The sequence below is a fragment of the Equus przewalskii genome, chromosome 5 (genome assembly GCF_037783145.1).
Source record: "Equus przewalskii isolate Varuska chromosome 5, EquPr2, whole genome shotgun sequence".
Classification (NCBI taxonomy): domain Eukaryota; kingdom Metazoa; phylum Chordata; class Mammalia; order Perissodactyla; family Equidae; genus Equus; species Equus przewalskii.
Window position 1 is genome coordinate 35795580 of NC_091835.1, and position 72089 is coordinate 35867668.

A 72089-nucleotide genomic window follows, 5' to 3' on the forward strand; every position below is an offset into this window, starting at 1 on the left:
GGCAGGTGACCTCTGCTCAAAAGGTACCCTGATCCCCTATCCTCTCAGAGGAACCTGAGGCTGGAAGTCAAGGTTCCTTGTGGGAATGTTGCCTTGTGGGAAGAGCCATCTCGAGGCTTCCCCTCTTGCTCTCCCAATTCCTACACCTCCCACATAGCAAGGGGCCTGTCCTGTAAACACGTGTTCAACCCAGCTTGTCTGTCCTTGCTCTGCATAAACCAGGGCTTCTCAAATGTTGATATGCATAAGTATAACCTGAAACCTTTGTGACAACACAGATTCTGATTTAGTAGTTCTAGGATGTGGCCTGAGAATTTTCATTTCTGAGTTTATCTTCCTAAGAGTAAGTCCTTGGTTCTGGGCCAGATTTCGAGAGTTTCATGCTATTCAAGAAAAATATGAATTTATATGTACCTAAATGAAGGCAAGAATGTAGTCTGTGGGATGGTGATAACACTGATTTTTCAACTGATGTTTCACTTGGTGAAAGGAATATCTTTGAAGAATGAATTTCCCAAGGTCAGTGTGGGTGAATGTATTTAAATTTTTAAGAGAACAGCACTCGTCTGTGAAGCTCAGAGTATTTATTATGAATAATTTCCTTTCATTATAGGTACATGTAAAAACATTGCAGTAATGAAGAAGATACATTCTCATTTATTTGGGAAACAACGTTACAGAGATTCTTTGAAGAGTTACTTGCTCCAAAAATGGCACTATATGGTGCTAAGCTCAACATCATCATACGCAGGGTCTTCTTGTCTCAGGACCAATGAGGGTTCTTTCTCTTCTATGCTATAGTTGACAGCTTCTCTAGGAGACTGTAGAGAGATGTCTGAAATAGTAAGGAGAACCTTGGTTTCAGTGCTGACAAAAATAAAGGAAGGTGGAAGGAGACGTAAAAAGTGGTTACAAGATAGGGAGGAGGGACCAGTGCTGTGGGGACCCAACGCTTGTCTGAGAAGCTAGATAGAGCTACTCCATACTGACTCAGCCACTCTGTGCAAATCTTGTCTTGATTTCAATAGTTGGAAAGAAGATAGATCAATAATGGCAAGGAGTGGACGACAGACACAAACACTCTCTTCTACAGAAGTCTGGTACAATTCCTTAAGGAATGGAGGGTGGAGATGACTCTCTAGAGCACCTCAGATGACCTCTCCTCAGCACCTCAATAATAGATCAAGCCTGACCTAACATTAATCATGAGAACAATTTGGGTTCTCTGTCAGATGCCAAAAGGGAGAAGCTCAGCCAAATCCCACAATCTCCTACTCCCCAGGGACCACATACTCAAATATAAGCAGAAAGCCTAGTCCTAAGGAATGAGGGTCTTCATCTATCAATTGAAACAGTGAGAGAAATGTGTCTTTGTTTCCTTCTAGTGCTGAGATTTTATGACCCTCTAATTAAGGCCATTGCACATTTTTCATAGATAATGGGCAATATCAACTTTAAACATTTGGTTAAATAGTTACCCCAAGACAAGTTTTCATAGTTCACAAATTTAATTTACATTGCCACTAAAAATCTTTCCAGATTAGTTCTTGCAATCCAAGAGAGTCCGCAAATTTATCGTTGGAACATATGTCTCAATTTGGGGTATGAAAAATGAGAACAAAACCTCTGCAACTCATTACAGACATTTCTACATCCAACTGATGGTGGACATGGACACAGAGAACACAACATGTTTCTCCTCTCAGAAGAGGTAAAATATCTGTAATATACTAGGGAAAGGGAAGAGCTGATCTTATCCAGGTATACGAGGCTACCTAGATTCTGATAGTAAAGAAAAACTGACTATTGACGGTCCAAACTCATCTTTTCCATGGCAGGGAAGTAAGGCTACTGGAGACAGAGCTGTCCACTCACCTGTCTGGGAATACCTGGCACTATCTCCCTCCTCTGGGGAAAAATAATTCTCACTCATCCCAGGGAAAGAAGGAATTTCAGGAACAAATGACTCTTCAACATCATCATAACCATTTCCTGTGGCATTGACATGCTGTCCTGGAGGCTCTGAAAGTAGACAAGGACTTAGGGGGAACAGCAAAATATGGGTTGGACTAGGTGATATCTTAAGTCCCTTCTAATGCAGAGACTCTAACAGCTGATAAATATAGGCACCATACCCAGGGTTGTCTCAAAGGCGTATATTTGATCTCAATCTTCTCAGAAATCATTTGTATCTTCTAAATATTCCAATACATGAAGGTCAATAATATTTTTCTAATATGGTCTCTCATACCATAAATCATCAACAAAAGCAATTGTGCTATGAATTTCAGGTACTATTTTCAAGCATATGGTACTGAGTTGTAACATATAATATGCACACATCAGTGACTGAGGAAGGATGAATCCAGATCGAGAGAACCCAGGCTGTTCATGTGCCCTCTGAAGCTGTGGGAGACACAGAGCTGGCAGGGAGAGGGAAGCATGGATATCTATCACTCAGTGACAGGAGATCTCACCAGTCCCAATCACAGGAGGCCTGGGTTTCAATTCCCTCTAGACCCAACTGACCTCAGGATCTGATCCCCAGGAGCCCTTCTGGACATGCCTCATCCTAAGAGCTGTCCATCTTCACTATCTGGAGGAGATCCTGGAGGGGCATTCTCCTCTCTTAGGTCCCTTGTAAATAAGAGTTTCTAGTAGGGGGTAAGCACAGGTACCAAGCACTCCATGTATTCCAGGGCTTACCAAAAACACTTTTTTGGTCTCAATATATACATAATCCATTAAATGATCCAAATATCATACTCTCTCAGGGTCCAACCATACTTCCAAATGTTCTCTATTGCTACAGAATTTTTGAGATTATCAGTTTCAGATGTTATTTAAAAAAACATGGCCTTTGAACCCATAATAATACATTAGATGCATGTCTGTAAGTGAGGAGAAGTAGCTGTGGATGCAGAAAGCTGAGTATGATCTTTCTCTTTCTGAGGTCACAGAATGGGCAGAGAGAAGAAAAAATTGTTGTGAACTGGAGAGAAGAGATCCTTCTCATCCTAATTGTAGGATGAGTTCTCTTCAGATGAGATTCCTCCTCCTCATCCCCACCATCCAAGGGATGACCTATCTCTACTACCTGGGGCAGATTCAGGGTCTCCAGTCTGCTTGTTGTCCCCTGGGTAATATGGCAGCTTAGTCACTGAGTCATCAGACAGGTTATCTGTTAAGGAGAAAAACATAACAAACAGAAAACTTTTCCCACACCAGGTGGCCCAATGTCATGGTTTAGAAGAAACCTTGAGGATTCAGACTTGTAGAGAGAAGGCTTGGAGCTCTTGACTTAAGAGGAGGCTGACTCTGAGAGGTTGGGTTAGTGGTTGGGTCTGTTCTTGCTGAAGATAACCCATGGCTAGCTCATGAACAGAGGGGAGGGCATGGAACATACCTGGGCTGTCCAACAGGTCTTCCTCTGGTTTTATGATGTAATCAATCTCTTGGTACAAGGGCTCATCAACAGCATCTTCAAAAGTAGATAAGGCTGGGGAGTATGGCATGACTTTAGAGACTGCCCTTGGAGGTATTCTCTTTACCAATAGACAAAGTTTTCAGTGCTCTCCAATTCTCACACTTGGGGAAACCCCTGTGGGCTGCTAGGGCCCCTTTCTTAGCCTTGTGCCTTTTTGAGACAGAACTAAATTTCCTGACCCTGATCTTGATCCTATACTCATTTTCCACTGACACTGTTCACACAGGAAGTTATAATTTTTGAGAGTTTACATTCAACCCAGGACCAAGGATTCAATTCTTTCAAATCTTAAAGTCTATTGTAGAGAAGGTGGACTTTTGCCAGATAATGAAGATGGAGACCAATACTTGTTCACTTTTCTTGATGTCACAACTGGCTTGGTATCACAACTGGAAATAACCTTTCCTCTACTTTCCAGATCATTTACCACCCCTAAGGCCCACCTTGATGCTCTGCTCTCCATCTGTGCAGCTGAATTCCCAGGATGATAAAGATCAGGAAAAGAAGGGCCCCCAGTATGATACAGAAGATCCCAGGTAGGGAGAAGAAGCCAGGGACAGGAGCTGAGCCTGAATTGGTGCCTGAGGAGAGAAGAGGGCCATGTGGTTTCAGAGAGGGTCATAAGCCTAGGAGAGCCGTCCTCCCCACCTCTTATCCCAGTCATCCCTTGAGACCTAAAGACCACGAAGTCACCATTCAGATACAACGGATCTGCCTGAACCCCAAGATATGATTGACCCAGTCCTGAGCAGTGTCAACTGTCTTCTGAATCTGGCTCTAAGGGATTTTTATAAAATGAAAGCTAGTAAAGCTTTGGAGCATTGCAGCTGCCACAACTTAATAGGACTAAAAACACCTTAGACCTTGCCTATGCTAATATGGTTAATTTTGCCAGAAATATTTATATTCAATAGAGCAGGTCCCTGAAAATATGGTTTTCTCCACTATCACATGGTTCAGAGCAGAAGGATCACTTACTTGCATGGGTTTGGAGAACTGCTTTCCTCTCACCTGCAGAGAATAGGAGGAAAATGGGCTCACTGTACTGAGTTGGCCTGGAAAAGCCATAGGGTTACCCTTACTAACCACTGGCATATTGTTCTCTCCCAGATCCCAGGATTTCAGGCAAACCCTCTCCTGGAGCCAGAGCACAGAACAGCAGGTTAGTTCAGGAAGTGCTTGTGGATCTAAATTCATACCTCCTTCAATTTTTGGTCAATTCCCGGATCCTCCACTCACCAGAGCACCTCACTCCAGCATCCTCCTCATGCTTGCAGTCATTCTGCCCCCAGGGCTCCGCAGCACAGGCCCACAGGGAGGACTCCCTGCCCCTGCACTGCACTTCATCCAGCCAGATGCTCCCATTTCCCAGGCCAAATGCTGCCTTTTGCAGGGCATCCAGAGCAGAGCCACAGCCCAGCTGCTGACACACCACCTCGGCTTCTGCCAGGCTCCAGGAGTCATCACATACTGTACCCCAGGAGCCATTGTGCCAAACCTCCACTCGCCCTGAGCACTTGGTGTCTCCTCCTCTGAGTCGGAGCTTCTCTTTGTCTGAAAAGGCAGCAGCACCTCCTGTTACCAACCCTGGTGGGAAGGAAGAAGCCCCTGGGAGCCAACAGGGGAGGCAGGAGGGGCTGATGTACCTGTGCAGGGGGCAGCAGTTGGACAGCTCTTGGGTCTCATTACTGCAGAAACAGACAACAGGGAAGTGCTGGATCAGGGACAGCTGGGGGTGGTCTTGCCCCCAAATAAGATTATCTAAGGTTCTTGGCTCAGTCCAATGACAAGTGAAAATAACAGGTTTCATGATTAATCTAATGGGCTGGATTAATGAGACATTCACTGGATCTTAGCCCTTATCTCCAGCTGAAATTATTTTATCAGTTTACTTGTTTATCACTCACTGCATTCCAGAATAAACACAGAAAGACATGCATGCAGACAACCACACACACCCACACACACCCCTGAATGAAAGCTCCACTAGAGGAAGGATCTTGCATATCTATTCACCCCTGTGTTTCTGCTATTAGGACAGTGCCTGGCACATTGTGCACATTCATTCAACAAGTATGTATGGAGAATCTTCTATAATTACTGTGTATAGGGGCTTGATAAATATTTATTGAATGCATGAATAGATGAATACAAGTCCAGTAATTCCTTTAAATTCTTACTAATCAGTAAAATAATAAAGAAAATATAAATGAATGGTAATGGTTTGTGGTAATAAATAGTGCATGTTAAAAATAATTAGTCCATAAGCACAGAATTAGTTTATATTCAATATTCCATTTACTTAGTTTTTAATGGAAAATTTTAAAACAGATTCTAAACTACTCATCTATTTTTGAGTATGACATGTGGGCAAGCAAAGATTACTATGTAAGAAGAAACTTAAAAAAGGGAATGTACAGACTAGAACAATCAAAATTCAGAGAAAGACAGTTGGACAAAGAGCTCGCAAGTAAGACATAAATGTCTGCATGAGACTCAAACAAATATACTGAAAAATAGATTGAGAGGACATAGAGATAACAAACAAAAGACAAAAAATAAAAGAATTAAAACTTAAATACATATAAGTTCAAAACAACAGAAGAAAACAGAAGTGTACTTGGTACTTTTCATAAAATATCGGAATTTCTATATTCTTTCTAAATCATCCAATCAAACCTCCTACCCTATGCAGAGAAAATCTCAGAAAATGATGGCAGGACCTTTTTGGGGTGGTTTTTCACTTTCAGAGTCAGAGACTTTACAACCTCTCAATTCAGAGTGTTTTACTGTAGAAAAGATATTATCAATATAAGGTTCAATGATTTAAACCATCATTGGCCTTCAACAGGGAAAAGACAATGAGATGAGGAAAGAGGCAAGAAAGAGGGTGAGCCTCTGCCTTTGAAATATCTATGGCTATTTTCTCTCCTCTGGGAGATTTCAGGAGACTCCCAGCATGTTGTCCACAGTACAACTGAATGGTATGTGTGTGTGTGTGTCTGTGTGTGTGTGTGTGTGAGAGAGAGAGGAAAGAAATGTTGAGAAAGGTGTTATTGCCTAAATGTTTGTCTCCCACAAACATGTACTTATTTATTTCTATATGTTGAATATCCAGGTAAGGACTGACAAAGAAGAGGCAAGAAAATGGAATATAGTTAAATGATTATAATGTTGTGTTTTAAAAAATATAATCTGGCTAAGAAAAAAATGCGGATATGAGGAAAGTGAAAAATTAAGAAAAATCGACAGAGGAAAAGATTGAGTGTCTCCATGAGGATAAAAATGATTGGTAAAGGAGCATTATGGGATATAAGACATAAGGATAAGAAGCAGATCTCATCAAGATGGTGGTGTAGGCAGACTCTGAATTCACCTCCTCCCATGAACACAATCAGAGTACAAATATTGTTGGAAAAATTACCCTGGAGGGGAAACTGAAAACTGGATAAAAAGAACCCTCACAACATGAGACAGTCCTGAATGAGACAGAAGAGGCAGAAATTCCTCGGGAGAGAAAAAAAGCCACTTTTGTGAGCCACGGAGATTCACAGCCAGCTGGGTGGGAGCCACCTAAGGGACATAGCCCTCCCTGGAGGAGTGGGATCCTAAGCAGGGGCCCATTACTGCTATAAGCATCCTTCAGACTTGGCACAACTGAGGTGAGTGTCCTACTGTCTGGCTTCACTGGATTTTAACTGCAGTGAGGAATATCCCCAGAAAAGCTATCTGACAAGCCTGAAAAATCCCAGCCCTCAAAGGGCCCTTGCACAAATTCACCCATCTTAGAAAACAACCTAAAGTCACCAAAAAGAAGGCTTCACAGTCCTTTGGTGAAAAGAAACTCACCTGGTAGACTCTGGGTGCATCTCAGTCAGAGGTGAGACCTCTCCAGAGACTGAGACATTGGTGGCAGCCATTGTTGTGATGTAGTACAGGTGTGCTGACACAGAAGCTAGCAGATGCCATTGAAGTTCTTCCCCTGGCCTGTTAGCCCAGGGGTCTGCCACACCCACTAGAGCACAGGTTTAATCAAGTTCAGCCAGGGCAGGCAGCCTGCCCTAGGGACCAGTCCCACCCAACAGCAAGCCCTCAGGTGACTTCTCGGTCTGCATAGACTCAGTGCCTTGATCCTTTACAGGCAGATGTGTGTGCCCCCCTCTGTGGGCCAGGGCCTATGTGAGGACCAGATAAACTGTAGGGGGTATTGATGGAAAGCTGAGGGGTCTGCAGTGGGGTGACTGGATATGCTCTGGGGGTCAGGAAGTGCACATGGGCCAGGACTGTGTTGATGGTGTGTATGGAGCTGTGGGGGGTGGGGCTTATCAGTGGCAGAAGACCTGTGCTTCACAAACAGCCAAAAAGAGTATCAGCCCCACCTACCAAAGCCTGAAACAATTGGGTGCTCCTGTGCCTAGGGCCAACCCCACTCAGCTGCAATCCTAAAACAGCTGACAACAGCCTTGCAGGCCTGAGGCCTACAGTAACTGTAAGCCCCTGAGCCTAGTAACCAGCTACACTGGGTACCTACCCAATTAACAGGAAAGCTGCAATAGGAGTGTGCTATTATACCTTGTAGCCAATGGTGCTGGGGTTTCCCAATCCCAATTTACAAACAGCCATGCAGCAAGGGAAAGACTAGATTCCCTGGGTACATGCATTAAGAGCAACTCTGTCACAGCAGAATGACACAAGTAGCCCACACAGGGGTCACTCCTGGATCATTTGGACTGGTGATGAGAGGGAAGCACACTGCCAGGCCTCAAAAGGTGTCTCTTCCACACGGCCACTTCTCCAAGATCAGGAGACATAGCCAATTCACCTAGTACATAGATACAAGCACAGAGAAAGAGGTGTAATGAGGAGGCAAAGGAATACATTCCAAGCAAGGGAACAGGACAAAAACCCAGAAAAAGAACTAAATGAAACAGAAATAAGCAATCCACCTTAAAAAGAGTTCAAATAAAAACTCATAAGGATGCTCAATGATATTGGGAGAAGACTGGATGAACACAGTGAGAACATCAACAAAGAATTGGAAAATATAAAAAAGAACCAATCAGAAATGAAGAATAGAATACTGGAAATGAAAAATTCACTAGAGGGACTCAATAGCAGAGTAGATGATACAGAAGAGCAGATCAGCAAGCTGGACAAAAGACTAGAGGAAATCACCCAAGCTGAACAGATAAAAGAAAAAAATAATTAAAAAGAATGATAACAGTCTAAGGGAATTCTGGGACAATATCAAATGCTCTAACATCTGTATTATAGGTGTCCCAGAAGGAGAAGAGAAAGACAAAGGGGTAGAGAATCTATTTGAAGAAGTAATAGCTGAAAAATTTTCTAACTTAAGGAAGGAAACAGACATCCAAGTACAGGAAGCACAGAGAGCACCAAACAAAATAAGCCCAAAGAGGCCCACACCATGACACACTATAATTAAAATGTCCAAAATTAAAGATAAAGAGAGAATCCTAAAAGTGGCAAGAGAACAGCAACAAGTGACATACAAAGGAAAGCCCATAAGGCTATCGGTAGACTTCTCAGCCAAAACCCCTCAGGCTAGAAGAGAGTGGCATGACATATTTAAAGTGCTGAAAGAATATCCTACAGCCAAGAATATCCTATCTAGCAAAGTTATCATTCACAATGGAAGGAGAGATAAAGAGCTTCCCAGAGAAGCAAAAATTAAAGGAGTTTATCACCAAGAAACCAGTTCTACAAGAAATGCTGAAGGGATTTAAGTGGGAAAGAGAAGACCACAAACAGGGTCAAGAAAATTATCAAACCACAACAACAACAAACAAAGCAGGCAATAAAATCCCTGGTAAAGGCAAAAATATAGTAAAGGTAGCAGATCAACCACCTATGAAGATAATATGAAGGTTAAAAGACAAAGTACTAAAATTACCTATTTCAATGATAAGAGGGTAACGGATAGACACACACAAAACAAGAGACTAGATATGATTTCCAAAACATAAAATGTGGGAGGAAAGGAGTAAAAGAGTAGAGCTTTTAGAAAGAGGTCAAGCTAAAGAGACTATCAACTCAATACAGATTGCTATATATGTAGAATATTATATAGGAACCTCATGGTAATCACAAACCAGAAACCTAAAATAAAAAACAAATAAATAAGAAGAAAGAAATCAAACACATTACTAAAGAAAGCCATGAAACCACAAAGGAAGAGAGCAAGATAAGAAGAAATGAACAGAGAAGAACTACTAAAACACCCAGGAAAAAAGTAACAAAATGGCAATAAATACGTATTTATCAGTAGCTACTTTAAATGTCAATGGACTAAACACTCCAATCCAAAGGCATAGGGTGGCGGATTGGATAAAAAAACAAGACCCATATATATGCTGCATTCAAGAGACACACTTCAGACCTAAAGACACTCAGACACTGAAAGTGAAGGGATGGAAAAAGATACTCCATGCAAATGGCAGAGAAAAGAAAGCAGGGGTAGCAATACTTATATCAGACAAAATAGACTTTAAAACAAAAACTGTAGCAAGAGACGAAAAAGGGCACTACATAATGATAAAGGGAACAATCTAACAAGAAGATATAACACTTGTAAATATCTATGCACTCAACATAGGAGCATTGCTAAATCCAGAAAGCAATTATTAACAGACATAAAAGCAGAAATAGACAGTAACACAATAATAGTAGGGGACTTTAACACTCCACTTACACCAATGGACAGATGATCCAAACAGAAGATCAATAAGGAAACACTGGATTTAAATGGCACATTAGACCTGATGGACTTAGTGGATATATATAGAACATTCCATCCAAAAACCACAGAATACACATTCTTTTCAAATGCACATGGCACCTTCTCCAGGACTGATCACATATTAGGCAACAAAACAAGTCTCAATAAATTTAAGAATACTGGAATAATACCAAGCATCTTTTCTAACCACAAAGGTATGGAACTAGAAATCAACTACAGGAAGAAAATCAGAAAGGCCACAAAAATGTGGAGATTAAACAAAATGCTACTGAACAACGATTGGGTCAATGAAGAAATCAAAGGAGAAATAAAAAAATATCTGGAGACAAAAGAAAATGGAAATGTGACATGCCAAAATCTATGGGATACAGCAAAAGTAGTTCCAAAAGGGAAGTTTATAGCAATTCAGGCCTACCTCAACAAACAAGAAAAATCCCATATAAACAATCCAACAGTGCACCTAAGAAACTGGGCAAAGAAGAACAAACAAATCCCCAAATCAGCAGAAGGAAGGAAATAAAAATCAGAGCAGAAATAAATGAAATAGAGACTAAAACACAATAGAAAAATTAATGAAACCAAGAGCTTGTTCTTTGAAAAGATAAACAAAATTGACAAACCTTCAGCTCGACTCACCAAGAAAAAAAGAGAGATGGATCAAATAAATAAAATCAGAAATGAAAGAGGACAAACTACAACAGACAACTCAGAAATACAAAAGATTATAAGATAATGCTATGAAAAGCTATGCCAACAAATTGTATAATTTAGAAGAATGGATAAATTATTAGAATCATACAATCTTCCAAAACTTGAACAAGAAGCAGCAGAGAATTTGAATAGACCAATCACTAGTAAGGAAACTGAAACAATAATAAAAACATCCCCCAAAATAAAAGTCCAGGACCAGATGCCTTCCCTAGTGAATTCTACCAAACATTAAAAGAAGACTTAATATCTATCCTTCTCGAACTCTTCCAAAAAATTGAAGAGGAGGGGAGACTTCCTAACTCATTCTACAAGCCAACATTATCCTGATACCAAAACCAGACAAGGACAACACAAAAAAAGAAAATGCAAAAGAATGAAAGTAGACCATTATCTTATACCATGCACAAAAATAAACTCAAAATGGATTAAAGACTTGAATGTAAGACCTGAAACCATGAAAATTCTACTAGAAAACATAGGCAGTATGCACTTTGACATCAGTCTTAGCAGTATATTTTCAAGTACATGAGTGACCGGGCAAGGGGAACAAAAGAAAAAATAAACAATGGGACTACGTCAAACTAAAAAGCTTCCACACAGCAAAGGAAACCATCAACAAAATGAAAAAACAACCTAACAATTGGGAGAAGATATTTGCAAACCATATATCAGATGAAGGGTTAATATGCAAAATATGCAAAGAACTCATATGTCTCAACAACAAAAAAACCAAAACCCAGTTAAAAAATAGGCAAAAGATCTGAACAGAGATTTCTCCAAAGAAGATATACGAGTGGCCAACAGGCATATGAAAAGATGCTCAACATCATTAGCTATCAGGGAAATTCAAATCAAAACTACAATGAGGTATCACCTCACTCCCATCAGAATGGCTATACTTAACACAATAGGAAACATGTGTTGGAGAGGATGTGGAGAGAAGGGAACCCTGTACACTACTGGTGGGAGTGCAAACTGGTGCAGCCACTATGGAAAGCAGAATGGAGTTTCGTCATAAAATTAAGAATAGACCTACCATATGATCCAGCTATTCCACTGCCGGGTATTTATCCGAAGAACTTGAAAACACGAATGCATAAAGATACATGCACCTCTATGTTCATTGCAGCCTTATTCACAATAGCCAAGACTTGGAAGCAACCTAGGTGCTCATCAAGGGGTGAATGGATAAAGAAGACATGGTATATATACACAATGGAATACTTCTTAGCCATAAGAAATGATGAAATCTGGCCATTTGTGACAACATGGATAGATGTTGAGAGTATTATGCTATGTGAAATAAGTCAGAGGGATAAAGCATCAAATGCCACATGATCTCACTCATAAGTAGAAGATAAAAACAATGACAAACAAACACATAGCAACAGAGATTGGATTGGTGCTTGCCAGAGGGGAAGGGAGGAGGGAGGAGAGGGAAAAGGGTGGTTAGGCACACATGTGTGGCAATGGATTATAATTAGTTTTTGGTTGCTGAGCATGATGTAATCTACACAAAATTCAAAATATATTACTATTTACACCTGAAAGTTATATAGTGTTATAATCCAATATTACTGCAATAAAAATAAAATTAAAAAAGTGATAAAAAAGGAAATATGATGTACATTTGAAATTTATATAATGTTACAGACCAATGTTATCTCAATAAAGAAATAGAAAAGGTTCAAGGATAAGAAGCAGTGGTCAGAGAATGGAATAAAGAAATCAAGATTTCAAGATGTTTAGTTATTGATGATTATTAGTGTATGCATAGGCAGAGAAGGAATGGAAGGAAAGGTGCTTAGAAATGAGGATCTCAATGAGTTGAGAGACCAGAATGTTGTATCAGTTGTGTTTAAAGATGCTGAAGTAATGACTAATGGTTCCAGGAATAAGGCAGAGATGAAGAACCTGGTGAGCCTAAAGTTGCAGTCTTCAGTGGACAAAGGGAAGTGACTAGAAGGTTGGATGATGACAACAACAAACAAATAGTGGGTAGCATTGCTTCATGGAATGAATTTCAAAGTAGCTGGATGTTGAGAAGAAACACAGAAGAGGAATTACTGAAAAGGACAACTGAGAGCAAGGAGTATAACTGTTCCAAGTCTCAGTCCAGAGAAAAGTGTGTTGAAAGAGAAACACACAGCCTCCGATTCACAGGGAAATCAGTGTTTTCAGAGAAAAGTCAAGTTTTTATCAGAACATGAAAGTGAAGGCAATAGTGATGATATAAGGGAATTTGAAGATGATGGGCTCAAAATTCCAGGAGACTCTGCAGAAGATTTTGAGAGAGTCAGATGAAAGGGACATATTAGTACACAGTAGTAAAGGAGGAAGGCCCAGAGGATGAAGGATCAGTCAAGAAGACTTGGATTCTGAGGGCCTCTTAGAAGAGATAAATTCAAACAGAAAGATACAGGGAACCCAGGCCACTGACCACACAGCAGTTCTCCATGATGAGGTAGACAAAAAGATAAACAAATTACTCTTTAACAGGATTGTTTTCTTGGGTCTTGGGTCCTGCCTAAGAGCAGTCTTGGCTCTGCTCACCATTCCAGGGTAAACCTGCATAGCTCTCCCTCAACCTCTTTCTGTTATGGCCATGATGGACTTTTCTCAGTACCTCATAGACACCATATTTCCCACACCTCAGTATTTACACTGACCAAAAAGATCTCTCCACTTTCTTTCCTTTATTGGCTTTATTGATTTGTTTTTCAGGTCTCACTCTAAATGGATTTATTCTTTTGCCGCACGTGCACACTTCCTCAGAACTTTCTATTTCTTCATGACACTAGAAATTTCTGTCCAGAGAGTGTTTTTAGCATTGGATTGTAGCTCCATGAAGGCAGCATGTGATACATAATAAGAAATATGTCTTTGGTCTTCTTCCCATACTCGTGGCACACAGCTCCTAAAACCCTAATTTCCTAAGTGATAAGAGCTTTAGGGGCATCTTTCGTTATAATATTAGTTCTTGTTCCTGGATGCTGAAATATCTATGAAGCAGAGAGATAATACTGCAAGGGTTTTCTTTTAGTTATTCATAAGAAGCCTCTTTCAACCATAGGTAAGTTTATGTAATAGAGTGATTTTTGGAAAGCTCCTAGAGAGATAACCACAAGATGGGGGCTAGTTGCCATAGGAATAAGCCATGTGATTAGAAGGCAGAACTTTCAACCCCACCCCCTGACCTATTAGGAGGGGAAAGGGATTGGAAGTTGAATCAATCACTGATGGCCAATAGTTATATCAGTCATGCCTCCAAATGAAGAGTCTACATAAATATTAAACAATGGAGTTTGGAAAGCTTCTGAGTTAGTGAACACATGAAGGTGCTGGGAGAATGGAATGCATTGAGAGGGCATGGGACTTCCTTGCACCTTTCCCCATACCTTGTCCTATGTATCTCTTCTATGTGATTGTTCCTGAGTTGTATCTTTTTATAATAAAATCTAGTAAGTAAATGATTTCACCCAGTTTTGTGAGCTATTTTAGCAAATTATCAAACCCATAGAGGGGGTTGTGGGAACCTCTGGTTTACAGTTGGTCATCAGAAGCACAGGTGACAACCTGGACTTGTTATTGGTGTCTAAAGTAGGAGCAGTCTTGTAGACTGAGCCCTTAACCTGTGGGATCTGATGCTATTTCCAGGTAGCTAGTGTCAGAATTGAGTTACATTGTATGACACTCAATTGGTGTCAGAGAATTTCTAGGTTGGAAACCCCCCAAAATTTGGCGACCAGAATTGTATTGATAGTAGAGTACAGTGGTGAATTGACAGAAAAGAGGCATTTTCCTTTCCACAGTAACTATATTTCCTTCTCTTCTCTGTCCTCATGCCTGGAACATAAGTTTGTACCTACAGGGACTCAATTACTGTCTGTAAGTAGACAGACTTGAGAAGTAGTCTGAGTGATGTAAATGCCTTGCAGAGTAAAAAAATCATAAGCTTATGAGATGGAGCAAACAGCATTGGATTCCCTGCACTGTGCCTTGTTTACTTTAAGGTGTTGAGTATATCATTTAAATACTCCTAACCTCAGTTTCCTCATCTGAGTAAAATTATCACCATAATACCTATTAAAACTTTGTTGCACATATTGAATTTCATTAAATGTGAAAAAATTCAATATAATGACTAGGACATAGTAAGTGATTCGTATGACTGAAGTCTTACTTCTCATCCTTCTGACTGAGCAAATATAGGTTAATAAACATAATCTAATACTGCATTAGCAATTCCTTAGAAAGCTTAACAGAAGGGATGGAAAAAGATTTTACATGCAAATGGAAACCAAAAGAAAGCTGGGTAGCTATATTTATTTCAGACAAAATAGACTTTAAGACAAAGACTGTTCTGAAGGAAAAGAAGGCCATTATATAATGATAAAAGAGTCAACCCAACAAAAGGATATAATATTTATAAATATTTATGCATCCAACATAGGAGCACCTATACATAAAGCAAATACTAATAGACCTAAAAGGAGACATAAAAAGCAGTATAATGATAGTAGGGGACTTTAATATCCTCCTTATATCAATGGATAGATAATTCAGCCAGAAATTCAATAAGGAAACATTGGCCTTCAATGACACATTAGCTCAGATGGCATTAGCAGACACATACAAAACATTTTATCCAAAAGCAAAGGAATACACATTCTTCTCAAGCGTGCATGGAACATTCTCTAAGATAGATCCTATGTTACTCTCAGAAATAAAATAGAGACTAAAAGACAATAGAAAAGATTAATGAAACTGAGTTGATTTTTTGAAAAGATAAAGTTGACAAACCTTTAGCTGGAATCACTAGAAAAAAAGAGAGAAAACTCAGACAAATAAAATCAGAAGTGAAAGAGGAGACATTACAACTGAAGCTACAGAAATGCAAAATATCCTAAGAGATGACTATGAACAATTATCTGCTAACAAATTGGACAATCTACAAGAAATGGATAAATTCATAGAAACATAAAAACTACTAAGACTGAATCATATAGAAATTCTGGACAGATTACTAGTAAGGAGATTAAACCAGTAATTGAAGACATCCTAACAAACAAAAGTCCAGGACGTGATGGCTTTACTAGTGAATTCTACCAAACATTCAAAGAAGGATACCAATCCTTCTCAAACGCTTCCAAAAATAGAAGAGGAACGAACATTTCCAAACTCATTTTATGAAGCTAGTATTACCTGGACGAGGACACTTACAGAAAAGAACATTACGGTCAAATATCCCTAATGAATACAGAACATGCAAAAATCCTCAAGAAAATACTAGCAAACAAAATTCAATGATACATTAAAAGGATCATACACCATGATCAAGAGGGATTTATTCAAGGGATACAAGGATGGTTCAACATCTGCAAATCAATTAATATGATACACTATATTAACAAAATGAAGGATAAAAATCATATGATCATCTTGGGAGTGACATCAGCATCATGGTAGAGTGAGTGGTTCCTTTTGTCTCTCCCCTCTAAATTACAACCAAACAGACATCCATAGACCATGAGAGGATTTCCTGGAAAGCTGTGGAGCTATGGGAGAAGCCCCCCTCCCCCAGTGACAGCAATACAGGGTGTAAATGTTCACACAGCAGTCAGATGACTGTGAGTGGAGGTAAGGGTGGCCCAGCCCCATCTGTGTAAACACCTAAGGAGTCATGGCAGTGGTGGCCAGTGGCAGTAGCACCTGGTGGTGGCTCCATCCCACAATGGTCAGTGGAGTGGCAGCAGCCTGACCCACACAACTGCAAGCAGACAGGGTGGAATCCCCCAGCCCCCAGCGACGCCACCCTTGAGATCAGCTCCACCAGCAATGGGGGCTATATACAAGTCCCCAGGTCCCAGGCCCCTTCCAGTGACAGCAACAACTGTGAACCCAGCAGCCCTGGGAGTGGTGCAACAAGCACCCCCAGACAACTCAGGACCAGCAGTGCAAGTGGTGCACAGGACAACAGCATTTGAACCTCTGGAGACGCAGTGGAGGAACATGAGACCAAGGAGACCAGAACCAAAGTAACCAAAGCTGTATTTTAATAAGAAAAGGTGATTACTACCACAAATGCACTGGTAGAGGATCAATTCATCAAACACCAGGAAGAACTACAGCAAAATGGAAGAAAAGAAGGATTATGACAACTCTCCAGAAACCAAACTCAGAGTCACAGAAGATTACAACCTAACTGACAGAGAATTCAAATAGCTGTCATAAAGAAACTTAACAAGTTACAAGAAAACTGAGAAAGATAGTTCAGTGAGCTCAGGAATAATATTAAGGAACAGAAGGAACACTTCACCAAAGAGATTGAAGCTCTAAGAAAAAAAACCAAACAGAAATTCTGGATATGAAGAACACAATTAATGAGATAAAAAAGAAATGTAGAAAGCATTAAGAATAGAGCAGATCTTATGGAGGAGAGAATTAGTAAACTTGAAGATAAAAACATAGAAATAATTCAGGTGGAGGAGGAGAGAGAATCAAGATTTTAAAAAGTGAAGAAATTCTTCAAGAAATATCTGACTAGTTAGGAAAAGTAACATAAGGATTATAGGTATCCCAGGGGGAGAAGAGCGGGAGAAAGGAGCAGAGACCTTACTCAAAGAAATAATAGCTGAGGACTTCCAAAACCTGGGGAAGGGACTGCATGTGAACATACATTAAGTTAATAGAACTCCTAATTATATCAATTCAAAAAGACCTTCTCCAACATATATAATATTAAACTGTCAAAAGTCAAAGACAAAAAAGTATATTAAGGGCAGCAAAAGAGAAGAAAATAACCTACAAAGGAAGCCCCATAAGGCTTTCAGTGGATTTCTCAGCAGAAACCCTACAGTCAAGGAGACAATGGAAGGAATATTCAAAATACTGAAAGACAAAAACTATTAGCCAAGAATACTCTATCCACTGAAATTATCCTTCAGATATGACAGGGGAAAAGAAGATTTCTCAGACAGTCAAAAGCTGAGGGAGTTCATTGCCACTAGACCTGCCTTACAAGAAAAGGTGAAGGGAACCCTCCTACCTGAAACAAAAGGGCAAGAGTTTACAAAGCTTTGAGGAAGGAGATAAATAGACAAATTCAGAAAATTGGAGTTCTATATCTGAATAGGTTAGCAAACGCCTAATTATAACATAAATGATGAAGGGAAAGAAAGCATCAAAATAACTATAAACATTTTAATCTGGTTACAAACTCACATGACAAAAAAGAATAATTTGTGAGAACAAAAACATAGAAGGGGAAGAGGGAAGGAATGGAATCTGTATAGTCTGATGGATATAAAATGCCATCAGAAAAAGTACTATCTTATCTATGAGCTCTTTTATACAAACCTCATGGTAACCACAGAACAAAAAATTAGAGTAAAGTCACAAATCACAAATAAAGAGAAAACTGAGGAAAAAAATCACAAAACACCACCAAACTGAAATGGCAGACAGAAATACAAAGAAGAAGAAACAATGGAAGTATAGAACAACTGGAAAACAAAAGATAAAATGGCTATATTAAGACCTCATACATCAATAATCACTCTAAATGTAAATTGATTGAATTCACTACTTGAAAGACACAGGGTGGCTGGATGTATTAAAAAACAAGACCCCAAAATATTCTGCCTCCAGAAACACATCTCAGCTCTAAAGAAAAACATAGGGTCAGAGTGAAGGGATGGAAGATGATACTCCAAACAAAAGAAAGTGGAAGTGGACAAACTTATATAAGACAAAGCAGATTTTGAGATAAAAAAGATAAAGAGAGATAAAGATAGGCTTTATATAATGATAAAAGACATATTCCACCAAGAAGACATACACTCATTAATATAAATGCACCTAACATGGGGGTACAAAAATATATAAAGGAACTATTAACAGACCTAAAGGGAGAAACCGACAGCAACACAATAATAGTAGGGGACCTTAACACCCCACTTATGTCAATGGATAGATCATCCAGACAGAAAGTCAACAAGGACACAGTGACCCTAAATGAAACACTAGACCAGATGAGTTTAATAGATATACGTAGAACATTCTATCCAAAGACAGTTGAATACACATTCTTCTCAAGTGCATATGGAACATTCTCAAAGATAGACCACATGTTGGGAAACAAGGTGAGCCTCAATAAATTTAAGAAGATTGAAATCCTATCAAGCATCTTTTTTGACCAAAATGGTAAGAAACTAGAAATCAGCTATAAGGAGTAAGCTGGAAAAGACACAAATACATGGAGACTAAACAACATGCTACTGAACAACTATTGGATATGAAGAAATAAAAGTAGAAATAAAAAAATACCTGGGGGCAAATGAAAATGAAAACACAACACATCAAAACCTATGGGATGCAGCAAAAGTGGTACCAAGAGGGAAACTTATAGCAATACAGGCTTACCTCAACAAACAAGGAAAACCTCAAACAAACAATCTAATAGTATACCTAAAAGAACTAGAGAAAGAACAAACAAAGCCCAAAGCCAGTAGAAGGAAGGAAATAATAAAAGTCAGAATAGAAATAAACAAAATAGAGACTAAGAAAACAATAGAAAGGATCCATGAAACTAAGAGCTTGTTCTTTGAGGAGATAAACAAAACTTACATGCTATTAACCATACTCGCTAAGATAAAAAGAGAGAAGACTCAAATAAATAAAATCAGAAATGAAAGAGTAGAAATGACAATGGGCACCACAGAATTACAAAGGATTGTAAGAGAATATTATGAAATGCAATACACCAACAAACTTGATAACCTAGAAGAAATGGATAAATTCTTAGAATCACACAACCTCCTAAAACTGAATCAAGAAAAAAATAGAGAATCTGAATAGACCAATCACAAATGAAGAGACTGAAACAGTAATGAAAAACCTCCCAAAAAACAAAAGTCCAGGACAAGATGGCTTCTCTGGAGAATTCTACCAAACATTCAAAGAAAATTTAATACCTGTCCTTCTCAAATTATTCCAAAAAATTGTAGAGGATGAGATGTTTCCTAACTCATCTTATAGGGCCAACATTACCCTGATACCAAAAACAAACAAGGATAACACAAAAAAGGAAAATTACAGACCAATATTGCCGAGGAACATAGATGCAGGAGTCCTCAACAAAATATTAGCAAATCGAATACAACAATACATTAAAAGGATCATACACTACGATCAAGTGGGATTTATTCCAGGGATTCAGGGATGGTTGAACATCTGCAAATCAATCAATGTGATACACCACATGAACAAAATGAGGGATAAGAATCACATGATCATCTCAATAGATGCAGAGAAAGCATTTGACAAGATCCAACATTCATTTATGATAAAAACTCTCAATAAAATGGGTATAGAAGGAAAGTACATCAACATAACAAAGGTCATATATGACAAATCCACAGCCAACATCGTACTTAATGGTGAAAAGCTGAAAGTTATCCCTCTGAGAACAGGAACAAGACAAAGGGGCCCACTCTCACTACTCTTATTCAACATAGTGCTGGAAGTTTTAGCCAGAGCAATTAGGCAAGAAAAAGAAATAAAAGGGATCCAAATTGGAAAGGAAAAAGTGACACTCTCACTGTTTGCAGATGACATGAATCTACATATAGGAAATCCTAAAGAATCCACCAGAAAACTATTAGAAATAATAGCTACAGCAAAGTTTCAAGGTACAAAATCAACTTATAAAAATCGGTTGCATTTCTATACACTAATAACAAATGAGCAGAAAGAGAAGTCTAGAATACAATCCCATTTACAATCATAGCAAAAAGAATAGAATACCCAGGAATAAATTTAACCAAGGAGAGGAAAGGCCTATACACTGAAAACTATCAGACATTATTGAAAAAAATCAAAGACAACATAAAGAAATGGAAAGATATTCCATGCTCACAGACTAGAAGAATAAACATAGTTAAAATGTCCATATTACCTAAAGAAATCTACAGATTCAATGCAATCCCTATCAGAATCCCAATGACATTCTTCATGGAAATAGAACAAATAGTCCTAAAATTTATATGGGACAGCAAAAGACCCTGAATAGTCAAAGCAATCCTGAGAAAAAGAACAAATCTGGAAGTATCACAATCCTTGACTTCAAAATATACTACAAAGCTATAGCAATCAAAATAGCTTGGTGCTGGCAGAAAATCAGACACCTAGATCGATGGAAAAGAATTGAGAGGTCAGAAATAAGACCACACATCTATGGATAGGTATTCTTTGACAAAGGAACCAAGAACATACAACGGAGAGAGGAAAGTCTCTTCAATAAATGGTGCTGGGAAAACTGGACAGCCACATGCAAAAGAATGAAAGTAGACCATTATCTTACCCCTTAGACAAAAATTAACTCACAATGTATTAAAGACTCGAATGTAAGACCTGAAACCATTAAACTCCTAGATGAAAGTATAGGCAGTACACTCTTTGACATCAGTCTTAGTAGTATCTTTTTGAACACCGTGTCTACTCAGGGAAGGGAAACAAAAGAAAAAACTAACAAATCAGACTACATCAGACTAAAAAGCTTCTGCAAGGCAAACGAAACCATGAACAAAACAAAAGGCAACACAGCAACTGGGAGAAAATATTTGCAAATCATATATCTGACAAGGTGTTAATTTCCAAAATATATAAAGAACTCATATAACTCAAAAAAATACCTCATCAAAAAATGGGCAGAAGATATGAACAGACGTTTTTCCAAAGAAGATATACAGATGGCCAACAAGCACATGAAAAGATGTTCAACATCACTCATTTGGAAAATGCAAATCAAAACTACAATGAGATATCACCTTACACATGTCATAATGGCTATAATTTACAAGATGCGAAATAACAAATGTTGGAGAGGATGTGGAGAAAAAGGGACCCTCATACAGTGCTGTTAGGAATGCAAACTGGTGTAGCCACTTCACAAAAAAGTATGGAGATTTCACAAAAAATAAAAAATAGAAATACCATATGATCCAGCTATCTCACTACTGAGTATTATCCAAAGAACATGAAATCAACCATTCAAAGAGACTTATGCACCCCTATGTTCATTGCAGCATTATTCATAGCAGCCAAGACATGGAAGCAACCCAAGTGCCCATTAATGGATGAATGGATAAAGAAAATGTGGTATGTATATATACAATGGAATACAAATCAGTCATAAAAAAGATAAAATTGTATCATTTGCGACAACATGGGCAGATCTTGAGAGTATTATGCTAATCAAAATAAGTCAGACAGAGAAAGACAAACACCATATGATTTCACTCATATGTGGAAGATAAACAAACACGTGGACATAGAGAACAGATTAGCGGTTACCAAAGGGGAAAGGGGTTGGGGGAGGGCAAAAGTGGTAAAATGGCACATATGTATGGTGACAGATAAGAAGTACACTATTGGCGGTGAACACAATGCAGTCTATACAGAAAGTGAAATACAATAATGTACACCTGAAGTTTGTATAATATGGTAAGCCAACATGACCTCAATAAAAATAAAATCATATGATCATCTCCATAGATGCAGAAAAGGCATTTGACAAAATTCAACATACATTTATAATAAAAACTCTCAACAAGTTGAGTAAAGAAAGATTGTACCTCAATGTAATAAAGGCCATATATGACAAGGCTACAACTAACAACATACTCAACTGCAAAAAGCTGAAAGCTTTTCCTCTGACATCACAAACAAGTCAAGGATGCTTACTTTTGTTACTTTTATTGAATATAGTTTTGGCATTATTAGCCCTACCAGTTAGGCAAGAGAAAGAAAGAAAAGACATGCAAATCTGAAAGGAAGAAGTAAAACTGTCACTATTTGCAGATGACGTGACATTATATATAGAAAATCCGAAAGACTCTACCAAAAAGCTGTTAGAATTAATAAACGAATTCAGTAAAGTTGCAGGGTACAATATCTACATACAAACATAGTTGCATTTCTATACACTGACAACGAAGTATCAGAAAGAGAAATTAAGAAAACAATCCCCAGGCTGGCCCAGTGGCGTAGTGGTTAAGTTCATGCACTCCACTTCGGTGGCCTGGGCTTGACAGGTTTGGATCCTGGGCATGGACCCAGCACAGCTTGTCAAGCCACGCTGTGGCAGCACCCCACATAAAACAGAGGAAGATTGGTACAGATGTTGGCTCAGCGACAAATCTTTCTCAAGCTAAAGGAGAAGGATTGGCAACAGATGTTGGCTCAGGGCCAATCTTCCTCACACACACACAAAAGAAAACAATACTATTTACGATTGCATTGAAAATAATAAAACATCTAGAAATAAATTTAATCAAGGAGGAGAAAGACCTGTACACTGGAAACTATAAGATGTTGATAAAAGACATTGAAGAAGATAAATAATTGCAAAGATTTGCTGTGCTCACTGATTGGAAGAATTAATATTATTGAAATGTCCACATTACCCAAAGCAATCTACAGGTTCACTGCAACCCTTATCAAAATTCCAATGACATTTTTTGCAGATATAGAACAAACACCCTTAAATTTGTATAGAACTACAAAAGACAAGAAATAGCCAAAGCAATCTTGAGAAAGGAAAAAACAAAGCTGCAGGCAACATGCTTCCTGATTTCAAACTATATTACAAATCTATAGTAATCAAAGCAATATGGTATTGACATAAAAACTGACACAGAGATCAATGAAACAGAATAGAGAGCCCAGAAATAAATTTATGCATAAAGGGCCAATTAATTTACGAGAATGGAGCCAAGAATATACAATGGGGAAAGGATAATCTCTTCAATAATAACGTTGGGAAAACTGTACAATCACATGCATAAAAGAATGAAACTGGATTATCGTCTTACACCATACACAAAAATTAACTCAAAATAGATTAAAGACTTGAAAGTAAGACCTCAAACCATAAAACTCCTAGAAGAAAACATAGGGAAAAGCTCCTTGACATTTTTCTTGGCAGTGATTTTTTTAGATTTGACACCAAAAGCAAAAATTAGGCAAGTGGGACTACATCAAACTAAAAGCTTCTGCACAGCAAAAGAAAACATCAACAAAATGAAAAGGCAACTGACAGAATGCGAGAAAATATTCGTAAATTATGTTTCTGATAAGGGGTTAATATCCAAAATATATAAAGAGCTCACACAACTCAATACCAAAAAAACCAAACAATCTGATTAAAAAATGGGCAGAGGATCTGAATAGACATTTTTGAAGAAAACATACAGTTAGCCAACAGGTACATAAAAAGGTGCCCAACATCACTAATCATCAGAGAAACACAAATCAAAACCACAGTGAGATATCACCTCACATCTGTTGGAATAGCTAATATCAAAATGACAAGGGGCCGGCCCTGTGGTCGAGTGGTTAAGTTTGCACGCTCCACTTCGGGGGCCCAAGGTGTTGCCGTTCCGATCCTGGGCGCAGACATGGCACCGCTCATCAAGCCATGCTGAGGTGGCATCCCATATAGCACAAACAGAAGGACCTACAACCAGAATATACAACTATGTACTGGGGGTCTTTGGGGAGAAGAAGAAGGGGAAAAAAATAAGATTGGCAACAGATGTCAGTGTAGGTGCCAATCGTTAAAAAAAGAGGAAGTAATAACAGTTGGCAAGGATGTTGAGAAAAGGGAACCCTTGTGCACTGTTAGTGGGAATGTAAATAGGTGCAGCTAATATGGAAAATGGTATAGAAGTTCCTGAAAAAATTAAAAATATAACTATTATATGATCCAGCAATTTAACTTCTGGGTATTTATCTGAAGGAAATGAAAACACTAATTTGAAAAGATATGTACACCCCCATGTTTATTGCAGCATTAGTGATCATAATCAAGACATGGAAGCAACTTAATGTCAATCAATGGATGACAGATAAAGAAAAAAATGTGGTATATATGTGTGTGTATATATATATGTTGTATGTATATGTTGTATATGTGTTATATACATATATATATATAATGGAATATACTACCCCATTATATGGTATTATTCCATTATATTCCATTAATGGTATATGTGTTATGTATATAATGGAATATTATTCAGCCATAAAAAAGGAAATCTTGCAATTTTCAACAGCATGGATGGACCTTGAGGGCATTATGCTAAGTGAAATAAGTCAGACAGAGAAAGACAAACACCATATAATCATACTTATATGTGGAATCTTCAAGAAAAACAAGCTCATAGATACGAATAACAGATTGCTGAGTACCAGAGGTAGGGGGTTGGGGTGGGCAAAATGAGTGAAGGTGGGCAAAAGGTGAAAACTTCCAGTTATAAAATAAATAAGTCCTGGGGGTGTAATGTACAGCATGGTGACTATAGTTAACACTGTATTGTATATTTGAAAGTTGCTAAGAAAGTAGATCTTAAAAGTCCTCATCATAAGAAAAAAATCTTTTAACTATGTGTGGTGATGGATGTTAAGGCTGACTTATTGTGGTGATCATTTCCCAATATAAACAAATGTAGAATCATTATGTTGTACACCTGAAACTAATATAAGGTTATATGTCAATTATATCTCAATCAAAAAAAAAGAAACAAGGTTGGGACATATGGATTAAATTTGCCCCATTCAAACTTCATTTTGTAGACATATCTTACACTCATCACTTAGATTTGAAAATATAAAATCTCACTAACAACATCCCACAGAGCTGGACAGACACATAGAAACAGACAGTAATTCACCTGTACACGTGATATAAGCTTCCTGTGTTGGAGGGCATGAACTGTATTTCCAAGGGTCGGAAGGACACTGCCAGAGGGACTTATCAGTTTTCCGACACTGGATTCCATCTACCCATCGTGGTCTAGAACCTTCTCTAAAGGCAACAGAAGTATTTAGGGTCCCACTGTCTCCACAGCCAAGCTGTCTGCAGATCATGGACAAGGTCATGGCTTCCAAGCGGTTGCGGCAGACACTGCCCCAGGTCCCGTTGTAGAAAACTTCCAGCCACCCAGCACACTCCTGGTCCTCACTCACCATCCTGAGGGCCAGGAACTCTAAAATTGAAAGGGGTAGGGGAACAGGGCACAGTGAACATTCCACTCAACGCACTGCGTTTTTCTCTATCGCACAGATTGTGAACAGTCATCGCTGACTTTGCTGAGGAAGCACCCACCAGGTGGCAAGACTGAAAACTGTCTCTTTTTTACCTGACTTTGTCCACTTGTGTCTGTCTTTCTATTTCTACCACAATGACGTAGTGGAATATGAACTGAGAGGACCCCTGACCTGGCACTCTGCATGGAGCGAAAGCTGAATCCTGCATCCTGACAGAACTTCTGACAGAGTGTGTGAAAGGGAGTGAGGATAGTGAGGTGGTAGGCAGAATAATGCACCCCCAAAGATGCCTACGTCCCAATCCCTGGGACCTCTGAATGTGTTACCTCACATAGCAAAAGGGACTGTACAGATGTGATTAAGATAAGGATCTTGGGATGGTGAGGTTAACCTGGAATGTCATGGATTAACCAGGTGAGTCATCTAATCACATTCTTAGACCCACTATCCTTAAAAGTGGAATACTTTTCCTGGCTTTGGTTAGAGGGAGATCTAACTATGGAAGAATGGTTAGAGATGTGCAATATTGCTGGTCTGATGATGAAGGAAGAGGGCAATGAGTCAAGGGATGCAGTCAGATTCTAGAAGCTTGAAAAGACAAGAAAAGGATTCTCCTCCAGAGCCTCAGAAGAGATACAGCCCTACTGACACCTTGATTTTAGCCCAGTGAGATCAGTGTTGGACATCTAACTTACAAAACTGGAAGATAACAAATATATGTAGTTTAAAACCACTAATAATGTGATAATTTGTTACAACAACAAATGGAAACTAGTACAGTGGATCTCAAGATTCTACTACCGTGGGTAACTGAAGACTGAGCCCTGCTTTCAAATGGAAACTGTAAGAAATGGCTCTGCCAGCAGATATTTCTGAGAAGGAAGGACGAAACCCTTAGCTGCTGTAGGAGGAAAAGAGTGCCTAATCTTCATAACTGCTAGAAAGACTGGCATTATGGAAGCAAGCTTTCTTCTATGGCTCTTCCAGCAACACGCCCTGGAGGCTGAGACTCCCATCTTCCAGAGCCCCACCTCCTCCACCAGCCTATGGACAATGTGCAGCGCAGACCTGAGCAGATGACCCCTGCGTCCTCCTTGTGCCTGCAGTCGTGCTGCCCCCAGCCTGGGGAAGGGCACTTCCACACGTGGGACTCCTTTCCTCTGCAGTTCAGGTCATCCAGCCAGATGGGCCCTGATCCCGCCCCAAAGTGAGCAGAGACTGTGGCATTGAGGGCCTCTCCACAGCCCAGCTGTCGGCACACCACATGGGCATCGTTCAGGTCCCAGTTGTCATCACAGATGGTGCCCCAGGAGCCCTGGTGAAGGATCTCCACTCTGCCAGCACAGGGACCACCCCCGTCCACCAGGCGGAGTTGTCTGCTGTCTGAGGAGAGAGAGTCATGCCAATGGGGCATTTAAGGGTCAATGAGAAGGGTTTTCTGGTCCTGTGGGACCCCTCACCTGAGCAGTGGGCAGCGCTCTCCTCTGAGGCTGCAGAGCCTGCTGGTTTGGACACAGAGTCATTGCACTGAGGCAGCACCTGGGTCTGGTTTCCTGCAGAAACCACAGTGGTCAGAGGGTTAGCAGGGTTGAAGAACAGGGAATTGAATCAAACTAAATTACAATCTAGTGTGGGGTCTGAGATGAAAGCTGTAACATAGTAGTCATGTTATCGTAATTTTAGAGTTCGCCTTCTTTATGGAGAGTTCTGCTTCTGACAATGCCAAGTTTTCTGTTTTAAGCTAAGCGTTGCACTAGGAGTGAATTTAGAAAAGCAGGAACCTATCAATAGTGTTTGAAAGTGTTGTAGAGCTACCATGGCAGTGAGAAGTTTTGGAGGCAAGATCTCAGAGACAAGTAAAGGGCGGAGGTGAGCCACTTTCCCCTTTAGGGCTTTGTCAATTCAGAGGTAATAGCTGAGGCTGAAAAGCTCAGCAGAGACTTTGCTGGACTCACAGGCTCAGGAAACACAAAGTGTAGTTCAGGGTCAGCCAAGGAGGAGGAGCCTGTTAACCAGAACCCTTGTACCACAGAAGGAAGAGTGAACTGAAAGTAGACTATTGCTCACAGCTTCTAATCACTTCACCTCCTCTTAAATAAGGTGACCCGTAAATCAGGTGCCTAGAGGAAGCAAAATATCCTTTCTGAAGGATTTCTGCAATTTTTCACCTAAAGTCTGTCATTAAAAAAATACTCATGTAAAAGAGATTTCATGGAAAATGAAGAAGGAAAAGGAGACATTAGGAAGATTTTCACAGGGCATCTAGCTATTGGCGTTACCTGACGAGGAGTGTAAACAACCATGATGGAAATGTTTGTGGAATTAAATGACAAGATGCTATCAGAAACTATCTTTTAGTTTGCTTATTGGCCATTTGTATATCATCTTTTGGGATGTATCTCTTCAAATCTTTTCCCATCTTTAAACTGGATATTTGTCTTGTTTTTGAGCTGTAAGAATTCTTTACATATTCTGAGTGTATTTTGTCAGACAAACATATTGCAAATTTTTCCCTATCAGTGGAATACCTTTTCATTTCTTAATGTTGCCTTTCAAGGAGCAAAAGTTAAATTTTTTTTTTTCTTAAATTGGCAATTAAGGGGCCTGCCTGGTGGTGGGCTTGTTAAGTGCGCACATTCTGCTTTGGTGGCCCGGGGTTTGCCAGATTGGTTCCCGGGCGCAGACATGGCACTACTTGACAAGCCATGCTGTGGTAGGCATCCCACATATAAAGTAGAGGAAGATGGGCATGGATGTGAGCTCAGGGCTGGTCTTCCTTCAAAAAAAAAAAAGAAAGAAAAATAAAAGATTGGCAATTGAGCTAACAACTGTTGCCAATCTTCTTCTTTTTTTTTTTCCTGCTTTTTCTCCCCCAACCCCCCCAGTACATAGTTGTATATTTTAGTTGTGGGTCCTTCTAGTCGTGGCATGTGGGACAGTGCCTCAACATGGCCTAATAAGTGGTGCCATGTCCACGCCCAGGATCCGAAAGCAGCGAAACCCTGGGTCTCCAAAGTGGAGCATGCTAACTTAACCACTCGGGCATGGGCCGGCCCCAAAAGTTTTAAATTTTGATGAAGTCTAACGCTCAATTTTTTAAATGCTTAATGCCTTTTCTGCCTTAGGAAATGTTTGTGTACCCAAGATCATGAAAATTTTCTCTTATGCTTTCATTTAGAAGTTTAATAATTTAAAATTTTACATTTAGGTTGGTAATAATTCTGAGTTTATTTTTTGGTATGGTGTGAAGAAAGGGTTGCAGTTTATTTTTCACCCATTCAGACATCTATTTATTCCAACATCATTTTTTGAAAAGACTATACTTCCTCCAGTGAAATATTTTGGCATCTGCATTAGTTTTTTAGGGCTGCCATAACAAAGTGCCACAAACTGGGTGGCTTAAACAGCAGAAATTTACTTTCTCACAATTCTGGAAGCTAGACGTCTAAGACCAAGGTGTTGGCAAGATTGATTTCTTATGGGGGCCAAGACAAGGATCTGTTCCAGGCCTCTCTCCTTGGTTTGTAGATGGCTATCTTCTCCCTGTGTCTTCATATGATCTTCTTCCCATGTGTGTCTGTGTCTGAACCTCCTCTTCTTATAAAGATAGCAGTCATATTGATTAGGGTCCATTCATATGGTTTCACTTACCTTAATTACCTCGTTAGAAGCCCTTTCTCCAAATACAGTCATATTCTGAGGTGCTGCAGATTAGGACTTCAACACATGAATTTTGTGAGGGAGGAGGACACAAATTAGGTCATCGCATCTTTGTATACAGTCAACCTACTATACAGGTATTTGGGTCTATTTCTGAACTCTCTATTCTGTTGCATTGATCTGTTGCATCTATCTTTACTCCAAGACTGTACTGTCCTGGTTACTGCAACTTTATAGTTAAATCCTGAAATCAGGTAGCTTCCAAATTTGTCCTTCTTCAAAATTGTTTTGCCCATTTCATTCTACATAGATTTTAGAATTGGCTTGTCAATTTCTACCCAAAAATGCTTACCTCATTGAAATGAGTTAACATGGTACCTTAGCTGCTTTGGTCTGTTTTAGTGAATATAAAAATAAGAGAAGCAGTCTGAGGCTGCCAGAGTCTCAGAGTTATAGCTAGTGATTTACTCTGTAAAGGGGAAGGCCATAACACCATAAAAGAGTTGGATGGATATCTTCTACAATCAGAATATGGTCCCAATTCAGTGGAAGATCACTAAAAAGACCTTACATGAAGCAGGGGAAAAGAATCAGGAACTCCTAAAACATGGAGATATTAAGTCAGAGGGTTAAGACACTTTGGAGGATAGTATAAACATTTTTTTCCCAAACTGTTATTGTTAGATTTTGTGCGTGGGAGATCAAAAAACTATTTCCTTTGTACTAAATTCTGATGAATGGAAGGGCATATACAGTCTTCCGCAAGACATTCAATTTGCTGTAGCTTTTGCAGAAATGTGGATGGAGAGACAAGCTCTCAAGCCGATGAGTTATATGAAGGCAGGTGTGCATGACTTATGCCCTGCATAAGAGAATTGTCCAGCTCCACTCTTAAGTGGAATCCTCCCTCTGAGGGTGATGAAATATTGAGAATGCAAGCATGTTTGCATTGGTTATATGATGATACTAAAATTTTCCTGATCCTATGCCTTTGACCCTGTGATGAAAGGGGCTTTTGCTGCTTGGGCTCCCCATCTGGCTGTTATTTGGGAGATGAGATGATATCAGGGTAACTGTTGTGGATCTTCTTGCCCAACTACTGCAAATGGTGCTAAACAATGGGAAAATGATTAGAATTTTTCAAAGAAAGGAAACAATAGGTTATAAAAACACGTTGGGGCAATTAAACTGGGTGGAAGTGTTCAGCTGGTTGATTAAAAATGGAATGAAACAGGAGGAGACAGATGGAGTAGCCACCAAAATTTTATGAATCACCATAAGAGATTAGGTGGTCTAGCTGTCCCCAAACTCCTCAAACCGTAAAAAGACCAGGGCAAATTCATTTGGTTACTCCCAGGCTTGATGAATTTAAACTATTCACTGATTACACAAAAGAGGAATCTATGGATCTGTCAGAGCCAGTGCAGGTTAAAATGATGCAAGGTAAAAGAGAGGATTATGACTCTGAATGACAGGTGGGCCAGGGCACAGCCACCATCAGGGGATAGGAAGTTATTCCAATTGGTAGGAGGAAAATGGCTTGAGGGCGGTGAGAAATAATATTGGGATTTTTGGTGCTCAATGTACTGTCTATACCTAAACCTGACAATGGTAAATGAAAAAGCAATATAATTAATTTAGGAGGATATGGTGATATAATTGTAGAAAGCTTGCAGGTAAAAGTATGGCTAAAAGTAAAAATTTATAAATAAAAATAATGTATGTTTTTGCCTTGCCCTTGCTTGAATGTATTATAGGAATGGATGTGATGTCTGAATTGAGGACTCTTCCCTTACTCAAACCATTGGGAAAAGTGATGTTATGCTTTTCATTCTGTTCTAATTGGGGCTGCTAAGTGGGAACCTTAGAATTACCTAAACCCACTCAAGTGACTAATTCAAAATAGCATAAGATACCTTGGGGACATCAAGAATGTAGGCCTTATTTAAGGATCTCTCCAATATGACCGGTGGGAAAAACCGATGAATCCTGCAGACTAACAGTAGATTACAGAAATCTTAAAGTAGTGCTCCCTGTAGCAACAGCCGTATCCAATATAATATGAACAGCTCAAACTGTGCAACAGTTAAGGAAGATTGATGTTTTGTGATTGATTTGGCTAATGCTTTCTTTTCAATTTCTACTTTGGAAAAAAGTCAAAGCCAATTTGTGTTCATGTGGGATGGACCCCAATATCAATTTACTGTGCTCCCACAGTATTTAATTCTCTTCTGTATTGTCACAGCTCAAATTGAGGTACATTCTGCATGATACTTGGCTTGTATTCTTTACAAATGCCAGTGTTATTAAATAAAGCAAGATTCAGAAAGTGTTCCACATTAAAGGAGAGTAAATGGAGAAAACAGAATGCAGCACATTACCTTACATTTCTTTTTTGCCATGAATACTGTACATGGATCAGTTAATAAAATCGGAATAAAGCTTATGGACTAGAAAATAATATTATAGCAATGTTAATTTCTGAAATTTGGTAATTGTACTGTGGTTATGTAAGGAAATTCCTTCAAGTATTTTAGGGGTAAAGGGGCATCATATTAGCAACCTACAAATGTTAGCTACGAATTCAGAAAGATTTCACCTATTCAGGGAGAAATGGGGCAGGAGGAAAGAGAGACAGACAGAGATTACAGCAAAATACTAACATTGGAGAATCTGGATAAAGGTTATCCGGGAATTTTTATACTATTGAAACTTTTCTGTAAATACCAAATAATGTCAAAATAAAAAAAATTAAAAATAAAAGGTGAAAATAAGTCAGAGAGGATTCATTCCTAGGACATCTTCACTAAAATCATAAAATGCCCAGGAGAAAACCTAGTAAAAGATGTGCAAAACCTCTGAGAGAAATTGAAGACATAAAATGAATGGAGGGATATACCAGGTAAAAGAATCGGGAGACTCAATATTGTCAAAGTCGATTCATCTCCAAATTCATACGTGGATTAAATGTAACCTCAATCAAGATACAGCTATGTTATTTTTTTTTGCTGAAAAATTGCAAGCTGATTCTGAAAGTTATATGAAAATGCCAAATACCAAGAATGACCAACACAATTGGCAAGAAAAGCAACAAAGTTAGAGGAGTTACTGTAAAGTAGCTCCTTTAAAGTAAAGTTATCCAGACTTACTATAAAGTTGCAATAATTAAGAAACTGTAGTTTTGTGCAAGGATAGAAAAATGATACAATGGAACAGAATAGAGAGTCTAGAAAGACTCAGACGTACATGCACTCTGCTTATGACAAAGGTGGCACTGCAGTGGGGTAGAGAGTCTTTTCAGGAGAAGATTCTGAGTCAATTGGATATCCACATTAAAATAAGAAACTTGACCCTTATCTCACACCACACACAGATATCAATCCCAGAAGGACTGTACAATTTTATATGGAAAAGAAAAATTATTAAACTTCTATAAGATACTCTCAGAAAATATTTTTATGATCTTGGGGTAGGCAAAGTTCTCTTCAAAAGGATGTAAGACACACTCAATGTACAGGAAAGATTGATAAGTTATACTTTATTAAGATTAAGAATTTGGTTCATCAAAGAATACTATACTATTAAGAGAGTAAAAATAAAACACAAAGGGTTAAACACATAAAATAAACAATACATATTTGCACCAAAAATCCCTGTCATGGTAATTTATAGCATTGTATTTGTAATATTCAAGAGCTGGAAACAACTCACATTTCTACCATCAGTTGAATAGATCAATACATGGTCATGTGATCATTCAACGGAATATTCTACAGCAATAAAATGAGTCAAGTGTTGCTATAAACAGCAACATGAAGGAATCCCAAACATAATGTAGAGTTAAGGAAGTTAGACAGAAAAGAAAACATGCTACATAATTTTATATAAAGTTCAAAAATCGATAAAAATATTCTATGGCAGTAGAAGTTAGGAAAGTTGTTTTCTTTGGAGAGGAGGGAGGGTATAATGATTAGTGGGATGTAATGATGACTTCTGGAGTGCTGTTAATGCTCTCTTTATTGATCTGAGTTGGGCCATGACTAAGATATACACTTATTGCTTATACATTGTTCTCTATGACTATGCTTAAGTAAAAATGTTTATTAAAAAATCTTATTCCTCTTAACACTTCTTGCCTTGACCTGAAAAACGAATGAACAATGAGAAGAACCATATCTCACCATGAAATATCTTACTTTTGAAGCCAGTTTTTCCACACTTTCTGCTCTTAGAGACATTTCACTCAAGGAGCATCCTAAGTACCAGTTAGCCCCTCCCTCTCTCTTACCTGAGCAGATCACAGAGGCTGTGTTTCCATGGGTACAGTCAGGAATGCCCAGGGCAGTCACAGGGCAATTCCACAGGAAGGACTCAGCCCCTGAGCAGTGAAATTGGGCTTTCCAGACCTGGTCACCTCCTTCCACAAAGTATGTTTCTTTTGGGGTAGAGATGGCGACTCCACAGCTGAGCTGATGACAGACAACATTGGCAGCGGCCATACTCCAGTGGGAGGCACAGAGCGTTCTCCATTCTCCAGAAATATTCATCTCCACTTGTCCCTCACACTGAGAGGTGCCATTTTTCATGAGCCGGACTTCTGTGTACTCTGATGGGAGAAAATAGGATTTCAGCCACATCCCAGTTTTCCTTAGCACGGTATGCAGGGAGGTTCAAGTTCTGCTCTGCATCTCACCTGAACAGACAACTTGAACAGCCCCACTGTGGTGGCAAGAGCCTCCTGGACAGGGCACTCTGGGGCAGAACCAGAGCTCAGGCTCCTGCCCCTCACACCAGAACTCTTCAGCCCAGACTCGTCCATCTGACTCTCTGAAGGGCACATCCCCCAGGACAGACACAGCCTTGCCACACCCCAGCTCCTCACAGATGACCTGGGCAGTGGGGAGTGTGAAGTTCCCATCAGACACTGGAGTCCAGTCTCTCCCAGAATGCACTTCTACTCGCCCTGAGCAGGGTCCATCCCCTCCAACCAGATGCACAAATCCTAAGAGAAAACAAACAAACCCAGTGAGTGTTCATGATTTTGGCTCAGCAATTGGAAACAACATTTCACAGGAAATGTGTGAAAGCTTTTCTTTTTCAGGGGTGGGGCATGGTGAGAGAACTTTACAGTTAGTGTCAGAATTGCATTTTCATGAGCGAGTTTCTGATGAGAATTCCAGAAGGATTTGCAAGGTCATTTTGGAATGGCTAAATCCCAGGAACATATACCTTGAAGTTGGTTAGAAATCTGAAGTCCTTATTTAGGGGTTTGGAAACTCCAAGACCCAACGAAAGTGCACTGTAGTGGGAATTCGAACTTGGATGCAGAGATATGAAGAGCTGAACTAATCCAGAGTTAAAAAAGAATCAAGGGATTCAAGAGACTAAAGGCCTATCAGTCAGACCAGTTTAGAGGACCATCCTGAGATTTCTTGGGATAGAATTCTGGCCAGCTCTCTTTCAGGGGCCAATCCTCAAGTGACTGAGGATAGGGGAAAATCATGAGTGCATGCCAAACTGTAGACAGACTCAAGGGAGGAAGTATAGATATTATAACTAGTTCGCCTTTAAGATTTCACATTTATTTATTTATTTTTTTCCAAGTAATTTTATTAGGATTATAATAGTTTATAACATTGTGTAATTTCCAGTGTACATTATTATTTATCAGTTCCTGGGTACACTTCATAGTGCTCATCCCCAGTAGTCTAATTTTTATCCATCACCATACATATGTGCCCCTTTATCCCTTTCGCCCATCACCCCCGCCCCACCCTTCCTCTCTGGTAACCACTAATCTGTTGTCTTTATCCATGTATTAGTTATCTCCCACATATGAGTGAAATCATGCAGTATTTGTGTTTCTCTGTCTGGCTTATCCAACAAGAAAATTAAAAGAAAAAAAAGAAAAAAAAAAAAGAGGAAAACATGGCCAGTATCCAGTATTTGTGGAACAAAAAAAGGTTTCACGTTTTATTTTTCTGATAAGTTTTGAAGGTGAAAAATTACAAGAATTTCTTAGTTGGGCTGATTGTGAAAGAAGCTGTCCACAGATAAGTGGACACACTTTATTACCCTGGGTTTCTCCCTTCCACCTCCTAACTCTGCTACTCTCCATTTCTCCCACTGCAAACAAGAAAAAACAATCTTAAGAGCTACAAATGGACGGAAGGGAGAATGAAAAAGGGAAGCAACTTTTGTGGAAGTGGAGTGTGGGTGGGATGTGTGGTAGACTAAGTCGGGACGGTATGAGGTATGACTGAAGGAGGGAGACCAAGGGAGAGAGTCATGATCATGATTTGGTCATCCAGGGACCATATTTTGCATAGAGGAAAGATAATTCAATGAACCTCCCCTCTCCAAATCATAAGGAACAATTTTTTAGACACTTGCCTGGTTTTTGAGTGTGCTCATGATTATTTATGTAAGTGGTAGAATTTTTTCTGGTAAAGGACTCTGATTGCATAAGTATGCGCACTTTGAGGCAGGTATGATAGATTTTCAGAAAGAATGTTCTAAAAAAATAAAAATCTGCTACAGAGAGCAGGAGAGAACAGGAACGACACCACAGGATTTAAAGAATTGAAGGATCAGCTTGACCTCTTACACAAGAATGAATGGTGAGAGAAGAGGATCTGTTTGTCCTTCATTTCTTCATTTCCATCTCTCCAGACAGACTCGGGTTAGGACTCCTAGTCTGCTCTGGTTGGGAGGTTGGTCATAGGCTACTCATAATCACTTTTTACATAATAAGTTGTTAGTTTCTACATTAATCCCATGAGATCACAAACTTAGAAAGAACAAGAAAGAAATCCTTCTTGTATGCTATTTTACTTAGCCTGACACTATTAGATACCGAAATATATGCTGAACAATTAATAAGGTCTTGTACACATCAGTATAGAGCCTTCTAATGCAAATTACTATTAATTCTTTTTCATTTTCTACTTGATTTAAAAATTCACATGGAAGAATATGTAAAAATTGCAAGGGAATTTATGAAACAGAAGGCTGATATGAGGGGATAAGATATTAAAAATATTAAAACCAACTGTGTTCGTGTGTAACGATAGACTACAGTGTAATGGAGCAGAATATAAATATCTAATAGACTCAGAGACACACACACATATACACACATATAGAAATCTGTTGTATAGAATATTGAAAAAGTTAATATTTTAAATCATTAGAGAAGATAAATTATTCAATAAATAGTGTTGAAAAACTTAGGGATAGATTTAAAAATAATAACATAAAAACCCTACTTGCTATCAATCTCTAAAATAAATTTTATAGTAACTAAATATATACACATCAGAAGAGAAGTGTAAGACACCGAGAGAAAAAAATAACTTACACATATCTTTTGAAAAATAAAGTTGATTGTAAAGAAGATTCATTCTAGGGCTTTCCCATCAACACAAATTTTTTCAGCGTGTCATGTAACATGACCCCACATTTCCATATTGACTATGATCCGGAAATCCTTTCATTGGTTTATGATTTGGTAAGGACATATTAATATCTGTGCAAGACTGGTATCGTTAGTGAAAAGTGAAGTTTTAATAATCCGATAATTCCACAGTTGTTGTCTGAGTTAAAATAGAATTTGGGCTTAATGCAGATAACATCCACTTGTTTGGTGCCATTTCTCTTTTTATTGGAAAGTAAACGAAGTTTCTGTACAAATGAGGGCTGAGGAAGAGCCCAACTGACATGGAGCTCCTAGCTGAACTCCTGACTGGTTCATCTGAAAGGAGGGAGTGAAATTTTTAGGGTGAAGACTGTGCTTACACTGATAGCTCCTGTCCAGCTCTTTGTCCTTTTAATGGAAATCAGTCCTCTTGACCTGACCTGAAAAAAGTCAGGGCACATTTCTGAAATTCTGCCTAAGCAGAAGAGGTGGCAGAGAAAAAGCAGTTTTACCAAGGACTACTGAATTTAGAATTAATAAATTTAACCTAATGCCACAGAAGCCCCAAAGGATCAACATAACAAAAATGGAAAGTAACAAAAATCCCTAAAATTTGGAATCCATGTCTTACACTGTAGAGAACTAGGTTCACATATTGGGCCATAAATATGAAGAGATACACACTGTTATTTTGATCAAAAAGAAAGAAGGCACCCAGGCCCACACCAAGCAAAATATGGCCTCTTTCAATGCTAAGATTAAAGATCAACAAGCTTTAAAGGGTGTAATTAATATTGTGGATGCTCAAGTACTGTGTTCTTATTTTGGGCCAGAGCAGACAGACCTGGGGAGGTTCTGTCACAAGAGTGAGTTGTTCGAGGTTACAGAGTTAGAGAATACTGTTGGCTTCCAGAAAGCCTCTTCTGTCCTGTTTCCTGTTCTCAATGACAGCTCCACGTCCCAGGTTACTGCACAACATCTCATCTTCCTTCAGGTCATGTGTTAAGCATATACCATGGCCCACTCTCCTTGGTACGTCACCTCTATTCTTCTCTCACATAGGTGGCCTCCATTTTCCAAATTCAGCCCATTTGTAAGAAAGATGTCAACCTGAGTCATTGGAGGGATCTCAGGGGGCCAGGTCTTCAGGAAACTACTCTTATTGCACCTGTGCCTGAGCCTGGGAGATCCTCCATTTTCTACATCTCAGCTTCTGCTCAGGGCTCTTTTGGCCAGAAGAAATGTCCCCTCTCATTGTAATAGCTTTGGGGCTCAATTTTATCTCAAGAAGAAAGACAGCAAGGATGAACAGGTTGAACAGGTTGGTTTTCATCATCTTTCATCTGGATACCATGTATATTCTTCCTCTCAGACCAAGACTGCCTTCTCTATCCTGCCTATAGCTGTTAATTATCTGCATCCAAATGAACTCTCAGGGCCTCTGACCATCAGCCTCACCTGCCTCTGTATCCTTTTGGCTCTTATCCATCACTCCAGGCTCTACTATTCTGGGTGGAACAGAACACGGTGTTCCCTGAGATAGGGGAACTGTCTCCATTGGATGTGGTATTTGGCCACTCAGAGATACAAAAAGATCAAAATTTTCCTTGAAGACCAAGCTTGCCCTCTACCTTGGGCTGACCACTCAGCCTTGAAAGCTAGAGGTGGTCAGCATGACCTTTCCGTTGAGGTGCAGCAAAGGGCAAGGAGAGTGGGTCACTGGAGGCCCAGAAATAGGCAAAAATTGAGCCTCTGTTTGGGAAATGATGATAATGGAGAGAGAGGAGAGGCTTCAAAGGAGGCATAGCTAAACTCTGTGCACAGGTCTGTTAGTTAGATAGGAAAAAGGTATTCGAAGGCAACACTGAGAGTCCATTTTCATGTCGTTTTATTCAAAATACAAACATCTTTTTAGAGTTTGCCATATTCCAGGAACTTTGGTAGATGCTGGGAGTGTAAATCACAATAAAACAATGTTCTTATATTTGTAGGGCTTTAACCTAAAGCCTTCTCCTAGTGGAGGAGAAAACAAGTAGACAGTTTTAAGCCTCCTGAAGAGTTTATGAGAGGCCTGGATAGCACATAGAAAGGGAAACTGCCTCTGCATAGGGTGTTGATTTATATGAATCAATGCTACCCAAGGCAAAATGAAAACTGTGGTCAGATATATCCTTGTCTGGGCTCTTGCTGTATAAATATCCCGTGTCCTTAGGCACACGTAGCATTCTCCACATCACACTTGGATCCTCAGTGCTGTTCAGAGAGACCCCTATGTGCCCTTTGTCAGCTCCTATTGACATTCCCCTACTGCTCAGCTACTATAAGCCTTTCTACCTTCTTCAAAAATTGTGTTTACTCCCTTACTCCCATTCTTATGAAATAACCCCCCAAATACAATTCTCATATCATTTAAGCCATCAGGTATAAACTATATAATCTCTTACCATAAAACACAAAAATTAATGTTTTATTGCCTCCACCACTGACTTGCCAGTGCATGGCTAAGTATCCCTCCAAAGTCTGAGTCTATACAGATGTTCTAAAAGAAAAAATGGAGAAAGAACCTTTTCTAGTGACAATGGAAGGAGAACCTGTGACTCAGAGCATTTCATCCACAGTTCTCTGGTCCTACTGGCCAAAGAGGTATGAATATTTAAGTTTAAATTTGCAAAGGAGATTTGCAATTTGGCATAAATCCATAAATTCCTCTCTGATTTGTTTAATGATATCCCCTATGCCTCTACTTCTACTAACCTAGTGCAAAACAGTGTCTCACGCTATGCATACAAAAACAATTCAACTGAGGAAAGTACATCCTCATTCTTGGCCCTTTCTCTGATAGGCTCACTGTACAAAGGGAGTACGTGTGGTGATTTGCAAATGTTTCACTCTTACAAAAAGTAAATTATAAAAAAAATTATGAAGATGGATTTTAATTGGGATAAGAGAATAAAGTATTTTGTCAGGTAAGGCCTCTGGAGAAGACAAGAATGGCAGTTGAGACTTATAAGAAGAGAGTAAATGAAGCCCATCATTCACAGATGCTTTGTGTACTCAGGGTTGTTGGGTAGATGTCTCAGGCCTCTCTAGCCCCTCCATTTTCTATTGTCCCAGTATTCAGACACCAGCTTCCTTGGAACTTTCCATTCTTTCAGCCACAGGACAATGCACTGACCTTACCTGAGCAGATGACCCCTGCATCCTCCTGGTGATTGCAATTCTCCTGTTCCCAGCCTCTGGAAGGGCACTTCCACACATGGGACTCCTTTCCTGTGCATTTCAGGTCGTCCAGCCAGATGGGGCCTGATCCCGCCCCAAAGTAAGCAGAGATGGTGGCATCGAGGGCCTCTCCACAGCCCAGCTGTCTGCATACCACTTGGGCATCACTCAGGTCCCAGCTGTCGTCACAGATGGTGCCCCAGGAGCCCTGGTGAAGGATCTCCACTCTGCCGGCACAGCGACCTCCCCCGTTCACCAGGCGGAGCTGTCTGCTGTCTGAGGAGAAAGAGTCATGCCAAAGAGACATTTAACAGTGAATGAGAAGGGTTTTCTGTCTACAGGACCCCCTCACCTGAGCAGTGAGCAGTGCTCTCCTCTGAGGCTGCAGAGCCTGCTGGGCCAGATATGGAATTGTTGCCCCTGGGCAGCATCTGGATCTGGTTTCCTAGCGATCAGAGAGTCATAGGGTTGAAAAATGGGAAAGAACAGGAAAAGTTAAGTTGAAAATAATCTAGTGAGTAGTCTGAGATAGAAGGTGTTACGTAGGTCCTATCAGAGGTAACCTTTTGATTTGTAGAGTTCTGCATAGCATCTGAGAGAGATATACAGGAAATGTTAGAATCTTTACTCTGAGCAGGTAGACGAGTTCAGAGTCACTGTAATGGGCTAGCAGCTGGATGGATTTCTGATGAACCACACACATTTCGGTGCCATCGACCTGAGAGTTAGAAGGATTAGATTAAAGGGAATGAAGTGAAGAACAGGGCTAAGCTCATCAGAAGCTTTAAGTAGCAGTCATGAATTCTATACCAATCAGAATTGTTCTTTTTCTTATAGTCATTCAGACCTGAAAAATCAGTGGATCATAAGACAGGCCACAGTTTGCCCGAGAATATTTCACTTATGATTCTAGGCTTCAGACTCCAGATCTGGATACTTAATTTCAAAAACGGTATTCCTCTTCAAGTAGACTGGGCAACCTCACATGACAGATGATGTCAGATGATCTGGATTGACATTGGCCAGACTCCACTGGGAATCAGAGAATATTGCTCCTTCTCCCAAACAAATCTAATTGCTACTTAGACTTCATGTCAGGAATTGCAATGATTCAAAATTTGGACTTATTTGTTTTCTGGGGAAAAAATATCCTGTATTGCTAACCCCACACAGAGCAGAAATAGGTTATAGTCCTGCTCTGAAAGCACTTGAACAGACAATTTTGATGGACTCACTGTATTATTATTCTCTCCTTTTTACTGATGAGTAAAGTGACGTAAAGGGAGGTTAACTAATGTCTATCAAGATTGCTCTTTAAGTAAATGATGAAGTAGAAAATAAAACCTAGAAATTCTGCTTCCAAGAAGAATGGAGGAATTCACAGCAGGCCAATGGTCCTACTGTGTACAACTAAAAAAGCTGGAAAATAGAAAAAAAAAGTAAAGATTTTAGATTTTTGTGGATACAACATGGACTAAATACAGCAGTCTGTCCTTATCTTTGGTTTCATTTTCCATGATTTCAGTTACCTGCAGTCAACTCTAGTCTGAAAATATTAAATGGGAGATTCCAGAAATAAACAACTCATAAGTTTTAAATTGCACACCATTCTGAGTATCATGATGAAATCTCGAGCCCTCCAGCCAGCTCCATCCTACCCATGACATGAATCATCCCTTTGTCCAGGGTATCCATGCTTATGTTACCCACCCATTAGTCACTTAGTAGCCCTTTTGGTTATCAGATCGACTGTTGCAGTACCTCGGTGCTTGTGTTCAAGTAACCTTCATTTTTCTTAATAAGGGCCCCAAAGTGCAAGAGTAATGATGCTGGCAATTTGGATATGCCAAAGAGAAGCCATAAAGTGCTTCTTTTAAGTGAAAAGGTGAAAGTTCTCCACTTAATAAGGAAAGGAAAGAAAAGAGATCATGCTGAGGTTGCTAAGATCTATGGTAACTTTTATTACAGTCTATTGTAATAATTGTTCTATATTATTATTTGTTATTGTTGTTAATCTATTTCTATGCCTAATCTATAAGTTGAGCTTTATCATAGGTATGCATGAATAGGAAAAAACATACTACCTATAGGATTCGGTGGTATCTGTGGTTTCAGGCATTCACTGGGGGTCTTGGAACACATTCCCTGCAGATAAGGTGCGATTACTATATGCTAAAATTCCAAAGAGTGGAGATAATTTCATTGTTAACCAAAGGTCTCCAGCTTCTTTTTCTCTAAGGGAATGTCCCAATTTAGTGTATGAGTTAATGGCTCAGGATCTGGGCTTCGGTAAGGCAGAGGACTACTGCTGGGACAGAGAAGCCAGCATAACTTTGGGGGTTACTTGGTGTTAGAGTGACAGAATTGGAGACTTGAGGGCCACTCCCACATAACAGGCTTTCTTCTCAAATATTTGCACACTAGAAAATCTGTGGAGGGCAGGAGGCTAAAGAACTATATCAAAAATCTTGGAAAGCAGAGTGGATATTCCCTCATTCTCTTGGGTGCTGAGCTACCAAAACATTGCAGCATTATTCTTCACAGGCTCTCAACTGAAATCCCTGAAAACCCACGCCATAGGAACAGAGGAAAAGCAGAGGTAGACTCAGTGTTACCAGAACTGCAACCCAGACTTGTTCCAGCTCAGTTCTAGGTTGTCTTTAGACACTTGGTTTATCAGTACCTCCTCCTCCACCTGCCAAGCAGAGCAAAAGATGAATCCTTTCTGGTGTTAGAAAATATATCTGCAGTATCTTATTTTTTCATACCCAATTTTTAGCATTCAGTAAAAAGTTACATGGCATGTAAAAAGATGGGAATCACATGACAAATTAAAGTGAAAAAAAGGAAGATAAGAGAAGGCAGAAATACACACGATAAAGATGTTGGAGTTAGCAGATAATAATTTTAACCATGATCAACATATTTAGGAAAAAAGAGGAAAGGAGAGAACAACTGGTGAAAAGATAAAAAACAATTAACAAGTAATTGTAAATATATTAAAAATACCAAAGTAAAAGTTACCAACTGACAATAAAAGTCTATAGTTAAGAATTGAATGAATTGGTTTAAAAGAATTTTAGGTAGTTTTTTCAAGACAGAGTTAGTGACTTAGGGGAGTTCTAGAGAGAAGAGAAGAGAAGAAGCAGCGAAGAGACAGAGAGAGAGCAGCAGAAGCAGTATTTGAAGAGATAATATTTTGAGAATTAAAAAAAATGGATGAAATGTATAACTCACATATTCAAGAAGCTCAGAGATTCCCAGAAAGACATGAAAACCTCCACACCTAGTAAAGCTGCTGAATCAAAGGAAAAGAGGAAAATATGGAATAATAACATTTGTTTAATGCAAAATAGGAGATAAAAAGGAATATAAAGCAGGTGGGTCAATTAAAAGCAAATGGTAGATACTACCCAAGTGATATGAGCAATTGCATTTAAAAATAAATGGATTAGATGCTTCAAGTAAAAGCCAATCTAGATACAACAGCAACATTCAAGTAAGTGCTACTTGCAAGATATTCACCTTATATACGAAGGCAAAGAAAGGTTGAAAGTAAAATGATGCAAAAAAATGTATGTACTATGTAAACACTAACGTAAGAAAACTGGAGTAGCTATTTCAATATCACAAAAAGTAGCCTTAAGACAAGATACACTAATTGAGTTAAAGAGGGAATTTTCACCATTATAATGGGATAAGCCCTTAATAAAGATGTTATAGATATTAAAATCCAAGAAAGATGTTAAAACATAGCTTTGAAGCTTATAGTAATACGTTATAGAATGAAAAGAAGAAATAAGCAAATTTGCAATCAAAATGGGGGAACTTTAACATAACTTTTTCATAGCAGCTAGACCAAGCAGACAATAAAGAAGGAAGAATATAGGAGATGTAAAACAACATGATCAACACATTTAACTAAATAATGTATTTATAACATGCACCCAACGATGAAAGCATTCATATTATTGTAAACGCACATGGAAGATTTATCAAAAATTACCAAATGATAGGACAAAAACTTTCAGATAATTGAATTCACACAGAATGCTTTCTCTGACCACAGTGAAATTAAATTAACAATTAATAAGAAAATATAGTTAGCAATCCCTAAATTTTGGGAAATTAAGTAACACTCTTCCAAAAAAATACATAGGTCTAGAAATAAATTTAAAAAATTAGAAAACATTGTGAAATAATGATTACAAAAATATGATGTAACTAAACTCCTCTAATGCAACTAAAGTAGTGCCTAGGGAAATTTTATACATAGATTTAGAAAAGAGGAAAGACTGAAAATGGAAAAAAAAATGCAAACTTCCATTTAAGAAACTAGGAGATGAGCAAATAAAGCCTAAAGGAAGTAGAACGCTGGAATTAATAAAGATGGAAATAAAAATTAGTGAAAAAGAAGGCAAACATAAGATAGAGAAAATACAGAAAACCCCCTTTGAATGTGGTTCATTGAAAATTGATAAACAACAAGCAATACTAATCAAGAAGATTGAACAAATGAACTTCACAATACCAAGGATGAAAACAGAGGCATCGCTATAAATCACAGATTTTTGGTAACAGTTTTATTGAGATACAATTTACCCATTTAATGTGGATAAATACCCAGAAGAGTTCCAATTTCTTATAACCTTGCTAACACGTGTATTTTTGGGTTTTTTGACAATAGCTATCCTAACAGGCGTGAGGTGATATCTCATTATGGTTTTGATTTATATTTCCCTTGTGATTAGTGATGTTGATCTTTTTGTAGACCTGTTGGCCATTTGTATGTCTTCTTTGGAGAAATGTCTATTCAAGTCCTTAGCCAATTTTTAAAGCGGGTTATTAGGAGATTTTTTGCTCTTGATTTGTAGAAGTTCCTTACGTATTTTGGAAATTAACCTTTTATCAGATATATGGTTTGAAGATATTTTCTCCCATTTCATAGGTTGCTTTTTCACACGACTGATGTTTGCTTTGCTGTGCAGAAGATTTTTAGTTTGATATTGTTCCACTAGTCTATTTTTGCTTTTGTTGCTTGTTCTTTTAAAATCATTGCCATATCCATGAATCATTTATATATTTATTCACATACTTATTTGTTAACATTTGACCAATATAGAAGAAAATAAATAAGGATATGGAGGGCTTGATATATATCAACATATGTGTGTGTGCACATACAAGAATACGGGGACCTCTGTTATATGGATATAACAGGCATAGATGTTTAGCTTTGTATCTAAAACAATTTGAATTCTACAATACATCGTATCCCCTTACATTTTATTTCTTTCAGGAAGCCTTCCTAGACCACTCCTAAGTATATTCTTTGACTTTATATTGTGTTCCTAAAGTAGGCTTAACTTTTCTTTCCAGTTTTATTGGGATATAATTGACATACAAAATTTTGTAGGTTTAAGGTGTGCAAGGAGTTGATTTATACACTTACACTTATGTATTACAAAAGGATTACCACATTAGTGTTAGTTAATGCCTTCCTCACCTCACATAGTTATCATTTCTATTTTGCAGTGAGGACATTTAAGATTTACTCTCTTTAGCAACTTTTTTTTTTCTGGTGAGGAAGATTGGCCCTGAGTTAACATCTGTTGCCAATCTTCCTCTTTTTGCTTCAGGAAGATTGTCTCTGAACTAATATCTGTGTCAATCTTCCTCTATTTTGTATGTGGGACGCCCTGACAGCATGGCTTGATGAGCAGTGTGTAGGTCTGTGCCCTGGATCTGAACCCATGAACCCCAGGTCACAGAAGCAGAGTGTGCAAACATAACCACCACACCACCAGGCCAGCCCCTCTCTTAGCAACTTTTAACTGTATAAAACAGTTTTGTGAACTATAATCGTAATGCTATGCACTACATCCCCAGAATTTATTTGTCTTCTAACTGGAAGTTTGTACCCTTTGACTAACACCTTCCCATTTCCACCAGCCCCCAGACCCTGGTAACCATCATTCTACTCTGTTTCTATGAATTCAGCTTTTTGAAATTCCACATATAAGTGATATCATATAGTATTTGTCTTTCTCTGTCGGACTTATTTCACTTAGCCTAATGTTGTTCAGGTCCCTCATTAGCCTATGAGCTTAATGTGAACTGTGTTCACCGCTGTAACATTAGTGCCTATTTGAGGGCAATGAAGGACCATTATATCTAGCAATATAGTGTACCAGGTACTCTGGGGGAACCCTCCAGTATGTGGAGGAAATGCTTCAAAGAACAACCAAGGAACAATCCATGAGACCAGTCTGATATATAAGATATAAACAAGCAGGAGAAACAGGTTAGCTCTGGGAAAATTCGGATGGGAGCCCTTTTAAGGATATTATGCCTTGGGCCTGTATTGAGGAGCAATGTGGGAACTGTAATGAGGACTCCCCTTACATCAGGACCATATAAGGGCTCAAATGTGTTGTGAGGAGCTATGGTGGTCACCTGGGCTACCGGCAGTAGCAGAAACAAGTCTCTTCTTGAGGAAATCATCCCCAGTTTAGACCTTCATGAGTACCAAATAGTTAGCACGGGAGGAGGCAAGCCACCGTCTCAAAGAGGCTTTCTTCCAACAATACATATAAAATTGCAAACTAGTCTACCTAATAATCTTTTACCCCATCACCCTTCTTCCTCTCTTTCTTTCTTTCCACATAACAAATCATCTGATAAAATATCAAATTTACTTGCATATATTGGTGTCTTATCAATCCTCCTCCAGAATCTGCTCCACAAAGGTAGAGATTTTTCTTTAAATTTTGTTCACTGCTATATCATGAGTACCTACAAACTTTCCTGACGCACAACACTCAGTAAATATTTTATGGATAGATGAACAGCAAATGAATGAACCAATAGAAACCAAACAATAATTTTAGATTTCCAACAAACTCAGACGATGGATTTATCATATAAAGAACATACAGCCATATATAAAATATTTTAAAAATGAATAAAATCAAGATGTGCAACTACAAGAGTTTATTGGAAATGAGCAGATACATTTGAAAAACAAATAGAACTTTTAATTATGAAGAGTATAATAGTTAAAATAAAACACTCACTGGATGAGTTATACGTCAGACCAGATACACATGAACAAAGAGTAAATGGACTGGAATGTAAGTCCCACATATTACCACGAATGTGGAACAAAGAGTCAAAGAAATAAAAAAACCGAAAAGAAAGTTAAGAAATATGGAAAATAAAATGACAAGATATAACATATGCGTAATTAGGTTCCAGAAGAGAGGGAGCGCAGAGCAGTGAGAGAGAGAGAGAGAGGTTGGAATGGGCTATATTTGAAAATATAATGGATGAGAATTTCCAAGTGATGCAAAGAACTCAAAATATATCAATAACCACAATAAATAAATCTGTTATAATAGTCAGTTAAAAAACAAAGGATATCAGATTAGATATTTAAAAAAAATAGTCAAATAATCTTTGTAAGAAATATCTAAAATACTAGAATACAGAAAATCTGCAAATAATCATATAAGATATATGGGGCAAAGACAAACAAATAAAAACTGTGATATTTATATTAATAGAAGACAAAATAGACTTTAAGATTCAAAGAATTATTAAGAACCAGAAAATAAATCAGTAATGAAAAATATTTTAATCCACTAGGAAGATATAATAATTTAAAATCTATATGTATTCAATAAAAAGCCTCAAAATATATAATTCAGTGATGTTGGAACTAAGGAGATCACATCTATCTCAATAAATGATAGGTCAAGCAGACAAACAGTAACAAAAATTATAAGATTTGACCTAATCTATTAACCTGCTATTAGATCTTATACACATAATAAAGAGTGTGCACATTTCTAACAAGTATAAATGGAACATTTACAAAAATTGATTAGTACTCATCCATAGAACAAGTTTAAGCAATGTCAAAGAATTGGTACAACAGTGATCACATAATCTGATCAAAATGAAACTGTTAAAAATAAATCCAAAAGATAAAAAAAAATTCCCCCATATGTTTGGAAATTAAAAAAAGAAAATCTATGTGCAAATTGTTTGAGGGTCAATGAAGAAATCATAAAGTAAAAATGGTTCAAAATGAAAATGAAATTTCCACTTTTTTAAACATTGAAATGTAGCTAAAGCAGTACCTAGAGAGAAATTTATAGCTAAAGTGCTTATACTATAAGAGATAAAAAAGATGAAAATTAATTAAAGATTCCTTTAAATTGAGAAAAGAAGGGACTACTTCTAAAGAAAGTAGAAGGAAGAATAAAAAGGGAAGGAAATGTTTGATAAAATAGAGCAGACCACAAAGTCCAAAGATGGTTCTTTGAAAAGATTAATAAAATAGAAAAATCTATGAAAAGAATGTCAGATCCTGGATGTATTTTGCGGTAAAGGTGACAGACCTTCCTGACAGACTCGGTAGGAGATGTGAGAGAAAAAGAAGAATCAGGGATGGCTGCAAGGTTTTGGCCTGAGCTGTGGATGGAATACATTTGTTTCGGGGGTGAGGGGATCAGGAGCTCAGTTGGATGGGTTAATTTGAGATGTGTATTAGATATCCAACTGCAGAAGCCAAGTACATGGAGATACAAGTTTGGGTTTGTGGGGAGAGAGCTGGGCCCAAGATACAAATTTGTGAGCTGATGGCACATAAAAAATATTTGTAACCATGAGATTAAATGTGATCACCAAATGTGGGTTGGAGATATTAAAAAGAAGAGGCTCTGCATTGAGTCCCTGGGTCACCCCACAATTAAGAGTTCTGGGAAAAGAGATTGACTTAGCAAACAACACTAGGAAGGAGTGACCAGTGAAGTAGAATAAAAACCAAAAGAGTGTTGTGTCTTAGAAGTCAGATAAAGAAATATACTGAAAGGAGGGAGTCATCAACTTTGCTAAATATTACTGATATATCAAGCAAAACCAACCAACCAATGAAACAACAACAACTGAGAACAGATCATTGAATTAGCGATGTGGGGATCATTGACGGGCTTTACAGGGGGGAGTTTCAGCAGAGTGAGGGGGCAGAAAAACCTGATATAATTCAGAGGGAAATTGCAGAGAGTGATTGCAGACTTTCGGGAGGAGTTTGCTGTAAAAGGGGATAAAGATAATGAGCAGTAGCTGTTGAGAAAATTGGAGCAAGAGTTTACTCATTTGTTTTGAGATGGGAGAGAGAACAACATGTTTGCATGGTAGCAGATATTCAGTAGAAAGGGAAAAATGGATGGGGTGTGAGAGACGGGGGAGAACTCCCTCAGGCATGCCCTTGAGGGGAGTTGGTGGGATGGCATCTAGTACACAAGCGGAGGAACTGGATTCAGATGGGAGCCACTGAAGAAGTGGAGGAGAATTGCTGATAGGTGCATAGATATGGTAGTGAGTTTCTGGGAAGTCTCCTTCTGATTGCTTTAATTGTAATTGGAATGCAGGCTGGCATCTTTTAGCCAGGTTGTTAAGCAATTGAATATACCTCTCCTTATAGTATCACAGAATAAAGCCCATATTACACAGCTGTATTTTTATTTTGTGATGGAACTATCATGTATCTAAAGTGTCTCACCCATCTAAAGTGTAATTCCTATCTTGTGCAAATGGCATAACACCATCACACACAGCAAAATAAATTCAGATACAATAAGGTTTTAGATGCTCTTCAGTGAAACTATAAAATTATTAAATTAAATAAAATTATTACTATTTTTAGATTTTTATTTATTTTATTTTTCCTGTTTCTCCCAAAGCCCCCCGGTACATAGTTGTGTATATTTTAGTTGTGGGTCCTTCTAGTTGTGGCATGTGGGATGCTGCCTCAGCATGGCTTGACGAGTGGTGCCATGTTCACGCTCAGGATTGGAACTGGTGAAACCCTGGGCCACCGAAGCAGAGCACGTGAACTTAACCACTCTGCCACGGGGCCGGCCCCCTAAATAAAATTATTAAATAAAATGATTAAAAGTAATTTTGGGATGAAGAATGGCATTTGAAGCATCACATTAAAGGCAGAAATCATAAAGGTAATGCATTGAAGATTTGGTCACATGACCCCCCCACCACATACACACCCCTAAAAACATTAATATGCAAAAAATTGGGGAACATATTTACAAAATAGACATTAATACTAAGAGTAAGTAATAGTAAGACAAACAGTAAATGATGTTAGCTTATAAAGAATTCCTATAAATAAATAAGAAAATGAAAAACAGGAGAAAAAATAAAAATTGTCACGACAGATATCTTAGGACTGCAATATGAGAAAGAAGATAATATTTGTATATATAGGGTCAATATGGATAAAAAACATGATATAATACACTTGTGGCAAGGTTATGAAAAAAATAATACTCAGTTAATGTTTTAGAGAATTAAAGCTATTGAATTAAAGCTATTGAATATTAAAGCTGTTCTGATGGGCAATATATATCAGAGGCCTTCAGAATGGTTATCTTGAAAAAATAATAATGGCTTTTCTATTATGTCAGTGTGTTTGGTCAATGTATGTATTTGTAAAAACTTTATCACAGCATCATAAATGAAAACATAAATATACAACAAATAGTCTTAGATAAGTAAGTTGTGATTCAATAATAGAGTGAAATACTGGCAACCATACAAATGTCATAGAAGATATTTTAACAGGTCAGAAAGAAATTTAAAATTCATCATTAATTTTGAAAGTGGATATAAAATGGTGTCCAGGAACTTTATGATCCAATTGTCTGTGTGTGTGTGTGTGTATGGACTGAGACATGCCCTCAATTAAAGCAGAGATTTAGTGTACAGAAAGACTCTAAAGGGAGTTGGTGGAACGTGACTTTTATTGTAAAGACTCTGTAGCATGTGCCAGGCTCAGGAAATATTTAACGCCCTTTGACACCATGATGCCAACGTTGAAATTTCACAAGTAGACGGGATGAATTCATGTGAACTGAGTGCTTTAGAGTGTGAACACATGCTTTAACAATATGATTCTACAAAAACTTCTCTCTGAGGAAAAATTACGCTTGTCTGAGTGAGGTGAGACTTCTTCTTGGCCTAATGAGAAACTTATTCATTGTTCTCATAGCATTAATGGAGAGGCCAAAATGGAATCAGAGTACCAATTTTATATAGCCATGCGCCTGCATAATGGCGTTTCCGTCAACAGTGGACCACACATACGATGGCGGTCCCAAAGATTAGTACCATATAGTCTAGGTATGTGGTAGGCTGTATCATCTAGGTTTGTGTAAGTACATTCTGTGATGTTTATACAACAATGAAATTGCCTAACGACACATGTCTCAGAATGTATTCCCATCATTAAGTGATGCATGACTGTATTTTTTTTCAAGAGTCCACCTCTACCCTGAAAAGCCTGCAAAGCCTGAAAAGCCTGAAAAAGGACAACCATAATTAGCTTATGGCCAGAACCCAAGGAATGGAAGTCCCAAGAAATACAACAAGGGAGTGAGGAGCAGAACATCTTGCTCCTGTTCGGAGGAGTAGAATTTCCCAAAGAAGAGAGACAGAGACTTCTGACTGGAAGGGCTTGAAATAAGGAGGAAACATGGGTTAAGGAAGGGATAGAGAGATGAGGAGCATTGCTAAAGCATGACTCTGACGTGTTCTGGACACACCATAGGACAAAGGCCCATATCTAAAACAGTTGACTTTCCACGCATGTGGCTACATCATTCTCATTTCAGGAGCTCAAACACTGATATCTTGGACTCTCCTGAGTCAGGGGCCCAGTGGAGACTAGATTTCATGTAGGATCTGAGAGAACTACAAGGGAGAAAATTCACCATAAGGATATTCATAAACACAGGTTCTTCCTAAATAGCAGATCCTTTAAGATGTCATGGAACAAGTTCTAGTACCCCAGTGGGGCAGGGAAAAAGTGACCAAGAGAGGAACATCCTGAAGTCTCTAAGGCAGATCCCTCTTCTGCCCTCAGTGCTCTAATATAAGTCCATCTATGAGCACTGATATCTGGCATCAGTTTTTTCTGTGCTGCATGGTGGGGTTGGAGAACCACCAGTCAACCCAAGAGGTAGGAAGGGAAAACACCACAGGCAGGAAGGCAAATTTCTGCCAAGAACCCAATGCTGGGAAAATACTACAGTAAAGCAGAAAAATGTCTGAGCTGTGGGTTTGTGGGGAAGAAGAAGAAAGTCAAAGTCAGGCCTAGACTGCAGGTGCAGGGTTATCTGAGAGTATAATTATAGTTTACATTAGGAGGGCTTTCTTTATATGCAGGAAGGTTTCCATATCTGCCTTCATCATATACACAGACACACCCATCATTACCACCACTACCAACCCCAGCAGTCTGGCTTAGAGAGTGTAAGTTCTATGAGTGCATATCTGAACATTTGACTTCCACTGGGCAGACATTTGCCTGCCCACACATTTAGCTTTTACATACTCTTCAAACTTATGTTCACTCATTTCCTCTCTCTCTCTCTCACATGCACACATATGTACACACACACACAATATGTACACACACACATATACACACACACACACACAAGTCCATAGACTAAAAGAGCAGAAATACCAAAATACTGGTGGAGACAGAGATGATATGGAGTACAGGAAGGACAGATAGAGACCCACCCTGAGGAAGTCCCTCGGCCATAATCCATAGAAACTGGGAAGTGATCAGACATTTTCTGAGCTTTTAGGTATTGTGGGGCTGAAACACAGACTCAGTCAATCTGAAAACAAACTTTCTATCTCTGCAACATCTCACTGCTGAACTTGAAAAACAGAGTCCCACAGGAGAAAATTCAACATTCAGTGTCACTAAAGATCACATTTGGTCAAGACCAAATGGCCAATAGAGAGGCGTTGTCTTTACAATCCCAGGGATCATTCCCCCAGAGTCTTAGAGCTAATCCGGTAACTCTGCTGATCTTAGGAAGTGAGGCGATGCTTACCTTGATCACTTGCTACAACACTGAAGAGGAGAATAACAAGACCTTGGAGAAAGCAGTGTCCATTCATGGTCATTCTGATCCTCCTATCTTCAGGTACCAGCCTCAGCTTTCCCAAACCATACAAAGAATCCTTCTGGTCCTTAATGGCGGCTCCTACAGCAGGAAGGGGACTATATAGTCCCATCCCCTGACATCGCCATCTTCCAGCAGCCAATAGAAACCCTGTTTAACATCTTCCCTGCCATCAGAGACTGTATAAAAGGAAACTTTTTGAAGTTCAAACACCAATTAGATACTGAATCTTAAATTTCTCCTTATATGAGATCGAAGGTTTTCTAACGTCAGATGTCATTCTCTTCCTCAAAGCTGATACAGAAAAGCTGTGTTAAAATAAATACAGGTGGCTTTCTTTTCTCTGCCCCAGGGATCTGGCTCAATGATTAGTTCAGCTCAGCTGGTGGGATCAGTCAGATGCACTGTTTCTGAGTCAGTTCTACATCCCATGGGCCCAAGAAAAGATTATTTTTGTTTAATGAAGTTTAGGTCTCCACTGTGAAATGACCAACGTGTTGTGGCTGCAAAGAAACAAGAATCTAACAGTAAGAACAAAAAGTCAGGTGATTAGAAAATTGGAATCAGAAAGATGAAAAATTTGCGGGTAAGTGAAAAAAAGTTGAGATGGACATCAAGGGGACATGATTATTGGATTTATAGGGTGAGCTTTTCTCTCCTTTCATTTCTCGTAAAGTGAAAAGCCTCATAAAGATCCAGGGCTCCTAATGACATCAAGTACGAAGTCTGTCTTTCCTTTCCATCTCTCTCATCACAGAGAACTTTTTGCCCCGAAGACTACCATGACCAGCACAGACACTTCACCTAGGAATAAATTATAGTTCCCTGGGACATGGTGGGACTACAGATGACAAATTAGTTACAAAATTGATCCCATTTTACAACATGGCAATCTGTCCCTGACAATCCAGTCTTCAGAAAGTGAGTCCCCTCCTGTTCCTGGGTCCTGTTTTTCAACATTTCTGTCCCTATGTCTCCACTTCTTCAGTTAATTTTCATATAAACTCGTTAGTCTACTTTCACATTGTATTCAGGCCTCTTTGAGTAAATATATAAGATGGCTGTCATTACAGTGCTTGGGAATGAAATCAGTTTTACACAAATTGCTTATCTCACTCTTCTATCAATAAAACAAGTATTTATTATTTTATCACTTAAAAAGTTTTTTATTGGGATATAATATATAAGATAGTGTACACTTAAGGTGTACAACATGTTGATTTGATACATTTATATATCACAATATGATTACCACCATAGCATTAGCTAACATCTCTATCATATCATATAATTATTGTTTCTTTTTTGTGGTGAGAAAAATTAAGATCTAGTCTCTTAGCAACTTTGAAATTTATAATACATTATTGTTGTTTATAATCACTATTCTGTACATTAGATCACCAGGATTTATTTATCTACTGGTTGCAAGTTTGTGCCCTTAAACAACATCTCTCCGGTTCCTCCAACTCCCAGCCCCTCATAACCACCACTGTACTCTCTGTTCCTACGAGTTTGGTTTTTTGATTCTTCATATAGTGATATCAAACAGTGTTTGTCTTTCTCGCTGATTTGTCTTACTTAGCATAATGCCCACAGCCTAATGTAATCCCCCTGTTGATTTTTGCTTTTGTTGCTTGTCTTGTGGCATCATATCCAAAAAAATCATTCATTGCCAAGAGCAATGTCAAGCAGTTTCTTCCTTATATTTTCTTCTAGGAGTTGTATGGTATTAGGTCTTATGTTACTGTTTTTAATCCATTTTGAGTTAACTTTTGTGAGTGATGTAAGACAGGGATCCAAATTCATTTTTCTGCATTTGGTTATCTAGTATTCTCAACATCATTTGTGGAAGAGGCTATCTTTTCCCCATTGAGTGTTCTTGGCTCCCTTGGTGAATATTAGTTGACTGTATATGCAGGGGTTTATTTATGGGCTCTATTCTCTTCTATTGGTCTATGTGTATATTTTTATGCCAGTACCATACTCTTTTGATTACTATATCATTGTAGCATAGTTTGAAATCAGAATGTGTGATGCGTCTGGATTTGTTCTTTTTTCTCATAATTGCTTTTTCTATTCAGGGTCTTTTGTGGATCTACACGATTTTTAAGATTGTTTTTTCTATTTCTGTGGAATATGCCCTTGAGGTTTTCATAGGGATTGTGTTGAATCTATAGATTGCTTTGGGTAGTATGGACATTTTGACAATATTAAATACAAGGATTTCTTGAACATAACACTAACAAGGGCAACAAAAGCAAAAATAGACAAGTGGGACTATATGAAACTAAAAAGCTTCTGTACAGTAAAGGAAACAATCAACAGAGTGAAAGAGGAACTCATACAACTCAATAGCAAAAAACCAAATAACCCAATTAAAAAATGGGCAAAATACTTGAGTAAACATTTCTCCAAAGAAGACATACAAATGGCCAATGGGTATATGAAAAGATTCTCAGCATCTTTAATCATCAGAGAAATATAAATCAAAACCACAATGAGACACCACCTCATACTTGTTGGGATGGCTATTATATAAACAAGAGAGAACAAATATTGGTCAGCATGTTGAGAAATTGGAACACTTGTACACTGCTGGTAAGAAAGGTACAGTCCTATGGAAAATAGCATGACAGTTCCTCAAAACATTAAAAATAGAACTACCATATCATCCTGCAATCTTGTTTCTGATTATATATTCAAAAGAATTGAAACTAGGATCTCAAAGAGACATGTGCACTCCCTTGTTCATTGAAGCATTATTAACAATAACCAAGGTATGGAAAGAACTTAAATGTCCATCAGTGGATGAATGGATAAAGAAAATGTGGTATATACCTACAACAGAATATTACTCAGCCTTAGAAAATGTGGAAATCCTGCCATATTCAACAACACGGGTGAACCTGGAGGATATTACACTAAATGAAATACGCCAGTCATAGAAGGACAAATATTGCATGATTCCACTTATATGAAGTATCTAAAATTGTCAAACTCATAGAAGCAGAGAGCAGAATTGGTGGTTCCTAGGGATTTAGGGGAGGGAGAGATAGGTAGTTGCTGTTCAATGTGTATAAAGTCCTGGTTAGGCAAAATAAATATATTCCAGAGATCTGTTGTACAACATTGTGCCCATAGTTAACAATACTGTATTGTGCACTTAATTTGTTGAGAGGGTAGATCTCATGTTAAGTGTTCTGACCACAATTAAAAAAAAAGTCAGTTGAACTAAGTGTGCTTGATAACGTAGTAAAATTGAGAATCAGGCAATTATTTAAATTTGGGATTGTTCTCTTTATTATGTGATAATTTGGAAGCTGGTCATAAACAACCATTATTGCATACTGACACGCTAGTTATAGAAGGGAAAAGTTCTTCAGAGAATGTTTGAATTGTGGAATCAATTCTTAGTATTTCTGCAATAGAAGAAATCAGTCTGATCTTGACTTTGTAAAGATGTGAATTGGATAGCCAGGCTTGTTTAGTTGTCTAGTAGCTTTGGTATTTTTGATTATCTTAATACTCTCATCTAAGTACTGGAGTAAAGAATGAATGCTTGATATTTTTCAATTGCAGATAAGATTGAAAGTCAAAAACAAAAGCTAAAAGTTTGAAAGGAAGGTTTCTAAAGATTGTGGTTATGATATGCTCCACAATTAAACAACATTTATTAGCCAAGTCATTGATAATCTTAATATTGCTCTTTTGTGAAAAGTTGCCATCTTACACATTTGATAGAATGTTTTGTCCTAACATCTGTGCCAATCTTGCTCTATTTTGTGTGGGATGCTGCCACAGCATGCCTTGATACAGTGCTAGGTCTGTGCCAGGATCTGAACCTGCAAACCCTGGGCTACTGAAGCAGAGCTTGGGAACTTAACCACTATGCCACCAGACTGGCCCCAGAATGTTTTGAATGTTATTTTCTTTCAAAAGAAAAATCCATAAATTGGAATTCGTGAACCTGGAATCCATTTCTTTCTTCAAAAGTTAATTTAGATTTGACTAGTATTTTAGAGGACAAATTCTTGGAACTCACTACTGATGGAAGCGTGGAGGTTAATTTTGAAGATACAGCATCACTTAATTTCAGATGAAAGTCTTAAAAATGAATACATATTTTAAATTTGCTGAAGTTGTTTTGATATCTCTTATCAAAATGCTGTCAACATGCATCTAACAGACTGATGTCCCTACTATGAGTACCATTAAAACTAAACATAGAAACTTCCCTGGGAGTAGCATTATCACCAATTCAACTTAGGTAGATAAGTTAATAAGCAAGAACCAAATACATTTGACACATTAGTAATTTTAAAAAATTTAACATAGATATCATAGATAGTGTTCTTTCAAACTTTGAATATAGTCACTTACTATGTGGAATTGCTATTTCACGATAGCTTTTTGTGAATTTATTACAAATAACTTGCCAAATGACAAAAATTTATGAAAATAATAATGATTTTCTTTGTCAATAATATGCAGACTCTTTGTGAAACATGGCTATAGATTTGGTAATTCTTTTTTTCACCTCTGTTATGTTTGTTCCTATTGTATATTAAAAAGTAGCTTTATGTTTGTTGAATATAATAAAAATATGTTTGTTAAAAAAACTAGAATTTTATTTCAATTGCAATAGTGGTGGTTTTATATTTAAGAATTATTCTTTTTGTTATATCTCCCTGTTCAATATATGAAGTAGGTAGACTCAGAGAATATATTTGTGATATTGTCAGTATATGATATTTAAGGACAAACAATGTAAAATAAGTATAATCGCTTTTCAGTATTCTATCCATTTATCTGGTTCTGATCCAGTCCATGTGGCTGAGAGAGCATTTGTCAGTCAAGCTGAGAAGGAGGAGGGATGGGGATGTGAGGACGCTCTTCCTTAGTTTATGATCCTCCCCAGAACTATCATTGCTCCTTCTGTCATGTGTTCCTCTGACAGAGCACTTGTCCTCTTCCATCCTGCTAGCAATACTGCCCTGAATTCACATGGTCTTTTAGATGGGTCATATTTTAAATATTTATCAATTGATATGTTAATATGATTTGATATATAAATCAATACATAATGAAAAATTTAAAAATATGTCCCTTTGTAATTTCTGAATAAACCATACTCTAAATACTATAAAATTGCTCACCAAGTCATTAAGTCGTAGCTTCAGTGTTTCATCAAGTCATTAAAAAAATTCCAAATAATTTTCTGATTTTTAGAAATTGTGGATATGAGTTTTTGCTGGATAAAGCTATCATCAGCTATATAATGCCCTAAGACCTGAGATCTGATTTGATGTAGGGAACAGCATCAGATTCTTTTGAATTCTACTTTATACTAATAGTCCTTGGATAACTTGAAGTTTCAATAATTTGAGAATTTCTTAGCATTAGTGATACTTTTCATGGTTTCAAATCCTCAGTTTCTGTTGATTCTAATAGCAATTATGTTTTAAAAATTTGTCCCTAAAATATTGCCTAAGAATCTTATTTATTCAATATATTTATTTTCCTATTTAATTTCATTTAATATTTTGGCAGGATGTCATGATGGTTAAAAGTGAGAGCAGTTGCTGGGCTGCCCGGGTTTGAACCCCAGTTCTGTCACATAAGTTTTAAGTAGTTTTTATGCCTCAGCATCTTTATCTGCATGATTGTGATAGCAATTACAGTATCCAAATGAGTGAAAACACTTAGAATGGTGCCTGACATAGAACGAAGCACTATAAAAATGCTAGTTCTCATTTTTATTAATAAAATTAATGTTAATGTCCATGATAGATGAGAGTTCAGAAGATTTTAGAGAAATTGTACCATTAATGGCGATGAAATTCACCAGACCTCCCTGGAACTCCCTACCCCCTCCAAACCACCCTTAGAGTCTGTTTAACCCTGTGACCTCCCTCTTTTCACAGGAGAGGGAAAGGCTACCATGTTGGTGAGTCTCACAGCAGCTGTCAGTCCTTGTGGTCCCCGTTATGCCCTAACTCATCTATTCTTGACATGATACAAGGCTTTCTCCAAAAAGCCTTTCTTAAAGAGGCTAGAATTCCCATAAATAGTCACTCAAGGGCAACTTCTGAGATTTGCTTGCCTGGGATGGGTAGGCAGAGTCCCAGGGAGCCAGATGTTCACTAGGTGATTATCCCTGAAGTTTCTAGCATTTTCAAGAGGCACATAATCTTTCCTGCCAGAATGTGGTTGTGTTCACCTGGGGAAGGACAGATGGAGTCATGTGCTATGTGTAGAAGTAGGGGCAGCTTGCCTGAAGGGCTGAAAGTCAGGACAGCCCCAGGACCACTCATGGTGTGCTCACTCAGAAGTTCCAGGGTTTCCAATGAGACATCAATTTTCATTCAAATAGTTGTTTCCCTATAGGCAAATGTACCATTTTCCCTAATTTATTTAAAGAATTATTCTTGTATTTTGTTTGCAGAAGTTTGATTATACCATGTCTTTGTGTGGGTTTATTTGGATTGATCCCACTTGGAGTTCACTCAGTTTCTTGAATCTGCAGGTTTACGTCTTTTGCCAATTTTGGGAAAATTTCAGCCATTATTTTTTGAAATATTTTTTCAGTCCCATACTGTCTCTCCTCTCCTTCTGGAACTACAGTAACATGAATGTTTACTCTTTTGTTATTTTCCCACAGGTCTCAGAGGACTTGTTGGTTTGTTTGAATATTTATAGTCTTTTTTCCTCTATTGTTCAGATTGCATAGTTTCTGTTGATATATCTTTAAGTTCACTGTTTGTTTCCTCTACCATCTTCATTTCAGTATTGGACCCATCCAGTCAGGTTTTTATTTTGGTTATTGTGTTTTGGAAGTCCTGGTGCGCTGTCAAGGTCAACTCCCTCAGGACTAAAGCACTCTTCTCAGGTGTTGAGAGTGGTGACAGCCGACATCTTTCATCTGAATTCCTTTCTGGGAAGTGCCCTCTGCTGCAGAGAGTTTCATCATCTAAGTTCTCACCCTTTCCTTAGTTAGCCCATAATCAATGACTGGCCAAAGTAGGAGTGTAAAGGTCTCCTTCTTTTGCCTCATCAGCACAATCTTGAAGGGCCATCATAGCTCCTTAGGTCCCCATGGACACCAACCAACCACATGGTGGCAAGGTGGCTGCAATGAACCCCTTTCACCCTGCAGAGGGCAGTGATTCATCCTCACTGGAATTAGCACATATTTTGGGTATAGGCTTGCCTTTTCTGCCTTCAGGATGAAGCCTACACAGGCTCCTGGTACCAGTTCTATTGTGAATCCAAAAAAAAAAAAAAAAGATTGAAAGCAGTTTGTTTTGAGTATGTACAACTATGCTTTCCAGGATATGTTCATACAAATTAGTGGATACCTGAAGGCGTGGTTTCTCTTTTTTGTACTTTCTGTCATGGTATGCATGTCTCTGCTCCAGCTGCCTGGGAAGGCTCTGTTTGGCTGAAAGAATGGGGACTTCTGGCTGGTCAAGGTAGAGTGCAGGGGCAAGGAGTCCTCCCCACAGGTCAGAGCTTGTAGTCACTGTGGGAAGACTACTAAGGTGAAGAGGATGCTGCAGTGAGGTGCTCTGGTGAGTGGAGAGGACTGAGTCATGGATTGAAACTTTGTAAAGGAGAAGTAGTTTTGACAGCTTTGAGGATGAGCTACGTACTGGGTTGAATAGTGTCCCCCTAAAATTCATGTCCATCCAGAACTTCAGAATGTGACCTTGTTTGGAAATGGTGCCTTGTAGATGTAATCAAGTTAAGATGAGGTCTTGCTGGATTAAGGTGGGCCCTAATCCAATGACCAGTGTCCTTATAAGAAAAGGGACATTTAGACACAGACACTGAGAGAAGAACAGCATGAGAAAATGAGCGACCCACAAGAGAAGGCGTGTAATGATGGAGGCAGAGACTGCAGTGATACGTCTATAACCCAAGGAACACTAAGGCTTGCCGACAAGCACCAGAAGCTGGGAAAAAGCAAGGAAAGATCCTCTGCTAAACCTCCAGAGGGCGCACGGCCCTGCTGACACCTTGATTTTGGACTTCTAGGCTCCAGAACTGTGAGAGAATAAATTTCTGTTTTAAGTCACCTAGTTTATTTTGACAGACTTAGGACACAGAGTAGGAATGTAAAAATGTTCTTTCAAAAAATGCTTCTGTGGACTGTAAGTATTCTCACACCAGGTGAGGCTGTGGCCTGAATGGCTGGATTTATCTGGGCACTTTTGGAGGAGGGGGACCTAGGGCCCTCCAGGAATACAGAGTGAAGGAGTCAGGGTGATTTTCCTAGTGAGGGTTGGACAACCTTAGGTCCTTTCTTTGCTGTCCAGACAACAGAGGAAATTGGCCTCATATTTAAACAGGTATGATGTTCCCTTACATCTGCCTCTGTGACAGGAGAGATAGTCTAAGATTCTCTCCGGTGCACACATTTCAGACAGGGCTGAATACACCCTGAGGGACCCTTAGCCCCTCAGAAAAGGGTCAGGAGTCCCTCCTTGGGAAATTTTCCCTTCCTTGGGTTGACTTGGGGTGGAAAATTTGGGGAAACAGATCACTTGCTGTGCACATGGGTGCTGTTCCCTTTGGAGATATCTCATCCTGAACAGGAGTGCTCTGAGCTTTCTATCTGTCTGCTCTGGTGTGGGTGAGTGCTATCCCTGGAAAGGGGGCAGGTTATGACGCTTCTGAGCTATGAGTCTGTGGCCATTGTGACACTTCCTGATATTCCTTAGCAGTCTCTTATGTAACTTCTCAGGAGAGTATAGGATGGGGCTGAGATCTCCAAAGGACAGGGGCTGGGCCAGTCCTGGCCAGGCTCCTACAGTCACCCATTGTGCCTGAAGCTGTGAATTCACCATCTTGAGCACCCAACAGGTGACAGTAAGGGGCAGGATTCCCCCATGTCCTTTTGCATCTTAAGGACATATTTTTATCAGGGACCCATTCAGGTTTAAATCCTGGCCCTTGGTTCTTTTTTGTGGCAAGTATCCTCCATTTTATCATGGGACCTGATGTCTTTCTTTTCCTTATTTTCCTGGCAATTCAGCAGTGCAAAAAGAAATAAAGTGCCCAGGTAGGCTCTAAAAAATAGCTAAGGACGAGGGGAGCTTGTGGGCAGTGAATGAGAAAGGGTCCATTGTGACATGCATACTGAATCTGCATCTTATCCTTAATATCTTTTCTGGGAAATGATACCTGTACTTCTATGGACTCTAAGCCTCAGTGACTTTGTACTAGGAGTGCCAAGGAAACATGGTATCATATACGAGAGCAGTAAGTTCAGTGCCAGATTTAGGGACACAGGTTAGGACTGGACCAGGAATTCTGGGTATTCCCATAAGGCATGAAAAAGGTAAGGACTCTGATGAGCTGGGAGTAGCCCCAGAGACTTCAAATGTGGGAATATATGAAGGTGTTTCAGGATGTGGTTTTCTTACTCAGAACCTTTGTAACAATCTGCCCCCATGTAAATATTATCCACATGAGGCTGTGTGAAGACATTGATGATAACAATGACACCAGGGAGGAGAAATAGCTGGAGTCAAGTGGATGTCCCTTGCCCTCTCTAGCATGTTCTTCTGGCCATAAACCATCATCTCCGGGTGATTCACAGCATCTGTGGGCACAGCATCTACACATAGTGTTCCTACATCCCACTTCAGAACCACAGCTTTCTCCACACTCTGAAGATGTCAGCAGATCTCTCTGATTTCCAATGAACACTGAGTCTTCTCTCTGGAAACAAAATATTTCAAGCCTGAGGTTCTGTTCTTATGTAGTTTTCACTGTGCAAATTTCTCTTTTAATGTGTGTTCTTGGAATGTTTCTTACCTGTCAGATGATCCTGTGGCCAAGCCGCCCTTGAGTCAAGAGTGTGAAGACAAAGTTTGTTTTGGACATGTCCAAGGCAAAGGAGGTCAATCTGCTCTTGGGGATGGGGATGAGGGCAGGAAGGCCTTTTGTGGAAGAGACACAGAAGACAACAGAGTTTTGGGAGATTGCAATCTCAGTTCTCTGAGAGGGAGGGTCTGGAGTCCTGGGACCATCCTCTGAGGAACCAGATGACTGTTTCTCCAGGTGGTTTAAACTCTGCTTTTTTTCTGACACATCAGTGACTACCTCATGACCTCAGAGAGGAAGAAACAGACTGAGTTCTCTGTGTGCAGAGCTGCTTTAATAGTTTCATATATGTGCTCTTGTATGGGTAATGTGACTATTTCCCAAACCAAGATATCTGGTTTGACAAAAAATTATAGAACTTTAGGGTGGGAAACAACTGAGAAATATCATTTTACTGAAATATACTGGGATTTGGTGACTCTTTTGGTGTTTTATGGGGATAATCCTATCAAATTTTGAAGCTGGTATATCCACCAATTATCCAGAATGTCTTTATAGACTCTGGGATCGTTGATACTTCAAAGAATCATAGGGATTGTACAGTCAAATCCTGCTACATAAGTAAAGTAACTGAAAGTAGATAACATGTGACTTTCTTAAGGTCACACAAGGAGTCACTGTTAGATCCAGGATGACCCTATCCTGGTTCCTGGGGAGGGGTCCACTCCACCTATATACTTTCCTGCTGTTAAAGAACAGAGGACAGATGGCCTGGAATACAATTACAAAAATGAAGGGTTTGCTGTGTCTGAAATTATTCCTGAGATTTATTTATGTGAAGTGGATGAGATAGACGTGCTCAGAGCCACCTTCGTGAAATGCCACCTGTACAATTGCACAGGTTCACGCACCAAGAAGGACCTCACACTTCCTTTATTGCTTTCCTGTTGTCATCTTGAACTTCTTGATAGTTTTTGAACAGAGGCTCTGCATTTTATTTTGCACTGGGCCCCACAAATTATGTAGCCGAGAGAACAGTTCCTCACATACAAGTAAGAAGGAAGTTCGATGACTTGTGGTCTTATTCTGACTTCCTGGAAAGGAAAATTTGAGCCCTTAATTGCCAATCCTTCCTTCAAAGACAAAATTTGAGTGGGCCCAATTTCTTAATTACAACCAGAATTATCTTCCCAAGTAATTTCAGTTATTTCTAGGTATCTGTAGGGAGGATTGGAATAGACTGGATTTCGTGAGAGGTACCTTCCTGCAGTTACAGCCGTGCATTTATTTTTAGATGCTGTGACTATATTTTCCCAATCACAACAATCATACAGACTATCAAAAGAGTTTTGGGTTAATTCAAGAAGGAACAGAGTAAGAAATATAGTTAAAATGGCAATCTATTGTTATTAGGCTACACTTAATACTCCATAGCTATTAATATATGAGGATTACTCTGATAAGCGTTTTCATGGGGGCAAGTGTTGGGTGAATGGTGAGAATTACTCCATATTTCCTTAAAACTCATGGCAGGATTGCTTTCATAATTTTCAAGGCCCAATGAAAAATGAAAATGTTTGATTCCTTGTTCAGAAATTATTAAGACTTTGAACATGGTGACAGCAGAACATTAAGCCAAGCATAGAGTCCTTCTGAGCGTGGAGTCCTGGGCAACTGCTTAGGTTGCAAGCCCATGAAGCTGGCCCTGATCCTCAGAGTTTCAGAGCTGCAAGCCCCAATAAACCGTTGACCACCACAGCCTGTGTGAGGGTGGTGGGGTCTCTGGGAGGAGAAGAACTCTAGAAGCTGAAGCAGCTATACTCATTTGATGGCTTTCAGAAAAGACTGGGATTATCCCTGTGGACATTTGGGAAGTCAGGATCTGGTCCCTAAGTGTCCTCTTGGGGTAGACAGTAAGAGAGTTGTACCTTCCTGTGACCAGGAAGTGATTTAGTCCAATCTTCCTGGGAAAAGCAGGATTCTCATAATTTGTTTCTCCAATTTCATGTCCCTTTCATGTTTGTATAGACTGAGAAATAGCTCTTCATAGAGGTCTTTAGTCCCTATTGCAGATATTTCCTAGATAGTGATCTGAGATCAACAGTTTGTATCTAATATGGTTTTCATGACGTGTTTTATATTGTGCAGAAATGATCTCAATCTGGGTCCCGAGGGATGCCGTGTTTTCACCTTGCCTATAATTCTGATGCCTCTAGAGAGCGCTGTTTAGTCTCTGCAGTATGGTTACAACCAGGCCCTAAATTTGCTATTGCAGGTTGGTTTTTCAAATTCCTCAGGGAAAGAAGATAGGGAGAGGAGAAACTCCTGAACAAAGAAGACGAGCTTTGGAGTGAGGATGCTGAGCTCGGAGACGGTGGAATGTCATTTGCAGAACAAATATGCTTCTATTGAAACTCCTGGTGGGGCCGGCTCCGTGGCCCAGTGGTTAAGTTTGCGCGCTCTGCTGCGGCAGCCCAGGGTTTGGATCATGGGCGCGGACATGGCACCGCTCGTCAGGCCACGTTGAGGCGGTGTCCTGCATCCCACAGCTAGAAGGACCTGCAACTAAGATATACAACTGTGTACAGGGGGTTTGGGGAGATAAAGCAGAAAGAAAAAAAAAAAAGATTGGCAACAGTCGTTAGCCCAGGTGCCAATCTTTAAAAAAAAAAAAGAAAGAAACTCCTGGTATATTTTTGTCCAGAGTAGAGGTTCAGAAAATATCACTGTCTATGTCCAGATAGTATAATGCTGACTTATGTTCCATTTTTATATAAATTGTCCAATAATAAACACTTTGGTCCTTTCAGATGAGTTCTGTGTTATTGAGAAATCTTTGTGAACATCTAGAGACTTAAACAGAAACTGCTTTTACAGTATTGATACCCTAGCCACTTTTACTCCAATATATATTTTCTTCTTCTGGATGAAACCCTAGGTGAATGGTCCACGGTCAGACTGAGGGAGATGCAGAACCACATCCAGACTTGAGATCTTTCTCCCAAGATGACTCAGCAAAAACACTTGAATATTCCAGAAATGTTCTGTCTTAGTTACATCATCCTTTCTTACATCTTCTTATAATTTTGGCCCCTCCCCCTATAGACTCTGGAATTGGATTTTATGGAGGTAGTTGTAGGTGTGGCAGAACTTTCTTAGTAAAAATAAATCTAAAAACTTCTCAGAGGCATAACTGGAATGCGAAAGTACAGAAGTCACCTGGAAGCAGAATGTGTTTAAGTTAACTTTGTAACTTTAGCTGTGAAGATTTTTAGTTCTCAGCTCATTTCCAAACCCATTTCTGTCTTTTCACGTGTGACTTACTGGGTGTAGCACATGACGTGTGCTACACAGTTAACTAAAATGAAGCTTATTTATTATATCCTCAAGTACACAGATCTTTTAAAATGTAAATCAATTCAAGTTACCCAATAGTATGGTTAGATTTTAGTTGGGAAAACAACTTTCAGTTCCCTGTTCTCACTTCCTCTGGCTATAAAAAAATATCAGAAACACTGGGTATCTTGGTGGATCAGAGGAGTGCTCGAGGCTGGATTAGGGTCAGGGTTAGTGATGATTCATTAGGAGCTGGACCATTCTTGTTTCCTCAGCATGTTATAGCCATAGTGAATGTGGATAGTCTTCTCAACTCATATTCTAGAAGATACTGGTGCATGACATCTTGGAAAATAGTAGTGTTATAAGTAGTTATACTCTCTCTGTAAAAGTACTCCATATTCTACTATCTCCAAATTATTCACTTTGAAGAAATGAGTAACCCCCTGGATTCAAGCTAGGAGTACAGGAAAGTCAAATGATAAGCCATACCATGCAAAAATTGCCTGCTTTTATCCCCAAATTCCATCCTAATGTGTGCCTATCAGTGGAAGACGAAGGGAATGAGGTCCTTTATTTGTGGTCTACTGTGTTAGGGTTGAGAGGATCACATATTATACAGAGTAGGGTCACACTTGCTAATCTTCTGAGCTTCCTGGGAAAATCATTAGAGTTCACATATCTGCTGGGGACAAATATACCATCTACATATTATGCTCAAATTCTCAAGTCTTTTGAATAATAAGAAATAAAGTGGTTTGACTCGTTGGCTCTGTGTACTGTCCCCAGTGTTTCCAAAGTTTCTTGAGTCTGAGCTATGATGCTTCTAACTACTACTTACTGAAGGTGTTTGTATTGAATTCTCAATCTCTGTTTTCTTCCTCTCTTTCCTATGCCTCCAATCTTCTCTGCCTCATTTCACCCAATGTGTGGACATTTTGCTCCTTCTTCCTCCTCCAAAACATTACTGTCAAAAGCATATTTTATGTAGTCAACATTCACTGAGGTTCAGTGTTAAAGGAGGGAGAGGAGGGAATACAGCCTAGTGCAAGATGTAAATAATTAGCAATTTGACCTAATCTTAATATCCCACCACTGTTCTCTCCCATCACATCTGAACAAGGGAATTTCTCTTTGTTTCTCTTTCCATTTTTCACCCTGTCGCCATTACTTAGTAATACCCTCCTCTCTCTCTATGGACGTTTCCTAATTTCTTTCTCTTACAAATTTTGAAATGCCTGCTATAAGTCCTCTTTAAATTGACCCTCCTGCCTCAGGTCTAGAGAGGTAATGGGAGAGAAGACCAATAAAACATCCTTCCTCCAACTACAACAAAGTAGAAGAATTTTGTCCACTTCCGAATGTATGCTTGATTCACGTGCAGGAAATGAGAAAAGGTGTATCCTTCTGGCAGGCATTGCCTGGCCAGCTTTTGTTTCCCTGATTCTCGTTTTTGAGGCATCTTTGTGCACAAGCTGACCCCACTAAAGAGGATTTGTGCATTCTCTCTATTTGGAGTTCAGGCCAGTTTTGTGCTTTGGTTTAACAGGGACTGCCTAAATTTCTGTATAGGAACATGGCAGAGTTTTGGCATAAAAACAGATTACTCTCAGGACTAATAACCGACTGTCCACATAACAGAGTGTAAGGAATATAGGCCTAAGTATAATATTTAGGCACTGACTGACTCCTCTAATAAAATGCACACATGGAGTGTTAACTTTTACTACCATTACCCACAACCTACCCCCTTTTCCTGAAGGCAAAAACAACTGCTGTTATTTCTTTCGATATAGCCAATTTTTCCTTCCTGCTATATACCACTATGGTTATAATTACAAACGGGCCTAAAGATGAACAGAAAAACATCCCGCACCTTTAGTAATATCTGATTAGCTGTAATGTAAGAGGTCTTGCTGATCTCTACGTGGCAGAGCTTTGTGGTGTACTTATATCTTAGATCGCTCTGACAGATCAACAGTGCCTACAGAATTCCTTAAACTAGCAGCCTAACCATTGATCAGTCATAGAGACAAAGGGGTAACTAATTTTAGAAATTTGAATTCGATGTACTTATTGATCATATTTTGTATAGTTTTGCTAAAAAATGACACATATTTGTGTTATGTTCTAAAAATATTTCTTCTTTAATGGGATAATTTGTTTTATATGTCATGATACCCTATTCCTGCCAAAATGGTGAACTAAAAGGGAAATGAGTATCCAAAGAATGAACCACATCAAAGTGAGACCATTTCCTGGGTTGATAGCAGCCTGTATTGAAGTGGTGACCTGAGAGTAGTGGGCTGGGCAGAGGGCGGTGAAGGGCTCCAACCTGGAAAGAGAGCTGCAAGGGGAGAAAATGAAAGTGTGGACCGGAGGAAAGTTCTGACTTGTATTTCCCCCAACTCATTTTAACGTTGTTTATAGCCACAGAAATCTGTGGCAGCAATCTGAGCTACTTCACAACCAATACTAATATCAGGTAAGTACAAAAGTACTACTAAGCCAAGAAGTTAAAGAAAACAATTAAGAAATAAATAGTAGGATGAGTGTAGATGAAGAATAAGGTGGTGAGTTGGAATATTAATTTGAGTAATTTTCCAAGAAGGCAAGAAAAAAGAATAAACACGTAGAAAATATACAACTAAAATACTAAGAGATATAGAGGACAGAAGAAAAGCTCCAGTAAATACCTAACAGGAGTCCCAGAAGGAAGGAAACGTAAAACTAGAGAGGAGCAAAGAATTGAAGAACCAGTAGAAATTTCGCAGAATTAAAAAAAATGTGAAGTCTCATTCTGGAAGGACTTGTAGATTGCCAGTGAAGTAAGATAAGGAAAATCATTCACATCCAGACAAGCAACCGAAAAATTTACAAAATATCAAAGCAAAATTTCAGGAAAAAAGAGCTTATCATCTGCCAAGGAACAAAAATCAGATTGCCTCTAAACTTAGCAGTAGCAGCATTACTTATAAGACGATAAAGTAATATCTTGAGAGAAACAAGAACATTGAATTTGGAATTGGATGTACAGAAAAAACGTCATTCCTAAGTGAGAGAGAAATATGTTATATAAGCCCACAATTTTATAATATATATATATATTTATATACATAATGCTGCTATTAACATAAGAAGGAACGGTGAAATTGAATTCAACAATAAGTATAGTGGAACTGAAATGCTAGTCAAACATCAGTCTCATTAAAACACAGATCTTGGTACTTTTATTGTTAAGTTTCATCAAACTCTCAAACAGTAATTGCTATTTTATACAAAAAATAGAAGCAGCAGAAAATAGAGGAAAAAAAGCCCCAGCTCATTTAGAAAACTTAGTATAATATTGTTTACTTTTTTCTGGAGTTATAAACTTACACAGAGTAAATTTTACAAATATTGTGTACACCTCAAGTATTGTTACATATCTATACACCTATATATGCATATGCTAGGTAAAGAACATTTTCTGTGCCACAGAAGGCTTTCTCACGCCTGCCTTCCCTGCCTACCAGTTTATTGACCTCTTATCATCACTGACTAGTTCTGCCTGTTTTTGAGCTGTTTGAGCAGTGAGAGTTCCTTTTTGCCTGGCTTCTTTTGCAAATAGTATGTCAGTGAAATTCAATTATGTTACTACATGTAGCAGTATTTAAAAAAACTGCTATGTAATATTCCAGTGCAAGACTGTATTACAATTTATTTATTTGTTCTATTGTGTTTTGGACATTGAATTATTTCTAGTTTTGCTATTGTAAATAGAGCTGAAATGAGATAGTAGGGAAGCGAAAAAATGACTTCCTCTGTCTACTAAAACACTTATATAAAGATATTCATAACAGACAAAATCACCCAACATTGGTGAAAGCTTTTCTTAGAAATATCCTGAGGAGGAGCTGCTGGGTTACAGGGTAGAGTACGTGTATATTTTGTAGATCTCGACAAAGAGGTTAAAGAGGTTTACGAACTTTTTCCCACTGGGATGCTATTGTTGGGCCTTTTATGTTCATTCTACTGGAAATATGTTCTCTTACAAGTGTCCAAAGGAGTTTTTCAGAGGGTATATGATGTGTGAGATCACAACAGAGTGAATGGAGAAGGAAATATGAAAATCTAGCTGTCTCTTAGTAGACCAGACAACAAAGAAATTTGTAAAAATGTGGAACAATGCCACTCATTATTTTTTGTTTTGAAAAACATATTTAAAATTAGATATATTATTTATGTCAACATGTAATGGGATTATTATTATTTCTAAGTGAATTAATAATTAAATATTTAAAAGTTTCTCTATTTTAATTTTTAATATATATGTTGACAGATATAACCCACATTAATAAAGCTTCTTGGGTGTTCTCAATAATTTTTGAGCATGTAAAGAGGTCCTGAGACCAAAACATTTAAGAATGCTGTTTTATAGGAATGTCAATTTTTTAATTTTTTAAAAGAGCTGTTTTAATAGACATTATATTTTAGAGCATTTTTAGGTTCACAGAAAAATTCGGTGGAAGGTATAGATATTGATTGAATATTTGAATGTTAAATGACTCACATTCCTGGCATAAAACTTTACTTGGTCATGATATATTATCTTTTATGAATACTACTGGATTCATCTAGCTAATATTTTGCTTAGCTTTTTATAATTATGACCATAAGAGGGATTAGTGGTACTCCTTTCTCATAAAAATTTTCTAAGTTTTTGTATCAAGGTTATGATGGCCTCATAAAATGCGTTCTGTATCATGGAACTCTTTATTTAAAAGTAGTCTTACTGACTTAAATACTTTGGAAAAATAATTGGCGAAGCCATGTGAGCCTGAAACTAACTTTGTGGGAATATTTTTAATAATGGATTCAATTTTTAAAATGCATATAAAACCATTCAGTTTTTCTGATTCTTCCTGTGCCAGCTTTGGTAGCGTATTTTTTGAGAAATTGCCCGTTTCATTTATATTGGTGTAATGTTTATAATATCCTCATCATTTTAACATCTATAGAAATTTACAGTGATGTATCCTTTTTCACTCCTGATATTAACAATATATACTTTCTTATATCCTTTATCAGTCTTGCTAGAGGTTTTTCAGTTTCATTAATCTTTTCAAAGAACTAGTTTTTGGCTTTAAAGGTCTACTCTGTTATAGTTTTGTTTTCTATTTTAACTCTTCTAACTTTATCTTCATACCTATTTTCCTTTTCCTTTACTTAGATTCACTTTGCTGTGACGTAAGACAATGTAATTATGTTTATAAATTTCCTTCTAAACCCTGCTTTATTTAGCCATCATGCAAATTTTATATTTGTTTTTCAGTTCAAAACATTTTCTAATTTTCATTATGATTTCTCCACTTTAGTGGGATAATATATCTGAATGATTTCAATCATTTGAAATGACTAAGACTCTTTTTTATGATCCTAAAAAATTAGACCTACATATACCATGTTACTCAGCTACTCCTGGACATTTATTGCAGAGAAATGAAAAGTTAGGTCTACACAGAAATCTGTACATGGTTGTTCATAGTGACTTTATTTGTACTAGCC

At 38.5% G+C, this 72089-nt stretch overlaps 1 protein-coding gene across 1 annotated transcript; it reads right to left on the reverse strand.

Annotated features, from left to right (window-relative positions):
* Positions 1-569: 569 nt before the first annotated feature.
* Positions 570-53445, reverse strand: LOC103563703 (antigen WC1.1). Its single transcript, XM_070619028.1, has 15 exons — positions 53304-53445; positions 40330-40644; positions 34426-34734; positions 34021-34338; positions 27533-27625; positions 27141-27455; positions 25697-26011; positions 5134-5175; positions 4727-5041; positions 4466-4498; positions 3931-4068; positions 3407-3499; positions 3098-3181; positions 1876-2022; positions 570-835 (listed from the first exon to the last, which is right to left on the reverse strand). The coding sequence occupies exons 1-15, from the start codon at positions 53374-53376 to the stop codon at positions 717-719; spliced, it is 2709 nt and encodes a 902-aa protein (XP_070475129.1). The 5' UTR covers positions 53377-53445; the 3' UTR covers positions 570-716.
* Positions 53446-72089: the final 18644 nt, after the last annotated feature.

Excerpts from the sequence above, each read along its gene's own strand:
- LOC103563703 (XM_070619028.1), bottom strand. The coding sequence starts at position 53,376 with ATGACCATGAATGGACACTGCTTTCTCCAAGGTCTTGTTATTCTCCTC. Across the intron at positions 27,456-27,532 it reads GAGCGCTGCCCACTGCTCAG|ACAGCAGACAACTCCGCCTG; the intron begins GTGAGGGGTCCC and ends CTCTCTCCTCAG. Across the intron at positions 4,499-4,726 it reads TGCTGGAGTGAGGTGCTCTG|GTGAGAGGAAAGCAGTTCTC; the intron begins GTGAGTGGAGGA and ends TATTCTCTGCAG.